Source organism: Pelobates fuscus, chromosome 1 (assembly GCF_036172605.1).
Source record: "Pelobates fuscus isolate aPelFus1 chromosome 1, aPelFus1.pri, whole genome shotgun sequence".
Classification (NCBI taxonomy): domain Eukaryota; kingdom Metazoa; phylum Chordata; class Amphibia; order Anura; family Pelobatidae; genus Pelobates; species Pelobates fuscus.
In genome coordinates, this window is record NC_086317.1 from 380884442 (window position 1) to 380956530 (window position 72089).

Here is a 72089-nt window from a genome sequence, read left to right on the forward strand (position 1 = left end):
CTTTTAAGAACCGGTTTTGCAGCACTTCTTCCAGTTGCTCCTATTACGGTAATAGTTCTTCCAGATGGAGGAGCAACCAGATCAGTCACCACCGAATGTTCAGCACCAGTGTCGATCATGAATGCACTCCTTTTTCCCCCTATTGATACATCGACCATAGGCTCCGCTCGACCAAGAGGGATGGAGCCCGGTCGGTATCAATAGCTCTCCATGACCTTTGCGCTGCGGGATAGTATCTATCTTCTCTTACACTTCCTCTATTACCACTATTACTCCCTCCGGGACCTCCTCTACCTCTCGCTCTGCCTCTAAAGTTTCCATAACCTGCCCTAGGTGGGTCTCTCTTGTATTGCTCTCTTTTTGGACACTCGCTTCTCCAATGCCCTTCTTCTCTACAATACGCGCACTGATTCCTACTCAGGGGTTCCCTATTCCACCTACTATCGCCTCTATCTGGGCCCCGTCTATCTACGCCTGCGATCGCTACCGCTAGCATATCCGCCTTTTTACGCATCTTGCGCTCTTCCTCTTTCTTACTTTCTGATTCCCTATTCATGTACACCTTATTTGCTACCTCCATTAGTTGGGTGATGGACATTCCTGCAAACCCTTCTAACTTCTGTAGCTTGCGCTTAATATCTCCGTAAGCTTGGCTGACAAAGGCAGAGTTTACCATTCAGGAATTATCAGTGTCTTCCGGATTAAAGGGGGTATACAAGCGGTATGCCTCCAATAATCGGTCATAAAAGACACTAGGCGCTTCATCACTTTTCTGAATCACCTCAACCGTCTTCGACATATTTATGGCTTTCTTCCCTCCGGCTTTCATGCCAGCAATTATAGCGTCTCTATAGGCTTTTAGTCGAACCATATCTGCGCCATTAACATTCCAGTCGGGATCGGTATTAGGATAATGAGTTGCGGCCCATGCTGCTGGATTTGCTTGGTTTAAAGTACGGGCTTCTTCCTCCAACGCTTTAATAGCCGCTTGGTTTATCCTAGTCCTCTCCTCGTTATTAAACAATGTCATTAATAATTGCTGGCAATCAGCCCAAGTTGGATTATGCGTCTGGACTATCGAGGTGAACAGGTCGGTCATGGCTTGTGGCTTTTCAGTATACGAGGAATTGTGGGTCTTCCAATTCAAGAGATCGGTAGTCGTGAACGGGACATATACGAAGACTGGGTCAGCATACACCATTTGACCTAAAGCATTAAGATAGGCTGACCCAGGATTCAAACGAAGAGGCATCTGGTAATGTTTGGGTTGTTGGGTACCGGTCAGTTGTCGGGTTAGTATAGGGCTTCGTGGAGGGGCGTCGGTTAGAGGTTCCGGTCGGGGGGTAATAAGGCGTGGGGATAGAGAAGCTTCATCATGGGGAAGGCCGGTGAATAAAATATTCCGGGCCGGGCTATAGGAAGCCTGACCGGAAGCTTGAAATGGCGCCAAATCGGAATAGATGGACTTAACGGGGGCTGGTGTCGGAAGGGGAGGTTTATTACGGCGTGGGGTGGATTCTGAGCTAGAGGAGGAAGTAGATGGGTGAGGGGGTGTGGAACTTCCTGTACTTGTATCACCTTCCTCTATAGGGAAATAAGGGGGCGGCATAGGGATCTCGGACTCAGGGGGCGTGTCCAAAATGGGCTTAATCGTGGTCCTAGTGGACAAACAAGTCCTGGCCACCATGAGGCGACATTGCTCCTCGTGTCATATTCGGGCCCATCTTGGCAAGTCGTTTACGGCCTGCCTCCAACAATCAATGTATGGAAACTGTCCGTAAAGTTCAGGCCTACCTGATACAGCCACGTGTACACGCTGTACCAGATTTGGATCTAAACTGCCACGAGGCGGCCATGCCGCAACCAAAGTAGGCCATTCCCTAGTGCACAAAGTGATCAAACGGGCAGAAGACATTTTAACCCCAAAATCACATACTGTGAATCCCTTTTTAAAATTCTTTACCATACATCCTAAGGGATCCAAAATCGTCGACTCCGACGCGCCCATACTTATCAATGGAGCGTCGTTGACAACGAATGCTATACACACACTCTATTCAACAGTCACACCCGTTTCTTCCGGCAACAGCACCACGTGGTACAGTTACTAAGTGAAACGTACACAGTAACACAATAAAAACACTCAGGGAATTCCCGTACACACACAGCTGTTACACCAGTCACTAAGTAATCAATATTATGCCCTTTGGCGAAACTATACCGTCACCCACGCTATAATTCTCTATATATGAATTACCCATCTATAACACACCCCAGTAACATCGTCTTTTACAAACAGCAGTTACAGTACGGTTAGCATAGGTCAAAGTACAATTTAAGGTCACAATACAATTATTAGTGGTTATGGTGTTAGACATGCAATAGACGACAATGATTAGTACTTATATACAGTGTCAGTAAATTTACAGGGTTATGGTACCGTGCACTATAATACAGCAACACACTATTAACACTCTCGCTAGACGGCAGAGCTCACGCTATCTAACAAGATATACACGTTACTAAACAATCTTTATCACATATACAATCCCAACTAATCTATTGGCCAGTACCTTGATGGACTACCTAAAACTATCTACATCCGTTTTGGTTAGCCACACTGCCCAAGCACCACATATAGCGAACTAGAGGGCGGAATTTACAACAGAACCCTTTTAGTCTTTCTACTCTATCAATAGTCTAGTGGGTTCCAAATTTACACGCCTTCCCACTTAGCCAAGATAGGTTGAGAGCTAGCGGACCGAATTTACACAGACGCCGCTTAGTCTCCCGGTCCCTCCGACCTAGCGAAAAATTGTACACCCTAGAACGCTAGTCTAGACAAGACACCGGTGTCCGGCTAGGGCTATTTACACAGGACCCCGCCTGACTCCAAACCAAATCAAACGGTCTTACTAAAGAGCGTTCGATTGAGCGGTGCACCTTCGCTCCTTCCCTCCGACAGAGGGGGCAGATTCCATACACAGATTAACCCCTTATGGGCCTACCGCACAATCGGTATACCCCTAGTGGGTCCGCCGTCCAAAACAGCGGTCGTCTTACCTCCTCGTTCCTGAACCTGAGTTCACACTCATCGACGGGGACACCCCAGCACTTACTACGTAGAGGCCGATGATCTCCTGGACAACAGACCAGTGGCGCCGAGATGAAGGGAGGTCCACGCAGAAGTTCAGGGGTGCAGCCGTAGAGAACGTGGGCAAAGATAGACCGTCTCACGCCTCTGCTTCTCAGCTACCGTTGAACGATGAGCTTCCCGGCCAATGCACCAAATGATACCGGAGAAACTGACGGAAGCCAAGCACAGAGAGATGGACACAGGTTTCTTCAGGAAGGAAGAAATTCTTTATTCGGTTCACCGATCGGGACTCAGAGGGACTAATGTCACCAAAATACAACAAATTCTGAGCCCCGGACAATAGTGCAGGCTCCTTATATAGGCATATAACTCCTCCCATATTAAGCTCACATTCTCTTAACCAATCAAAACAAATAAGAATTAACTTCCGGCTTGACCGCATGGCTTGTCCAGCACAATGGAGGAGGGGAATACTACATCCTGTATTCTCGCACATGCTCCGTACACTACTGATCGTATCTTGCCACGTGCAACCAACCGACCGATACGTCAGCATATGCACGTACACATGCCACGTGGTAATCTCGGCCTACTAAATTTATTTTTACCGAGATTCCACCACAATAGTCTCTGTCTGCGAGTGTCTGTCAGTGAGTGTGTCTGTCAGTGTGTGTGTGTGTGTGTGTGTCAGTGAGTGTGTGTGTGTGTTGGTCTGTGTTGCATTGGCTGTGACTGGGGACACTGGGATTTGGTAGAGGGAGGTGCTGTGGTTTAGTAGAGCGGGATGCTGGTTTTTTTTATACTGTACTTTTCAAAATAAACCTACGTTACTATGAAAATGTAAGTTTTTTTTTTTGCGGCCCACATTAACTTATTATTATTTTATTATTTATATAGCATCATCATATTCCGTAGCGCTGTACAAACGGTGAACTAACAGACATTTAATTGTAACCAGGCAACTCGACGTACAGGAACAGAGAGGTGGAGGGCCCTGCTCAACGAGCTTACATTCTAGAGGGAGTGGGGTATAGTGACATAAAGGGTAAAAGTAGGGGTAAGAAGTAAGTTGTTAGAAAAGTATTTGCTGAGGGCTTAATAGGTAATTTTTGACAGTTGCAGGAGAGGAGTCATGGAGGATGAAAACCTGCTAACAGTTTAATTGATATGCTTTCTTGAAGAAGTGAGTTTTCAATGTTTTTTTGAATGAGTGGAGACTGGGTGAAGTTCTTATGGAGGAGGGAAAGGAGTTCCACAGAAGAGGTGCAGCCTTGGAAAAGTCTTGGAGGCTAGCGTTAGAGGTGGGAGTACGGACAGAGGATATACATAGGTCTTTGGCAGAGCGTAGGGGCCTTGACGGGACATACTTGTGTATAAGGGAGGATAGGTAGGAGCATTAGGTAGTGACTTGTAAGCAAGCACCAGAATTTTAAATTGAGCCCTATATCTTACTGGGATATATATATATAACTTAAATCTTATGTGGCCGGTGCTAGACTTTGAGTTTGACATGCTTGCCCTACACACTACATTCCATAAACACTCATACACACATTATATCCCCTACAACCCACACTACATCCCAGCTCTACAAGTGTCTACAAGATAGTGGCCTTTATCTGTGTATTGTTCCCCGGAATTCCTCATGGTACCCCTGTCTACTAGAGAGGCAGGCAAAATGACGTGGGGTTTGCAGAACTCTGAACTGTGTATCAAATGTGCGGGTGGCAAAGAAATGGAAAGAATTAATTCAGAGCAGACAAAAACAATTTTTTGTTGCAGGTAGCACAGTGGTTATAAAGCTTAAGAATGTTCTTTTAAGGCAGAGTGTTGGAAATATTATATATATGTCCTGTCAACCTAATGTTCCTGCAACATTTTGTAATGGTGTCATTTAGTGTTAAATTCCATCCTTTTATAATATTGTAAAGCACTGCGGAATAAGTTGGCGCTATACAATTACTACTTATATATATATATATATATATATACACACACACACACATCAATAGAAATACATTTACTATTTTATACAATTATACATTTATTGTTTCCAGTAAGGACTCTCCAAGTGTGCACATGTACCATGAATATATGCATCAACACTATATTAACCTGCAAAGTTCAAGTTAAGTATATAAAGGTTTATTGAGGATGGAGTGACATGGCCTGAGTGAGAGTGGCCACCCTGCTGGGTGTGGGAAGCCCACATAGCCCCATTCATTGACTAGCTAGCCAGCAGGTCCTTTGTTTGCTGCAGCTGCTGTTTCCTGAAAGCATTTGCGGCCATAAACTTCGCATGGAGGGGGATTTTTCACAGGGCAGTGCTGGGAGACAAAGGGGGGATGACTTTGAGCCGGTGAGAAGAAAGGCAGGCTGTATTTTTATGGCTCACAGACACGGTTGGTGCTGTATATAAGGTGGCCTCAGGCGCCCCCGAGCAGCCTCGGTCGGGAATGTGTCTATTTGCAGGCTAGGCCCAGACAAGCAGGCGCTTTATTAAATGCCGGCAGACAGCCAGCGCCACTTAAAAGGCGAGCTGGCCCTTTAACGCGCGCTCCCGGGGCTCGCAGGCGACCGCGCGCTCGGCCGAACGGAAACAAAAGATTCTTCGACCGACGTCATTAGCTCTGCGCGCCGCCCAGTAGCCGAGGAGGTGTGGGGAAGGGAGTGGCCTGGATCGCGACCAATCGACGGTCGTTCACTCTTCCTCGCACTGTGAGCGGTGACGCCGCTCCACCGAGGCTTGGAACGCAGGCTTGTGCGTGTCACAGTGATCCAGGAGGCCGGCCGCGCCGTGCGGACGCGTGCTCGTTATTGCGCTCGCCTGTCTGGATCGGTCGTGGTCGCGCAGGGTTCGTGGGTGCTGTGCGGATGTTACTATGGCGGAGCTACCGGCCTTCTTCCTCATCACCCTCAGCCTCCTGGTAGTTGGGGAGGTCTCCTATATGGCAGAAGGTAAATACCGTGCCTGTGCTTTGGCGGTGACAGCTATGGGGGTAATCTGGTAATGGAGGCGGGGAAGATTCTCACCAGCGCTGGCTACAGAGTGACAGAAACATAACACTACATAAACTGGGGGTCTTACAGGCCACCTAGGGCCGGGGTAGACAGCCGTCCGCACTCCAGATGCTGTGAACTACATCTCCCTTGATGCTTTGCCAGTATTTTGTTGATTTTTTAAAGCCATAAGAGCATCATGGGAGATGTAGTCTCAACACCTGGAGTGCCAAAGGTTGTTTACACCTGACCTAGGGTGAGAGAGTAGGGTATGGTGGAAGGGGTATTGGCGATGACTGTAGTAAAGGTAACCCTCTGAAGAGGTGGCACATTATGTACATGTTATGTATCTGTGAGAAGATGGTGCTTATAGTGTTTTGCTTTACGTGAATATGCTGTGCATTAACACCTGATAAGCCAGTCAGGATGTGTATTTACAGTAAGAGACACCCTGTTCTTGTATGTACAGTTTGTTTACATTTTGATTTACTAGAATTTTTGGCAGTCACTTGTGTGACAGATGCATAGTAAGAATGAAGGTTATTTGGAGTCAAGTACATATGCTTTGAATCAATCTCCCCATATTTAGAAGTGGTAATAGCTTGTGGAGAAACCGTGATGAATTAACACACTCATTGGTTTATTTATTGAAAAGTGAATTGAAAACTGCATGCATGCTAAATGTTAAAACAATATATTAAATTTTGTATTGGGGAAAAAAAAAAAACTTAAATTCAGTATTGTTCCCCACACCGTTATTTTAATTAATTTTTTGCAAAGTATGTTTTTAGTTTGTCATGATTTAGTGTGTAGCCAACAAAAAAACAAGCAAGTTTAAGTGGGCAGTTAGAGTTGTGAAAGCAGCTGGTGGCAAATTGGGTAAGGGGTCCCCATGATGCAAGAACTAATTGAGTTTTATAAGCAGCTTAGGAAAGATATGGTTTGTTTTTGTTGTACTAACAGGCAGCAAACGTGGTAAGTAATAGAAGTAAACACAAGTATCTGCAAGTACATGCTGTGCTGGGATACATTTGCATTCTACTCTGAGATGAATCCTGTAGGGGTTCTAATTAGCCATTAGCAATTCCAGCTATATGCTTGTTTTCTCTGGTAACCATTTAGTGGGTTTAGGATAATCTGTTTAGTAAGTCCATTGCTTATTTTGATTTGAGCTGCAGTTTTTCCCTGGTCAGTTACAACTAGGCATTTAAATTGAAAAGTGCTATATCTACTTATTGCTCTTTAATGGTTGTTCTTGCTTTCTTGAACTAGCTTTTAAAATACAGAGTCCAATTTTGTTTTGTTTAAATTTTATTCTGGCACTGAAAAATGTTCCTGGAGTGTAGTCATTAAATTTGTAAGGGTGCTCAACCCAGATTTCCAGCAATTGCCTATAAATACATTTCTCCTAGAACTAAATTAAGCGATTTTGTCTAGAATCTATTTTCATATTTATTTTTAACGAGTGCCTTTATCTTTCATCTTGTGTCTTTGGGAAGACATGCTTAATTTTTAGTATGGCATGTCTACGTCCTATTGTGATGGTTTTTAAGAAATGTTATGACTATACGTTTACATTTGTGATTATGTGTTTTTGAGTTTAAGTAAAATTATTCAGAGCAGCAATAGAAAGGGGAACGTTTTGATTTAATTCAAATTATAGTTATTCTGTGTGTTTCTGTATTCTTTCACTGTTTTGTTAAGGGGTTTTGCTGGTCATATTCAGTTTGTTGCTTTGTGTAATCTTGTCAAATAACTTAACATCGTATTAACTTTAGCAACACATTTTATAAACCTTAGGGGTATCCGTTATATACAACTATTGATTACTGTTTTGTACCAGGACAAATGACCATACATGTAGTGATACAGTTAGCTGGATATGCATCTGTTGTCACAGATGGAATACGAAATGTGTTTTTTTTTTTTTTTTTAAAGTATTGCTAATTATTTCTATATGTTTAATTGAGTGCATTATACCCAGATCATATTTAGTACTTTTGTACTTTATAGTAAAGTAGACATTAATCCTTGTATTCTTTTGTGAGTCACTTTTACACAAAACGTGTTAAATAGCTATGTTTGTAAAAAGTTACAGGCTCTAAAAACACTGTAATTCAGTCTCAGAAATATAAAATAATCAAAATGTTTTCTCTTAGCATTGTTGGGCGTAACAGACGGTTACATTTATTAAAAGTGTGTTCTGCCAAATCATGTGGGAGTGCACCTTTTGAAAGGAATGTATCATAAAAACACAACAAAATATAAAATGTTATAATAAGCTGAAACAAATTGCCATTTCTAGGAGAAGTCACTAAGGAATATTTTTACCCCTGTCCAGACCAAAATCTGATCCTTCAGGGTTTATTAGGGGCCAGGTGTTAAATAGCAGGCTCATTAATTTTCGATAATAAATCATGTCTTTCTTTAATACTATGTCTTCTTGTGCTAGAAATTGTACATTCATATACAAAATCCAATAATGGGGACAAACACAACATAATTTAATATACAAAGCTTCAAATGATAAATAAGGCTATGCCCATTGTTATAAATCCTTCAGTCCATTACCATTGAAAGTCATTGACCATTAATCGTACATGTTATTCGTATCCCCCTGGAAAGTCCTTGAATATTGATTTCAGAGTCACTGCCTTAGTCTACCTGCCTGCAATGCTCGGAAAACGTGGCACAGTAATACTAATTCAAAACGTTAATGGTTATTTCACAAACAAGGTTATTACGTCTGACAAATCTGTTTATGTTGGGGGCTCTTTTTACACAATATCAAAATACAAAATCATAAGAAAAAAAAAGTAATATTTAAATTCTATGATTTATCCCAAGAGGCAGCAAAAAGAACTTTGTGCCCCTTGACATGTTATTTTTTTTTTTTTAAATTAAATATGGATTAAGTCACGCAAATTAATCTGGTGATTTCTGCATAAAATCCACGTCTTAAATATGCTGCAATGTGAGTGATCACTATCTATTTCCATTTTGCTTTCTTTTATTTTGTGACCTTGTACGTGCGCTCCGTGACCACGCTGTCATTTAGGAAGCTAACTGCAGTACACATTTCTGATCAGTAGTAAAGATCAATCATGCTTTTATAATCTCATCAGTGTAAGCCTGGCTGTAGTGTGTTCCTGCTTAAGTTGCATTAAGCATGCAGACATGACCACTTATCTTTGCAAAGTCGAGTCCCCAGTCCCACCCGAGGGGACATGTCATAAGTGTCTGCACTTGATAATAATGCTAATGGGAATTCCTAGCACACTCTCTACTTTGAGAAATGCTATATGCCCAGGAAATACTTGAATACACAGGACATACTTGAAAACGAGAGAAATCTCAATGTATCCATCCTGGCTAAATATTTTTTTAAAGAAATAAATATGCCCCTGTTGTAAATTGTCAAGATAATTAACATGAGGATACTAGCCACCCCCATAGCATACTGTTTGTCACTTTTAATAAATGATTATTTTTTCACAATTGTTGGGTTCTGTACAGGAGCCTTTAGTGTGCCATTTTCCCACAATTCTTACCTTTCCTCCGTTTTCTCGCTATACCTCCTTTCCGTATTCCCAAACGCCGGCAAAACTACCGAATTTCGCCCTAACAGAATGAGAGCAGTTCGTCCATTCATGTTAGGACAAAATTCAGGACTTTTGTTCGGTTCAAAATTTCCTACAGTATTAGGGAGCTATCTACCAAAAGGCTGAAAGACCAAGATTGCGAGTTGGGGCATGTCTAGTAAACAATGAGCAGCATGTGGCCCTATAGTGGAGCATCTATTAACTAGTGGGGGGAGGGGCATAGTAAAATGTATGGGAAAAATACTTGCACCTGTCTGCTATCAACAAACATTTTTATTTATTTATAATTGGGAATATTGGAAATGGCAAAAGATGAGCACAAGCTGCATTATATGATGGCTTTGTTCTGTGGCTGTGCAATTATGTGGGAACATTTTAAATTGGAGAAATTGCCATGGACACCAATAGGATTTTCCTGCTGATTGCCCCACTATAGTCTTATCAGTGCATATCATGCTCTGATCAGCGCTGCATAGAATATACAGCTTTAAATGACCGTTTATTACTGATCATTCTTGGTGGAGGAGGGGTTGGGGTTGTATTTAAGAAGCACACCTGTAACTTTTTGGTGCAATTAGGCCACCTCTAGCATGGGGTCAGCACTTGTGTGTCTTTCATATTGTTGCTGGGGGCAATATTCATTCTGCTATAAATACTGAACACTGCAACTGTAGAGAACAAAGCTCCCTTTCTCTGTCTGGAAACCTGACGTTTTATACGTGTCAAAACAGGTCCCTCAGGGTTGGGTTTCATGCACAGAGTAGACACACAATCCTGATCTGTTGGCTTAAAGTTTCTGTAGGACAGATGTTTAAAATGTAGTAATTTTGTCCTAGTACAGAAATGATTTATTTTCTCTTTGCTTGGAAGTATGTGCAAAATAAATGCACTCTGTCTACATGGAGTAAAGGCCTATATGCTTGGTGTGAAGCTGCAAGATAAAACATACCTTAAAATTGCCCTCCCACGCTAGTTTCTCCATACCCACACAAGACATGTTCACAACATAAAACCTGCCTTTGAAAGGTGGAAACATAAGAGTTGGTTCAGCGGGTTCTTTTCCTTTGAAGTTCTAGGTTTACGCTCAGATTAATAATGTCCTTGTTTGAGCGACTGCCTGATTTTTGTTTGCTGGCTGCATGGACATCCTTTTTATTGTTTGTCCCTACTGTTAGTTAACTTGTAAACTCTGTACAGATCCATGCTTGCAGAGCTAAGCATTACAGATACTCTGAGACTAAAACCTTATGTTCACATACTCAATATGTTCACATACTCAAAATCAAAACTATAGCAAAGATGGAATTATGAACTGAATATGTAAGGGGAATGGAACATGTGCATAAAATCTAGATCTTGTTCTGTAGTAGCTGGTTAGATACCCCCTTCCTACAAACACACACTTTTCATTGATTGGTTGATTGTGTATGAAAATCAGTGCAGTTACATCTTATGTCTTTGGCTGAATTTCTGCATGTGGGTTTCATGTAAGAATATCCTAGCATGACAGCTGTTTTTAAAGAATAGTAGATGAAATTGAATATAGTAGGCTTTATTAGGAATGTACTGTTGGTTGTTATCTATAGATCCTGTTTTGTCTGTTTCTCAGAGGATAAAATGAAAAGGTCTTAGATATTTTTTTTTCCTGGGGAGCAGGACAGGTAGCAGTGCGTGGGAGGTGTTAAACTGCTGTTTTTAGTGCTCACGGCAAACTCTATCCTTTTGTTCCAATGCACCTTTTCCTGTTGATGTAATTTTACATTCCAGAAATACTTCAACACCGGACAAATATAAAGAACTGTCTGGGACTAATTTCTATAGGAGAAAACCAACAAGTTTGTGTTGCTATGGTTTTAATTTGAACTAAATAGCACCATGCTTGTATCCTGTCTCTTTTCATTATCGGAGTACAAAGGAGTAAAGGTTGTCAATGTAGGAAACTGCAGGTAGTGTCCAACTCTTAAGTGCTCATCATTTGATTCTATCCAGGGTATATAACAAAGTGAGTGATTCATAGCTTGTTGGTATTGTTGGCCACCACGTCTCACCTGATCTGAAATTTAGATGATCGCATCACATAGATTAATAGGATATTTGGGGAAAGGAACTGTTACAGTAATGTTAGTCAATTATTTTTAGCAAAACTAGTAGAAACGTGACATATGCCATCCAACACAAGCTAAAAGGGAGGGGAGGACATTGTTAGTGGGGCAGGCATGCTGGCATCAGATGCCATATTTGCTGACTGCCATTTTGCTCCAGGATTCACATAAGCTACCAAAAACTATTGTTCCTGGCTGCCTAATGACCGCCAAGTGACATAGCCAGAGGTGAAGTTACTTTTCTGGCAACAGAGGGGTTAAACTCTTTATATGCAGCGTTGTTATATTAAACCGCTGCACATACAGAATTCCGGCACCATGGCTACTTCAAATCAGTGAAGTGGTCATGGTGTTTGGTGTAACCCTTTTATTTATTTATATTGCCAAAGACTTGCATAACCTACATATCATTAGTTTGGTGAGACCGCTTTAGACCATTATTTCCGTGACTCGTTCAAGTATACTTAATATAAAGCAAAACTGTACCATTAGACTATTTGTGCCACCAGAAAAGTCTACATTTTGGAAAGCAAGACCACTACAGTTAAGAGCTGCGTGTGCATTCAGCCAGTCTATAGGAAAGCATTTTTCAATGCTTTCCTATGGACGCTGGCGTCTTCTCACTGCGAAAATCACAGTGAGAAGCGCGGAAGCGCCTCTAGCGGCTGTCAATGAGACAGCCTCTAGCGGCTGGATTAACCCATATGTAAACATAGCAGTTTCTCTGAAACTGCTATGCTTACAGCAGGCAGGGTTAACCCTAGATGGACCTGGCACCCAGACCACTTCATTGAGCTGAAGTGGTCTGGGTGCCTATAGTGGTCCTTTAACTAGTGGGGGGGGGGACATAGTATCGTAGTATCATAGTCCCCCCCCCCCACCCCGAGCCTCCATCCCACCTTTCAAAAAAGAAAGCAACCAATCAGAGAGTTATGAGTCAAATTACACAGCATGGAGAAATTCCAAAGAACTTTCCCACGCCGTGTAAAATGACTCGGAGCACCCTGAGTGCTGTGACACGGAAATGTAGAGTCTTACCTGTCAGTCTCTTCATTTACCTGTCAGAGCACTCTGATTGGTTGGCTTAAACCACCAATCAGAGCGCTCTGAGCCTTTTATAAGCCTTTCCCAACCCTGTGGAGCTCAGTCTGCGCCGTGCCCTTGCTGGGTGAAGATGGATTTTTTTAAAATTTTTGTCAGATTTGTAATTTTTTTTGCGCTGGTGTTTTTTTTTTTTTTTTGGGATAAGTTCAATGGGTATTTTTGTGTGTTTTTTTTTTATTTTCACATGGGTGGGGGCCGGGGGGATGACAACTATGATGACAATAGTCCCCCCCCCCACCCCCCCATTTAGGGTGGGGGCCTGGTGGAAGGACAATAGGTTCTGCCCCCGCATAAACAGGTGGGGCCCTGTTGCATAGCCCCCCACTCGCGGGGGACACAGCTAGTTAATAGATGCCCCACCATGGGGGCTTTTTTTTTTTTTTTAAAGAAAGTGAAAAGAAACTAGATTCGGCCATGACAGTGCCGCTTCAAAAGCAAATTCTAACCACTGGACTTCTCGTTCCATCTGTATTGGCAATAAAACTTAAACATATATGTCACATGTTCTGCATTAAAATATGCTTGCCTTCAAGAGCTCATACTTCACAGTGCATGCTCAGCGGAATGAATAGAACGTTTAACAAGAAACATCAAAGTATTGCTTGCATCCCTGTGTCATAGTAAATCATCAGATGCTATCTACTTTCAAATGCTCTGTAAAACAATCTTGAGCTGTGCAGAATCCATATTTGCAGCATGATGGGCCATCAATGTATTGCAGGGCACATATTGTGAATTGGTTAAATAGATGAGACATAAGGGTGGCAGGGCATCTATATGTTCACGGTCTTAAAAATGTCAGTTTCAGATTACTGTCATCTGAGAGCTGAACAGCAGGAAGGTCGTTCTGATCCTTGACATTCTGCATAATTCTACATTTCATTGTGAAAGTTGGACTTGGAAAACCTTGCAGGTTCTGACAGGGCCGCCATCAGGGCATGACAACCATAACAGTTGTCATGGGCCCGGCGGTCCTGGGGGGCCCCGAGCCCCACATACTGCTACAGTAAGTAATGGCTGAGCTGGGGAGTTAAACAATCTCCCCAGCCAGCCTGCACTCAGCAAGGGGCCCGCACAGCCGTCCGCGGGCCCCTGCTGCTAAAAATGTTCTCCCTCCGTGCAGGGCACACTGAGGGGCAGCTAAGGGGCCTCCCAAAGACCCCACTAGGCTGCCCCACAGTGTGCCTGTCTCAGAACACAGCCTCACTGAGCTGGCTGTAACTGCTCAGGGCAGCTCCGTGAGGCTTGTTCTGCAGGAAGTGACATCACCAGTCACAGTGAGCTGTGCGGAGCTGCCCTGAGCAGACTTACAAGAGGACCACCAGAGAGGTAAGGTTTGGGAGGGTTTTGGGAGCCACTACCCCCCCTTGCTCCCACTGCATCCCCTACCCCCCTGCTCCCACTGCATCCCCTACTCCCCCCTTGCTTCCACTGCACCCCCTACCCCCCTTGCTCCCACTGCACCCCCTACCCCCCCTTGCTCCCACTGCATCCCCTACCCCCCCTTGCTCCCACTGCATCCCCTACCCCCCTTGCTCCCACTGCATCCCCTACCCCCCCTGCTCCCACTGCATCCCCTACCCCCTGCTCCCACTGCATCCCCTACCCCCCCTGCTCCCACTGCATCCCCTACCCCCCTGCTCCCACTGCATCCCCTACCCCCCTGCTCCCACTGCATCCCCTACCCCCCTGCTCCCACTGCATCCCCTACCCCCTGCTCCCACTGCATCCCCTACCCCCCTGCTCCCACTGCATCCCCCTGCTCCCACTGCATCCCCTACCCCCCTGCTCCCACTGCATCCCCTACCCCCCTGCTCCCACTGCATCCCCTACCCCCCTGCTCCCACTGCATCCCCCTACCCCCTGCTCCCACTGCATCCCCCTACCCCCTGCTCCCACTGCATCTCCTACCCCCTGCTCCCACTGCATCTCCTACCCCCTGCTCCCACTGCATCCCCTAGCCCCCTGCTCCCACTGCATCCCCTACCCCCCCTGCTCCCACTGCATCACCTACCCCCCCTGCTCCCACTGCATCCCCTGCTCTCTCTGCAGCCCTTACCCCCATGCTCCCTCTGCAGCCCCTAACCCCCTGCTCCCACTGCATCCCCTACCCCCCCTGCTCCCACTGCATCCTTACCCCCCCTGCATCCCCTACCCCCCGCTCCCACTGCATCCCCTGCTCTCTCTGCAGCCCCTACCCCCTGCTCCCTCTGCAGCCACTACCCCCCTGCTCCCACTGCAGCCCCTACCCCACTGCATCCTCTGCTCCCTCTGCAGTCCCTACCCCCTGCTCCCTTTGCAGCCTCTAGCCCCTCTGCAGCCCCTACCCCCACTGCATCCCCTACCCCCCTGCTCCCTCTGCAGCCCCTACCCCTCTGCTCCCTCTGCAGCCCCTACCCCCCGCTCCCACTGTATCCCCTCCTCCCTCTGCAGCCCCCACCCCCCTGCTCCCACTGCATCCCCTACGCCCCTGATCCCACTGCAGTCCATACCCCTTGCAGCTCCTACCCACTGCAGCCCATACCCCCTACAGCCCCTACCTCCCACCTCCCTCTGCAGCTCCTAACCCTTGCGACCACTGCAGCCCATAACCCCTACAGCCCCTACCTCTCTGCTCCCTCTGCAGCCCCTGCTCCCTCTGCAGCCCCTGCTCCCTCTGCAGCCCCTACCCCCTGCGACCACTGCAGCCCATACCCCCTACAGCCCCTGCTCCCTCTGCAGCCCCTGCTCCCTCTGCAGCCCCTACCCCCTCTGCAGCCCCTACCCATTACCCCCTCTGCAGCCCCTACCCCCTGCTCCCTCTGCAGCCCCTACCCCCTGCTCCCTCTGCAGCCCCTAGCCCATACCCCCTACAGCTTCTACCTCCCTGCTCCCACTGCATCCCCACCCCCCTGCTCCCATTGCATCCCCTACGCCCCTGATCCCACTGCAGTCCATACCCCTTGCAGCTCCTACCCACTGCAGCCCATACCCCCTACAGCCCCTACCTCCCACCTCCCTCTGCAGCTCCTAACCCTTGCGACCACTGCAGCCCATAACCCCTACAGCCCCTACCTCTCTGCTCCCTCTGCAGCCCCTGCTCCCTCTGCAGCCCCTACCCCCTGCGACCACTGCAGCCCATACCCCCTACAGCCCCTGCTCCCTCTGCAGCCCCTGCTCCCTCTGCAGCCCCTGCTCCCTCTGCAGCCCCTGCTCCCTCTGCAGCCCCTACCCCCTCTGCAGCCCCTACCCCCTGCTCCCTCTGCAGCCCCTACCCCCTGCTCCCTCTGCAGCCCCTAGCCCATACCCCCTACAGCTTCTACCTCCCTGCTCCCTCTGCAACCCCTACCTAATTCAGCCCCTACCTCCCTGCTCCATCTGTAGCACCTACCCCTGCTCCCACTGCAGCCCCTACCTCCTGCAGCCCCTACCTCCCTGCTCCCACTGAATCCCCTACCCAACTGCTCCCACTGCAGCTCCTATTACCCTTTGCACCCACTACATCCTGTCCCTCCTCTGCACCCACTACAGCCTCTATTCCCCCCTGTACCCTCTGCAGCCCCTTCCACTCACACCCTTTACAGCCCCTTCCTTTCGGCACCCTCTGCAGTCCCTTCCCCTTTGCACACACAAACATAAAGGGACACTATATAGTTACCAGAACAACTACAGCTTAATTTATATTATACAGCTTAATGTAGTTGTTCTGGTGAGTATAGTCTACCACTGCAGGGTTTTTGCTGCAAAGACTGCCTTTTCAGAGAAAATGCAGTGTTTACATTGCTGCCTAGGAACACCACTCTCCACCATGCCACTGGATCAACAGGAAATGCGATCTCCCTCCTCCCTGGCACGGTAAGAACCAGGGAGGGGGGAATAAAATTGAAATATACACAAATAAATAAAAAAAAATAATACTCCCCTTCCCCCCTATTTTACACACACACTGAATCCTAACAAGCACACTCTGCACTACACACACACACTACATTCACTAAACACACTCTGCACTACACACACACACTACATTCACTAAACACACTCTGCACTACACACACACTACATTCACTAACACACTCTGCACTACATTCACTAAACACACTCTGCACTACACACACACTACATTCACTAAACACACTCTGCACTACACACACACTACATTCACTAACACACTCTGCACTACATTCACTAAACACACTCTGCACTCACTACAAACACTACATTTACTAAACACACTCTGCACTACACACACACACACTACATTCACTAAACACACTTTGCGCTACAGACACACACTACATTCACTATACACATTGTGCTCTACACACACACACTACATTCACTAAACACACTCTGCACTACATTCACTATACACTCTGCACTCACTACAAACACTACATTCACTAAACACACTCTGCACTACACACGCACTACATTCACTAAACACACTTTGTACTACACACACACTACATTCACTAAACACACTTTGCACTACACACACACACTACATTCACTATACACACGTTTCACTCACTACAAACACACTACATTCACTACAAACACACTACATTCACTATACACACTACATCCACTACAAAAACACACACTCTGCATGCACTATACACACACCTACATTCACTACACACACACTCTGCATCTAATGCATGCATACAAACATTACATACATTACACAAAACGTACAATCTGCATCCACTATACACACTGCATCCATGACACACATACTGCATCCACTATACACACTGCATCCATGACACACATACTGCATCCACTATACACACTGCATCCATGACACACATACCGCCTCCACTATACACATTCTACATCCACTATACATACTGCATCCATGACATACATACCGCATCCACTATACACACACACACACACTTCATCCTTGTGGGCGGACTCGGGGCTGGCCCCGGGGGCCCAGATCTTGAGCTGTGTCAGGGGCCCTAAAATTTCTGATGGCAGCCCTGGGTTCTGACAAATTTTAAAACTCATTAAAACAATCTTAGTTGATGAGAAAAATGTGAAAATAGTACATTTAAAGTCATCCTGGGTCAGTGTTAGGACCTGCAGGGGAGATGTTACTGCAGTCCCTTGTTCCTTTTCCAGCTGCTGAGTATAAGTGACCATAACTCCAGCAGGGGGTAGAGATGAATACAGCTTCACGACAATCCTTCCCAGTAGTTAGAGTATCCTTTCCCCAAACATGAGCCAAGACTTCATGAAGGGTGTAACAGAACTAAAACTTTATTGAAACAGGCTGGCTTTTATGGGGGTCCTCATGCAAGAGGACCTCCCAAAACAAACAAACATATTACCAATCACTGTACAGTATTTTCTTACTACACGCCCCTTCCTCTGCCTGGAAGATAGTGAGATAAGTTAAAGGTTAAATCAATTATCTCCAGGCAGAGGGCACACATTTTACCCCAACATTGGAACACCCCTTTCCCCACAAGGTATCCCCACAAAATACATATCCCCTGATAGCCCCGATCTGGGAGGCAAACTGTCAAAAGTCCCGAAAATACTCTCCTGGCTCATAGGAGCGATTGTTCCCCTGGTCCATACGGGGATAACTACCGAATGCCGCTCTTCTGGGTGTTCGGCAAGTTGGAGAACCGGCCGTCCGGTAGTTTTCAGCGGTACCTCGCACGGTCGAGTGTCCGATTTTAGTTCCGGACACTCGACGACCAAGTCCCGCTGACTCGCCTCGTGCGGACAAGATGGCCGCCGTTTTCTTTTCCTCGTGGCGGGCGGCTATACAAACAACGGCCACCCAGGGAACACTCAATTGTCGGTGATGCAAACTGCCGAACGGATAAGCTATTGTTGGCAGAAAAAGGGAATTAAACACAAAACATAGAAGAAAAAGGTAGCTGGGGTCTCTTTTCTTCACATTACTCCCCCTTAGTTCCATGGGTCGGCATACCCGCCTAGACCCTGCCGGGTTGGCTAGGGGATGTCCGGGTGGTAGCATTAAGAGTCCGAGTCTGTCTGACGGGAAAGTCCATCCGCATTACCGTTCTGTTTGCCCGGACGGTACTGCAGTGTAAAATTGTATGGTTGCAACGCTAAACTCCAGCGTAACAACCGGGGATTGTCTCCCGAGACTCGGTTGAGCCAAATAAGAGGGTTGTGATCAGTTAGTAGCGTAAAAGCTCGGCCGTAGAGGTAGGGTTGAAGCTTCTTTAAGGCCCATACCAACGCCAAGCATTCCTTTTCTACGGTGGCATAGCTAACCTCCCGAGGTAGTAACTTCCGACTGAGGTATGCCACCGGGTGTTCCATGCCATCTTCCCCCACCTGGCTCAGCACGGCTCCCAGCCCAAACATGGAGGCATCTGTGTGAACGAGAAAGGTCTTATTAGGGTCTGGGGCCGCCAATACTGGAGCTTTGCTCAGAGCTGCTTTGAGACTTTGAAACGCTGCTGCACACTCCGGGGACCACGATACCTGCTTGGGTAGGGCTTTTTTGGTTAGATCGGTGAGGGGCTTGGCTAGGGTGCTATACTCGGGGACAAACTTGCGATAGTACCCTGCTGTGCCTAAGAAAGCTAGGACCTGAGTCTTAGTGCGGGGTTGGGGCCAATTTGCTATGGCCTCTATTTTGGCGGGCTCGGGCCTCTGTTTACCCGAACCTACCCGATGCCCCAAATACTGGACTTCTGCCATGCCCACATGGCACTTCTCGGGTTTCAGGGTAAGGCCGGCTTCCTGTAATTTGTGGAATACCAAAGCCAAGTGCCCCAGGTGAGCTTCCCATGTGCCGCTGTAGATGGCGATGTCATCCAAGTAAGCACATGCGAAGTCCTGCATTCCTTCCAGAAGTCGGTCCGCCATCCGCTGAAATGTAGCCGGGGCATTCTTCATCCCAAACGGCATAACCTTAAATTGGTATAGCCCGAATGGGGTGACGAAGGCTGACTTAGGGATGGCAGCCGGGTCTAGGGGAATTTGCCAATAGCCTTTACACAGATCTAAAGTAGTCAGGAAGTGTCCACTAGCCATGCGATCGAGCAATTCGTCGATCCGCGGCATAGGGTAGGCATCTGTGATTGTCCTGTCATTTAGTTTCCGATAGTCAATACAGAAGCGAGTGGTGCCGTCTCGCTTCGGTACTAACACTACCGGAGACGCCCAGGGACTCTGGGAAGCCTCAATAACCCCTAGTTCGAGCATTTCCTGGAGTTCCTTCCACATGCTCGTGCGTACTGCTGCTGGTATACGATAGGGCTGTTGTCTCAAGGGGTTTTCCCCCTGGGTCTCTACTCGGTGTACTGCGGCGGACGTGTATCCGGGTAGAGAGGAGAACAGCCCACCGTATTCCTGGAGCAGGTGCTTAGCGTCGGCCTGTTGAGGGGGGTCTAGCTTGTCTCCTAATCCCACTTGTTCTACCGTCCCGGGGTTAGCCGCTAGTAGGTCTGGTAAGGGGAGTCCCTCACTATCGTCTGTAGATGGGGCGCATATGGCAGCCACATCTTCCGAGCGTCCGTGATAGGGCTTCAACATGTTGACATGAAAGGCCCGTCTTACTCTTTCATCTGAACATTTGGCCACGATATACGTGGTGTCACTAATCCGCTCGACTATTTTAAATAGCCCTTGCCAGGCTGCCTGGAGCTTGTTCTTTTTGGATGGTCTGCGGGCTAACACCCTTTGCCCTATGTCCAGGTTCCTATCTCTGGCCCCGTGGTCATACCATTGTTTCTGGCGTTTCTGGGCCGCCCGCAAGTTCTCCCGAACGGACTCGGTGAGAGCTTGTAGGCGGTCCCGAAACTCCAGCACGTATGGCAGGACTGGGACTCCCTCCTCTCCTGTGTTGCCCTCCCAGTGCTCTCGTATGAGGTTCAGGGGTCCCCGGACTTTTCTCCCGTAGAGGAGTTCGAAGGGGGAGAACCCAGTGGACGCCTGAGGCACTTCCCGGTAGGCAAACAGGAGGTGAGGTAGAAACTTCTCCCATTGACCGTAGGACTCTGTGAACGCCGTGAGCATTTGCTTAAGCGTGCCGTTAAATCGTTCACAGAGGCCATTGGTCTGTGGGTGATAGGGGGAGCTGAATAAAGGTTTAACCCCACAGCTCTGCCACAACTGTTGCGTTACAGTTGCCGTGAACTGGGTCCCTTGGTCGGAAAGTATTTCCCGGGGAAACCCTACTCGGGAAAAGATCTTAACTAGGGCCTCTGCCACCGTCTCCGCCTCAATGTTGGAGAGCGCCACCGCCTCAGGGTATCTGGTGGCATAGTCCACCACCGTGAGTATGTAGCGTTTTCCGGAGGAGCTGGGTTTGTTGAGAGGCCCCACCAGGTCTACTGCTACCCGGTAGAATGGCTCGTCAATGATAGGTAGGGGTCTTAATTTGGCCCTAGGGTGATCCCCCCTTTTTCCTACTCGTTGACAGGTATCACAGGTTCTACAGTAAGACTGCACATCGGTGGATATTCCTGGCCAGAAGAACGTCTGGGTAAGGCGGTCCTTAGTTTTCTTGATACCCAGATGTCCGGCTAGCGGGATATCATGGCTGAGCCTTAGAAGCTCCGCCCTGTATTTCCGGGGTACTACCAGCTGCCTCTTTATCACTTGTGCTGCCCCCCTCCCCACTCCCCCGGTAACCCTGTACAGCAACCCCTTATCCCATTGGAATCCCTCGTGGTTATTCCCTTCTCTGGGTGTCCCTACTGCCTTCCTGTAACCGGCTAAGGTGGGGTCTGTTTGTTGGGTTTGGCCAAAATCTTGGGGGGTACCCCAGAAGGGGATAGGGTTAGGGGCGACTAGGGGGTTTTCAGTTCCTACCTGTGGTTCCTCGGAGTGTGTTGGTCCAGCTCGGCGGGCTTGCGCCCTAGTGGTCACTGCGCAGGCTCCGGCAGGTTCGGATTGTATCAGCTTTGAAGTTAGGCAGCCTAAATCATTCCCCAACAAAACGTCGGCTGGTAGTCCCGCCATAATGCCTACTTCCATCGGCCTGTCACCATGTCCCCAATTCAGCTGTACCCGAGCAGTGGGTATCTTGTGGATGGCACCCCCGGCCACCCGTACTGCTACAGTCTTGTTGGTGCGAGCCTTGGCAGCTACGGTATGCGGTTGTACCAGCGTAAGGGTGGCGCCCGTGTCTCGGAGCCCCTCGGCTTCTTGACCGTCTACGGTGACCAACTGTCGGTGGTGGACTCGATTGTCTATTTCAGCTTGGGCTAGGTCTACCTCATGTAGGACAGCCCACTGTTCGGAGTCGGGTGTTGGCTCGCCCACCGGGGTGTGCTGATAGTGGTGAGCGGCCGCCCTCGGAGTTTGTGGGGGCCGTTCCCAGCTGGTTCGGCTCCGCTGAGGACAGTGGATCTTGAAGTGCCCGGGCTGATTGCACTGGTGACATACCGGTGGAGGTTTCCGTACAAAACCAGGTTGGGGTGTGGGTGGTCTGGGGTTGGTCACAGGTCCTGGTGGTGGAGCACTGGACCTTACCAGAGGACGGTTCCCACTAGCTTCCCCCTTTCGGCCTTCGTGATGCTCGTCCGCCAGCTTGGCTGCGGCTTCGATGGTAGCCGGCTTTCGGTCTCTGACCCAATCCCTGGTGTCTGCCGGGGTGTGCTCGAAAAAATGTTCAAGTAAGAAGAGCTGTAGTACCTCTTCCAATGTGGTGGCTAGGCAGCCTTGTATCCAGTTTTGGGCCGCTCGATATAGCCTAAAAGCCCACTCAGTGTAGGAGTCTCGGCCACCTTTCCGTAAGGCCCGAAATTTCTTTCTGTAAGTCTCTGGGGTCACAGCATATCTAGCAAGCAGAATTTCCTTTACCTTGGCATAGTCATGTATGGCTGTGTCAGGAACTGCTCTGTAGGCCTCGGCTGCACGGCCCGTGAGCTTGCTGCTTAGGATCGATGCCCATTGCTCTGATTCCAGACCCTCCAAAGCGCATTGACGTTCGAAATCCTGCAGATATGCGTCAATCTCTGTTTCTCCGTCCGCAAAGCTTTTAAATGCAGCATAGTTAATTTTCTTTCGCTGTCCTCCATTTATAGATCCTGTTAGTGATGCGTTGTCTGCTTGGATCAAGCTGGCCTGTAGGGCACTGCGTTCTGCATTCACCTGTGCCAGGATTTGCGTTATCGCCTCCGGTGGTGGGTTCGGCCCATATAAATTTAGCCTCCACATCACCTTCCGCTGGAACTCCGCTTCCTCTCGGCTGACGTCCGTCACGCTGCTGGTTTGGTCGCCCTCCATTAGTTCGGCTATGAGGGTAGCTTTTCTTTTGTTGCTTGCCACCTGGCCTCGGGCTTCCAGTAGATCTTGTAGCGTCGTCTTTTTTAGTTTCTCGTACTGCTGGGCCATTCATCAGTTGTCTTTCTGCGTTCCATTCAATCCCGTCGCTTGCCACCAGTTGTTAGGACCTGCAGGGGAGATGTTACTGCAGTCCCTTGTTCCTTTTCCAGCTGCTGAGTATAAGTGACCATAACTCCAGCAGGGGGTAGAGATGAATACAGCTTCACGACAATCCTTCCCAGTAGTTAGAGTATCCTTTCCCCAAACATGAGCCAAGACTTCATGAAGGGTGTAACAGAACTAAAACTTTATTGAAACAGGCTGGCTTTTATGGGGGTCCTCATGCAAGAGGACCTCCCAAAACAAACAAACATATTACCAATCACTGTACAGTATTTTCTTACTACACGCCCCTTCCTCTGCCTGGAAGATAGTGAGATAAGTTAAAGGTTAAATCAATTATCTCCAGGCAGAGGGCACACATTTTACCCCAACATTGGAACACCCCTTTCCCCACAAGGTATCCCCACAAAATACATATCCCCTGATAGCCCCGATCTGGGAGGCAAACTGTCAAAAGTCCCGAAAATACTCTCCTGGCTCATAGGAGCGATTGTTCCCCTGGTCCATACGGGGATAACTACCGAATGCCGCTCTTCTGGGTGTTCGGCAAGTTGGAGAACCGGCCGTCCGGTAGTTTTCAGCGGTACCTCGCACGGTCGAGTGTCCGATTTTAGTTCCGGACACTCGACGACCAAGTCCCGCTGACTCGCCTCGTGCGGACAAGATGGCCGCCGTTTTCTTTTCCTCGTGGCGGGCGGCTATACAAACAACGGCCACCCAGGGAACACTCAATTGTCGGTGATGCAAACTGCCGAACGGATAAGCTATTGTTGGCAGAAAAAGGGAATTAAACACAAAACATAGAAGAAAAAGGTAGCTGGGGTCTCTTTTCTTCACAGTCAGTTTAACCTTTAATAAATAACATTCCGTGCATAAGGACCCAAGATTGGGTCTGTGTATTTCCTTGATTTCTTTTTCCTCATAGGATTCTATTACATGATTTCGTCTATCATTTAGAGAGTGGGTAAAAAGGAAAGAAACTGGAATCATTTATGTCAGCTTGCTCCTTGACCAATACTCAACCACACTCACACCAGATCAACCACTTTCCTGTATAAAAACTTTCAATTTAGACATTCACTCACACAGATATAACCAGTCACAAATTTACAAGCATATGCCTACTATATAGATATACTTTCAAACACAGACATTCATACATACACAAACACTTTCTAAATTATTTATTTATTTAAACCCTCTACTGCCAGCCTCCCCACCTTTGCTGGCTTTCACAATTTGAGGTCAGCATCTCCGTCACTGCCATTCAGTAGGGAAGATGGCTGTTGCTGCGTAATGCAGTAGCAGAAGTAATTTATCCCTCTCCTTGCCTTTCCACACATTGTATTATAGCATTCCACCAGGGCAATGTGACATCAGTGATGTGTATTGTGATCCAGTGCAGGAGTCCAAAGGGGTCTCTGTGCCACATTATTCTTTTGACCTATTATGACAAACCAGAAGACCTATTTTAAGGGTCATGTCTTCTTTTGGTTTGCAATGATTACTTTGTGTCCTGGCTTTAAGTATCACAAACAGTTTAAAAGCAGTCGGCTGGTAGGCCCAACGGTGCAAAATTTTTCAACTTTACCACTGGACTATAATCAGGCAGTCTCTAAACCTTTAACCTATGTGGATATTTCAGAATGTTATCAAGAAAAAATCACCACCAATTCCTTCATTTTTTCATTCCCATTTTTCTGTCGGGCATCCTTTTGTGAACATTCTTGCAAATATAAGGGGACCAATTATTTTGTTTAATGTAAAATAGACATGCCCCAGTAGTCTATGAAGTAACTGTAAATGTGAAGCAGTATTTATCTGATTTTGCTTGCTAAAAAATGACACCCAGATTTCAGATATACCATTTGTACCCTTTCTACAAATGTTTCTGGCCATTTCTATAGCAGATGTTTGCCAAGCTCACATTGCTACTGTGGTCACTTTATTCCTTGGTGACTGATGCCACTCTCTTTACATCCATCTGAAATTACAATGCTCTCCACCCCACTATCTCTGCTATCATGATTCTCCCTGGAGTGTCTGTGGAAACTGCACATGGATCTCCTTTTAAGCTGTTTTCACTGTAGATAACCGCATACTTAGTAGTCCGTCACGGTCCTTTTTGGTCATGGAAATGATGTGTTCTGGCTGGATACACTACAGTTTGGTGCACCTAGTGAACAGAATGGCAATGCCCACTTCAACAAGCTAGTAGATGAATTCAGCTAGTTTCTGATTTCCCACTGGCTGTCTGTAGGAAACCTTTATAGTTATCCATCATAAAAAATTCTGTTCAGTTATTACTCCCTGGTAACTACCGTTAATGGAGAATTCTAAGCACAATTGTGGTGGTTATGGTGCTATGAGTCTAGTTTTCTATTACACGATTTTGGACCAGTTTGACCAAACCCAGAGCTGTCCCTTATTACTCTTGTTGCAGTCACACTTATTATGATAAAATAACACTTTCACATTATCTGGTATTTGTGATATGCCCCTATCTGTTTTTCCCCAGCAGCTAAATAATCAGTCTTTACTTGAGCCCCATTAGACGGGTTCTTTTACCTTTTTTTTTTTCTGGAGTTTTCCCTTTGTAAAAACACTATTTTTTGTTTTTAGTATTTTTCTGTTTTAGCCTTCAAACCTGTTTTTAAACAGAACCTTAACAATCACAACATACGAAGTATGACGTAAGTGTTTTTGTGCATACCTCACTGAGAAAGGAATGCAGGAACCTCCCCAAAGAAGAATACCATTGTGAAGCAGTCTAGCATAGTTCTGGGGTGAGGTTAAAAAAAAATTAAGAGGTAGCATGTGTTTAAAGATAAACAATAAAAATGGCTCTGTTTCTGCCAGCCAGACAGGTTATAAACGTTTTTTAAAATCTTTTGGATGCGAACATTTTGCAGTTTACTTTTAGAAGCAGACATTTTTCCAATTTGCTTACGCACTCTGAGTAGTTGTAGTTTTGCAGGCTCTTTATTGCAAGATAGACCTTGAAACATTTTGCTATACAAATGATTGCTGGGCTTCGAATAGAAGAGATCCCCTGCCATCTTAGTATATGGCCAGCCATTTCTTACTTTTCTCTCTACACTGTCTTTGTTGACATGTTTCTCTTACTGCGTCAACATGCGTGGGCTTTGGAGTCTATTCTGTAAATGTCCTGTTTGCTGCAGCAAATGTTTACGCTTTCATTAGGCTTAATTCTATGGGGCTCATCTCTTTTAAATAGGCACTGTAGCTGCTTCATATCAATTAAGTGCCAATAGTGCGTGAAATCCCCTAAAATTGCATGCGCAATATATAAAGAACAATGATCTGATCCTTGGAGGCGAGACAGGCATGGCGTGGGAGAAAGGATGATTTAAAAACCCCTTTCTCATGCTATCGGATAGGGGGCAGGTACCTAAACAGACACACTCACTGACACACACGTACACATTTTCTTACACACCCACAAATTTACATTCTAATTTTTATTTATGTCCACCCCGTCCTCCCTACCTGTTGGGAAAACTAGAGTGGATCCTTTCCTTGGGTACCATTGAGGCTGTTCTCTAATATTCCGGCAGTTCCTCTTTGCTCCCTGCGCGTTGCCTGAAGTGATGCCGGGGCCGGAGTGAGATCATATTCAGGCTCCTGGCATCACTAAACTGTGTGTGAGGGAGCAGATAACGGCTACTTCGCTCGCTTCCTCAGGTGTCTAGCTCCATTGATACGTAGGGCGGCCAGCTCCAATGCTTCCTTGGGCGGTTGCCTACCATGCCTTCCCTGGCGGCTACCTTAGCGAAAGGGCTGAGAAATCCAGGGCGCCAGGACAACATTTCTAGTCGTCCTGGTGCCTGGGATTTGTCAAGCCCTGGATTACCTGAATGGAAGGAATTTTGATGTAATTTGGCTGCATTTGAACTGAACATCAGTCAAGATGTGGCTTTATTTATTTTACAGGTAAATTGCTTTAGTTTTTGACAGACAAATTGTATTGTCAGTTTGATTGATATAACCAGAATTTGTCTTTTGTGAATTAATGAATCTTTTAAATTTGTTTGAAATTGTTGAATTTTTACAACCCCTCTTTTGTTTCAAGTGTTTAAATAATTGTACTTTATAGTTGAATAAACGAGGCATGTGGTGCGAAGTAACCTATGCACTTTGAGACTAGGATATCCTGTTAGAGGAATTGTCACTGCTAAAACAGAATAATAAAGCTTGAATACTATAAGGAATGTATCTGCCTTTCTCTGCTTTAAAGAGTTTATGGAAACCCTATTGTCTCTTACATTGTAATTTTCAGTGTGGAAAATGGAATAAGCCCTGACTGGTATTAACTACATTACATTTATATTGCAGTCATCATTTCATTATTATACTCCCCTTAACATAAATCTTGGCGTTTCGTAATTTAGTGCCCTGAAGTGGTTATGGTGGTAGGAGTGCCCTGGTGCACCTCGGTGTAAGTAGTCAAACTGTTTTAGAACGGTTGGACTTATTACCTGGAGTCTGCCAAAAGCTCAAAACTATCTGTCTGAGCTAAGCCTAGTGGTGCAGAGCTTGTCTCATTGGCTGTAATCAGCTGATGCTTTGTCAGTAAGCTATAAACATAGAAACTTAGAATGTGAGGGCAGATAAGAACCATTCAGCCCATCTAGTCTGCCCAAGCTAGCTTCTGTGCAGGTGCTTCCCGCTCTCCTACCCCTTTAGGAAGTTCCAGGATATACCTTGCACCGTCACCACTACAGCGCTCCCCTTGCACCTTTACCACTACAGTGCTCTAATAAATATAGGAATTTATTTGGTGACTATGTATGTATGTATGTATGTTTTTTAATTTTTCTAAAAAAAATTTTTTTTAAGGGTTAAAAAAATACATAGTCACTAAAAAATCCTACATTTCTTTGCAGCAATATATATAATTCTAGATCTATGTCAATGTTTTTCAGATGGTTTATAATGGTGTTAAAGAGCAGGCTATGAATGATTATATGGCTGCTGATGCAGTGAATGAATATTTGTAATGGTATAGAAAATTACTGAGCAGGTGTAAAGAAACAGAATTACTTAAAGGGACACTGTAGGCACCCCGACCACTTCTGCCTATTGGAGTGGTCTGGGTGCCAACTCCCACTACCCTTAAACCTGCAAGTGTAATTATTGCATTTTTTTTATAAACTGCAATAATTACCTTGTAGGGTTAACTCCTCCTCTAGTGGCTGTCACTAGAGGGCACTTCCGTGTGTATAGCACAGGTTTTCTGTGCTAGAGCGTCGCTGGACGTCCTCACGCTGTGTGAGGACCTCCAGCGTCGCTCAATTCCACATAGGAAAGCATTTTCAATGCTTTCCTATGGAGAGCATGCGCATTAGGTCTCCTCAGCCGGCGGGCGCGATCGTCTCGCTCACCGTCTGACGTAAGGAAGAGGAGGAGCGGCGAGCAGAAACCACCGCCGAGGGACTTCAGCGGGGGTCTCAGTTAAGTGACTGACTGAAGGGGTTTTCACCCCTTCAGCAACCGGGGGTTGGGGGGTGGGAGGGAGAGGGGACCTGCAGTCTTTGGATGTGACATGTGTCTCCAAGGTTGGATGTGACATATGTGTCTCATTATAATAGAGAAATAATTGAGCAATATGTAAAAACCTAAAATGCTTTATAAAGTTCTTAACGCTACTGCTTTTACAATGGTTATCCGTAACAGGCAGTCCCCCCATTCAAATCAGGAAGAGGCTCCTTTCTGTTGAGAGATATATATATATATATATATATATATAATTTTTTTTTTTTTTTTTTTTAACTCTTAAACCCATGTTCAGAAGGTATGACATATGTAGTTACACAGTTTCACTCATCAGACCTGTTGCGTGGAACAGTTTTCACAGGATTCACCACAACCACTAGTTATTTTTGTGCAAATTAGGCAGCCGTAAGCCACTGTAAAACTCTGACGGAAGGGATAGAACTTTGGTATTGATGAAGGGATAGAACTTTGGTATTGACATGTCAGAATTTAAAATTTCTTACTGAGGAAATCATTTCATTTATAAAGCAGATATTATAGTATATATTTTCTGCAACATAAACATTATAAAAAATCCTAAACTACGGTAAATGAAAACCTTGGTTTTACATTCAATAACAACCTAGATTTGAAGTACACAGCATTCAAAACTGTCAGAAGTTAGCCTTGATTTCATGAGTATTCCAAGTGTTAAAGGTGTACACGTGTAGTTTAGAAGGTATGCTTTTACATACATGACTCTGGGATAAAAATCTAGATTTACTTTACTGGGTAGCTGATCTTTGCCATGCAGTTCCAAATTCATTAATAAGCCTCACATTCTGATATGCTGACAGATTCCCCAGTAGGTAATGCTGATAAATGTGGGATGCCATCATTTATTTTTTAATTTATTTATTTTTCTTATACTGGCTGTTACTTTAAAATATTGAGCAGAGTTACAGAAGCAAGGTGGATTTAAAGATGGTGCTCTAACCTAAACTTTGCTTTGGTGGCCTTGGTGAAACGGTACGCTTGCCTCTTGTTAAATCAGTTCCTTTATTGTCCCAGCAGAAGCCGAGCCCAATGTATGTATAATATAACAGACTGACAGCCATTTGCAACCTTTTAAAGAAAATAATAAACACATACAACCAGAGAGCTTGGCATTTATTTAGTAAAGCGATGAGCTCTGGCTCCTGTAGTTTGTCAAGTCCGCAATGATGTTGTGAATGCAAAAAGACAATTCTCCAGAACATGTCTCAAGTTAAGAATTTTAAAATAAACTCTGTTTATTTACTTTAGACTTTGGTGTAAAGTTCTTTCCGTGGCCCATGTCATTTTCAATTTCAATAAGGACAGAACAGGACTTTGGATTCTGTCTCTTTCTCTGTTGCTGTAATTGCACAAGAAACTGCTCTGACACTTCCTTCACAGCCAAATGTCAAGACCAAGCTATACTGCTGCGAGTAATACGGCTAAGGGGATAAATAGATGCATTTGATGATCACAATAATAGTAGACTAGAAGAAACCTGTACAAATCTCTTACAGGGAATGTAACCTGGCAGGTCACGGAATCCTAACATCTTTTTCGTTTAACCACATTATGAGAATTTTCACTCCTCAAGTATCATTTATTAATTGGGGCTACTACGGTTTATTATACACATGTTGCATTGGGAGGACTGCATTTTGTTTTATTCTATTTATTGGAATAGTGTTATTATACTTGTGAAGGCGTTTCCAAAAGATCAATTTAATTTACTGTTATAAGATTTTCAATTGTGCGTATACTTTAATACCCCTATGGAGCGATGTGTATGTTTTAATAGTGGAGTACTTGGCAAAAAACAGTCCAGGTATAACTTACTATGAAATTATATTAAAATGTTAAATATTATTTTTTTTCATAAATATCTGTATACTTTTATTTCCACAATTGATCAACTGTAGCCTAAAAAGGTGTATATAACAAGAATACAGTGTTTCACTGGTACAAATATGTCCAATATGTCTCTGGGTATTGGTTAAAAAACGTTGTTTCACACACAGCGGTACTAAATAGTATAGTGATATATTGGGTCAGGTTTTGCACCTTCCCTCCCACAGAACCCCATCCAATAAGATGGTAGTGTTTGCAAGCAAAGGAAGGGATAAAAAAAGGAAACATACGTGTACTTATCTTGTTGTGCGTTCTAAATAGTATACCGTATATACTCGAGTATAAGCCGACCCGAATATAAGCCGAGGCCCCTAATTTTACCCCCCAAAACTGGGAAAACTTATTGACTCGAGTATAAGACTAGGGTGGGAAATGCAGAAGCTACTGGTAAATTTCTAAATAAAATTAGATCCCAAGAAAATTATATTAATTGAATATTTATTTGCAGTGTGTGTGTTGCAGAGCCTTGGTGGGGGTGGGCATTTGTATTATTTTTTTTATTATTATTATTTGAATATTTTTTTGTTGTTAAATTATTATTTTTTAAATATAATTTTATTATTTTATTATTTACATTTTTTTCGTCCCCCCTCCCTGCTTGATACATGGCAGGGAGGGGGGCTCTCACTCCCTGGTGGTCCAGTGGCATTGGCAGTTCAGTGGAGGGGGGCTGGCAGAGAGCGTTTACTTACCTCTCCTGTCAGCTCCCTCCTCCTCCGCGCCGGTCCGGTCAGCTCCCCTGTCAGCTCCCAGTGTAAGTCTCGCGGCTGCGCTATGACCCCGCGGCTCTCGTGAGACTCACACTGGGAGCTGACAGGGGAGCTGACCGGACCGGTGCGGAGGAGGAGGGGAGCTGACAGGAGCTGCAGGAGAGGTAAGTAAATGCTCCTACACAGCCCCCAGTCTGTATTATGGCAATGTAAGTTGCCATAATACAGACCTTGACTCGAGTATAAGTCGAGTTGGGGTTTTTCAGCACAAAAAATGTGCGGAAAAACTCGACTTATACTAGAGTATATACGGCAAATCACTTTTACAGATACATAAATGATTTTTAGAGTGGCAAGTTACTAGGTGTCTTAATTAAAAAATATTTATTTCTGTCATAAGACTGGATTTCCCTTTATATGTTCATTTTTTTACTCTCAGAATTTTTACCTGCCACACAGATCACAAAACTGTATAGGTGTCATGTTGTCTTGCAAAGTTAAGGAGTACTTTGGCCATTTCTGTTTTTTACACATTGAAATTTGCCAGATTTGGTTTGCTGGGTCTATGTTGTCTTTGAGGCTGTAAGGTAGCCCAGAAATGAAAATAACTCTCATGGCATTCAAAGCCATACCTAGAAGTCTTTGGCCCCCAGTGTGTCTCATCCTCCCCCCAGCACGTCCATGTGTCTTGTTCCCCCATTTTGCCAACCCCCCTCCATGTGTCTTATTCCCTCATTCTGTCCCTCCCTAACTCCTCCATGTATCTTATTTCCCCATTCTGACATTGGGGCGTGATTACATGTCCTAACGTCGTTAAAGATGTAATGACATGTCCTAACTTCAGCATTCAGTGTCTGGAGTCTGTCATATTTGTGACAGTTTGCCAGTGCTGATTTTAATGGTGTGGTCCTTTTAACAAAAGTTTGGAGCTTGCTACATTAATTTTGATTAATTTCTGGATCACCAAACCAGAATGTTCTCCACGAAACCTTGCTTTATTTTTCAGTGTAGCTATGTTCTACACTTATCCATCTGTGTGTCAGCACACACTCCTCTCCGCTTCTAAAGTGTTAAGCATTGAACTCATTTTAATGGGAAAATTGTTGCACAACATTTCCCATAAAACTGTAAAATATCTCACTGTTTTGCAATAATGCATTATTGTGCCAAAGGTATTACTAATGTGTTTAAACCCTTTGCAATTATTTGTGTAGCGTATCTCAGGAAGTATTGCAGCACCAAGGAGACTGATAAAGGCTGTGGTTCCTGAATCCATTCACAGTACCAAGATAGTGCCAATTTATACACTGAAAAGATACCAAAACAGTATGGAATATAGCAGTACCCATATATTGCCTTGCTCACCAGCCTTTGGACTCGCATTAATCTATACTTTATTTTTATGCATCAAATGTCTTCATTGCGGCAGAAATAATAAATGGCATGGGGAGAAAAAATATATAAAGGGATATTTATCTAATCGTTATTCATTAAAGGGACACACTAGCCACCAAAACAACTTTATCATAATTAAGCAGTTTTAGTGTATAGATCAGGCCTGTCCAATCTGCGGCCCCCCTAGATGTTGCCGAACTACAACTCCCATGAGTCTTTCAATGAAACAGCCAGGGAACCATGGAAATTGTAATTCAGCAACATCTGGGGGGCCCGCAGGTTGGACAGCCCAGGTATAGATCATGCCTCTGAAGTCTCACTGCACAATTCTCTGCCATTTAAGAGTTGCATCACTTTTGTTTCTGTTTTTGCCGCCCTAGTCACATCTCCGTTGGCTGTGACGGTCACAGCTTGCATGAAATCAAAATGGTTTCATTTTCAATCACGTGTTTACTTACTTTAAAAGATTTAATTTCCTGCTCTGTAAATTGAGTTTTAATTACATACAAGAGCAAGCTATTAACAGAGCAGGAGTTGAATTCTAAATTAAACAGAATTTACAATAAAGGAAGTTTAAACATTAGATGACTCTTTACAGGAAATGTTTAGGAAGGCTGTACAAGTCACTTGCAGGGAGATGGGGCTAGGACTGTATAAACAAAGTGATTTTGCTCTTAAATGGCAGAGAATTCAGCAGACAGACTACAGCGGCGTGATCTATACACCAAAACTGCTTCATTAAGCTAAAGTTGTTTTGGTGACTTTAATGTCTCTTTAAAGTGAGAATTCAAAGTGAATTTTAAATTTAAGGCTGGAAGCATAGCCGAATTAAAGAATGTTAAAGGGACACTTCAGTGCCAAAATACAAATTTAAAAAGTAGTGTTTAGTAAATATACCCAAAATAAAAACTTTCATGCATTTATTATGCATTTTTTCATAGGTGATATAGCTAAAAACAGCTTCAAAACCTGCAGTTTTCTTGTCTACTGTCATTGCAAACCGTCCCCTTCTAACCCTGGCCAGACTTTTTGGCTGTCCAGTCTAGACTTCCCAATGCAGCTCAATTAGAAGTGTTCGAAAGGCAGGTGCTCTTAGATATTGCCTGTCTCTTGACTTTAGCTCCACTGGTCTAGCCAAACCAGGAAGCAATAGGACCGCTGTCTGATTGAAAGTCAAGGGGTGTAACCATGGTAATTTATATAAATGTCTTTTAAAATCTGCACTTTTTGCAAAATGAAAAAAGGGAAACACTCTTCTGCTTTTAGGGGCCCAGAGTGTCCCTTTAACAGTAGAATAAAGGGATTACATTGCAAAACATAATAATCACTGGTAAATACAGAAAGCTTTTAAAAAGTGTTTAAGACTGTAATAGGATTAACAAAAGTGTCGTTTATAATTGAATCACAAGATAACAAACACTGAGTGTTTTCTTTCTTGTTTTTCCAGCAATTAGATGTGTGTGCTCAACCTGCGTCAAGACAAACTACACCTGTGAGACGGATGGGGCCTGCATGGTCGCTACCACTAATCTTCATGGAAAAATACATGACGATAGAAGATGCATTTCATCATCAGACCTTGTACCTGCAGGAAAACCCTTCTATTGTCTTAGTTCTGAAGATATACGAAACACCCACTGCTGTCACACAGATTTCTGCAACAAAATTGAAATTGTGGTGCCAAATGGTATGTACTAAGTGTGGATTTGCATGTTGCCCCAAAAAGTCTTATTAAAATATTTTAACTTATGTTTGCAGCATAAATGTCTGAAAAACATCTTACAATACACTTATTCGTTATATGAAGCTGGAAGCAACAATGAATGTTTAAATGTATTGCGTTCCTCAACAAATCTACTGGAGTTGTTGCTATTAGGAGTTAACATGTGCCTAAATTTAAAGGGACACTATAGTCACCAGAGCAATTACAGCTCAATGTGGTTGTTCTGGTGAGTCTAGTTGGTCCCTGCATACAGGGTCAGTTCTGCAGCGCTGACGTTTCCCCAAAGACAGTGGGGCATTTGGCCCCGCCCCCGCCTCACCTCATTGACTGAGATAATCAGAATTGACCACTTCAGCCAATTCAATGCTTTCCTGTATTCCTATAAATATTTAGGGAAAATCTACTGATATGTGGCTCTTGAGAAAGAGAGGGTAGCTGGTAAATGTGTGCCTGACCTTTAAAATTCTTCATACATTTGTCAGCAAGTATGTCTCATTTTCCTTCGACATAAACATTCCACAACTTTAAAATATAGGCCATGCCTTTACTATAATAATTGACATTAACTGAACAAAACAAAAAACAAACGATGGACTATAAAAGAAACAAATTCAAAGAAATTTATGTTTTGAGCAAACCTTCCTTCATTTTGTCTTTTATGTAATATAACAAGCTATTAAATAGGTGTGGCAGGAGTACTCCAATATGAAACACAATATTGTGCTGTAAATGGGTCAGCACACCAACAAAACATAATTGCATCCAAGAATAATGAAGCTGCAACACCCAGGAAAAAAAGTTTAAAGAAAATTAGTTTATTACAGTTTGTCTGATATTTAATCTTTTAATATGTGGACATTCAGCAGTGCAAATATACAGTATTTTATTTACCCGTCCACATTTTTTTTCTTTTCATGATAGAAAATATTTTAGACACTGCTGTTTGCAACACACAAACACATTTATTTTAAACAAAGTTTTTCTACATGCAAGATGAGTGAAGCACTGTAAGCTGTAAAGATATACCTTGGCCTAATCACTGGTATTCAAATGCAATTCAAGCTCTTACTTTATTTTGAAATTCTATCGGCATGTGCCTGTGAAGTTGCCTGTTCCAATCACACACTGTTGATGCAGGACCTGGTTATTTGTGTGTTGCTGCACAGAAAACACATCTGATTAACACATGGCAGCTAAAATAAAGTGCAACAGGCAGACACTTTCACAAACACACAAATTCATCTACCCTGCACTACCTTTAACTCTCCTGGGAACATGATTTACAAGTAATAATAACAAAATATGTGGCCTGAAGCCTGATTTATGTGAATTACTGAGAATACATAACAGCTTATTATCGAAACCATTTATTTTGGTTAAAAATAAAGAAATTTGTAATATATGTAAATCTACATCTAGACCATTTAGTATATTATGTAGACATTGACCTGAATATAATATTGTCAAAACGGGGGGAAAAAAGAACCAATACTATAGTAAGTCTACCTTCACCTGTAGGCAGACTCCTTTCACATAGTGATGATATCCTCCAATCAGGATTATGACATTCTGGTTGTAATCCGAATCCTCTACTGGATGTAAGATTATGGAATAGCAGTCCAAATTCAAAATTGGGAAAACAGGAAGATCTATGGGGGGTAATCCCTAATATATATATATATATATATATATATATATATATAACAACCAACAAACTAGTGATTTATTGGCGTAGTTAAGGATGTCCACTAAGGGCATGAAGAGTTCAACTAAATCCTGAACAGAAATTCTAAAACGTACTCTTTAATTTAGTTAACATATTGAGTTATGTGCCACTAATAAAATTGAATGTCATCCCGAAGTGCTGCAAACGTAGAAGACAAGCACTTATTGGGGGATGGATGACGAAATCCTACGTACAACAATATTATGTGTGTGTGTATATGTATGTATATATGTGTGTATATGTATGTATGTGTGTGTGTGTGTATATATATATATATATATATATATATATATATATATATATATATATATATATATATATATGGCACTGTAATTGTACAGTTTGACAATCGGGTCAATCAGTGACCTCTAGGGGTAAATAAGACATGGGTAGGTCTAGTACCCTGTGGTGAATGACCAAAAAGTAAATAGTTAAAAAAACAAAAACAAAACATATAGGGTCTAAAGTGGGCCAACCACTATACAGTGCTATGGACTGTTTGAGAGGGGTAATCTCAATTAAAGTAGCTCCCATTGGGTTGATCTCCTAATAACGTAATATAGGAAGCCCAAACATAATGCATAGTGAATGAGGCGATCCACTCATATAAAATTAGTCTAATAGCCAAGTAGGGAGAACCTAGTTGAGGAGTTTCTGCAATTTTCATAGATATTGTTGCCAAATGTACAGAAATTCTGATACAGGATTGCAACAATGTTTCAGTGGAGGGAAAGGTAGGGAAAGTGGTAAGAAAAGAAGCTGTAGAAACTATGGTACACCATCTACTAGCTAAAGGTACCACTGCCTTCGATGTCAGCCCTTACCCCAAAATCCTAATAACCCTAAGTCCCCCAACCCAATCTTAATATCTGTTAAACACTTGATTGGAACTACTCGTTAAAGGGATGGCAGAAATACTGCAGCTCCTGTCACTTTAGCCTGACCCCAGTTCACAGTTTGTTGAAGTGAGATGTTTTTTGTTTGGTATTATATCTTCTGACAGTGGCTTAATCATGCAGTGTCCATAAGCGGTCTCTGGGGAGGGGTGACCGTTATCCCTATTGCCAGTGGACACAACAACAAACAAATAAGTGATAAGTATCACCTTAAAATATATAAAATATCTGTAAAATTTTTATATTGTGCCATGATCAAAAATATCACAAGTGCACAACCATTTAATATACTGGCAGCAAATCCACAAAAAATAAAAAATGGAGCGCAAAAACAACAATTTGAATAAAATATCAACAGGAGTATAAAAGAAAACAGTGATATTCCCTACTACGTATGCAACAGTGTATCAACAATATGTATCATGCATATAGAGGTTAACAAATATGTGAGAACAATCTGTGTAAAAGTGAATCACTAAAGTGCAATAAATAATATTTTACAATTTATATAACCACTGTTACAAATTCTCTGTGCAACATGTAAAACATGTTTGCTTAGTATCACAAAGAAAGGTCCAAAGCACCATGCACTTTGTAATGATGCAAAGGACTTGCAGTATTTTGACTGTTCCTTTAAATGAATCTTTTCTGAAGAGTTAAATTAAATTTGTGGTATTGCTTTCACTTGAGAAAATGTCTTTTCCATTGCTTTTTTTTATTAGGATTCACCAAGAACCCTTCCCCAGGCTGGGGCCCCGTGGAGCTTGTCGCTGTGATTGCAGTCCCTGTGTTTCTCCTTTGTGTTGTTCTCATTGTGGTGGTCTTGTTCCATTGTCACCAGCGGGTCTATCACAATCGCCAGAGACTTGATTTGGAGGATCCATCATGTGAGATGTACCTGGCGAAAGATAAAACTCTCCCAGACTTGGTCTACGATCTGTCCACATCTGGTTCAGGCTCAGGTAAACAATTTAATGGTGATTTCAATTTTTTCATCACCTACTGCTTCTAAGTTTACTATTTACGTGATTGGCCTGAGAATACAATACAGCATTTTCTATTGGTATCGATTTCCTAAAGAGTTTACTGGCCATTTTGGAACAAGGAACAAGAATTTTTGTTGTGCAGTGGTAACCAAGGTGTCTTGGCTCTTTTGCCGTATTTTTATTCAAACTTAATTTAAAGTGCACCAATACATATTATATATTTACAGATATTGCAAGGATGAAATTAAGTTCTTAAAGATAAACCTTTACAAAATTCAATATGCTGAGAATACATCTTGGTAGTAGCCATTGAATCAAAAACTGCTAGACTAAAGTTTACTACTCGTCCTTCTATCGAACATTTGAATTTTTGAGATGTGAAAAATAAAATTACATGTAGAAGTCAATTCTGCAACTTGGTGCCTCCATTTAAATAATGTTTATATTTCTCCATCTAATAATGTTTATTTGTTGCTTTGCTTTGTCTGAACTGGATTATATGACTTTTTCTAAATATTTAATATGGATTTAAAAGAAAATGGAGCGTGTCATGTAAAATAAAAGGTTAACACAAGGTGTAGGTGATTTTCAATGTTTTATAAAGGGGTGTAAATTCCACAGTAGTGACTATTTAACCATTTTTATCAGCAGCCTCTGTCAAATTTGCTGATCATATTTATAATTTATGTAGTTTACAAACACGGCAAAGAAAATACTACGCATGTAATGTACGTCAATTTGTAAAAACAATGTAATTGAGCTGCAGGAATGCTAGTGCTTTGTTGTATAGGGAGAGGTCTTGGCAGTAGAAAGGGGGTTCATGCCATTGTACAGAACACTGGTGAGACCTCACTTGGAGTATTGCACGCAGTACTGGAGACCGTATCTTCAGAAGGATATTGATACGTTAGAGAGAGTTCAGAGAAGGGCTACTAAACTGGTTCATTACTTTACTGAGAGGGTAGTGGATGCATGGAATAGCCTTCCAGCTGAAGTGGTAGAGGTTAACACAGTAAAGGCGTTTAAGCATGCATGGGATATGCATAAGGCTGTCCTAACTATAAGATAAGGCTAGGCACCAATGGAAGTATCTAAAAAATAAATAAATTAAATAAAAATGGGCAGACTAGATGGGCGAATGGTTCTTATCTGCCATCACTTTCTATTTTTCTAATTTGGTCGATATCCGAGATCCATGATCCACGGATTCATAAATGTGTATTCACAGTGTATCATCATCTCCGCTTGTATCATTAAAATAGATTTTAAAAAAGTCAATTAGAAGAAAGCTAACACCAGGAAGCACCGGTCACAGGATCAGGTTGGTAAGGAAGTTTTTTTTTTCCCTCTCGTATAGTGGCAGTATTGTACAAGTGGGATGTAACCCCTGCTGTGGACAAGAAGCTCCCCCTCAAATTTGAGTATTTTAAAAAAGACCCCACCTGCTGCCCATGTAAACCCTGTACCTCCAAGGAAACACTTGTTTTTCTTGTCCCGGACAAGGCTCCTCCAAGCTTTACAAGACCAGGCAGAGATTGGTGCAGTCAGCACAGGCTGTTGACCGGGCAGGTGGGAGCTGAGCGGCAGAGACTTCCGTTCTGTTGCGTTACGGAACGCGACTGGAAGCCGGCTTATGTGGTCCCAGGCGGACATCCCACCTTACAGCACTTAAGCATGCGCAAAGCTGTGGATCGCACATCTGGGAAGCGTTTCTTAATTTGTCACTAAATTCAAAATGTTTTTAGCTATAAATGCTCAGCAGGACATGTCTGACCCCAAGGGTGGATGCCAGTACTGGTTCTCAGTGTCACCAGCCCTCCTACATGATGGTGAGGTTTTTGAGGTGAGAATTTAATTTAAATCTCCCTTGAAAACTTACACTTGTTTGCATACCTTCTAATTCCAGCATTCTTCTCTATTGCATTTTCAGACTATGTCCAGTCCTAATTCACCGGATAAAACTTAAAAAGATAAGATGTCAGTTCCTATCCCTAAAAAGACCACGAGCAAATCAAAGCACTTGTGTTGTTTAGAATGTGTGGTCCCTCTGCCTGACGGATGTAGTTAGAAAACCTGTAATCAATGCTCGACGGAATTGCTGTAAAGATCCAAGCAAAAAGAATGGTTTCTGGTTTAAAAGATCCCATGGACAAGTGGGCCGAAACTTCTAGCAGAAGAATATTTCAGGCCGCATGTTACCAATGCAAAGCCGGAATCACTATAGGGTCAGGAACACAAACTTGTATTCCTGACCCTATAGGGCTAAACCCACCATTTAGGTGGCCTCCCCCACACACCCCCTTTACTCCCCTATAAAAGTTTAAAACTCATGAGCGGGACCAAATGCGGTTTTGGCCAATCAAACTGGTTTATGAAACCCGAGGTGTTCCTATCAGATTTCCATTGAAGGCCCATTCCACGAGGGCGATGGCAACTTCCTGGGCAGAAAGATCTGCAGCTTCTTCAGAAGACATCTGTAAGGCGGCTACTTGGTCTTCATTCCACACCTTTATAAAGCATTATAGGCTGGACGTATTTTCGTGCAGAAGGTGCTCCAGGCAGTGGTCTTCTAATTTCCCACTTTTTTTTTGTTGTAATTTTTTTTTTTTTTTTTTGCAAAGATCTTGCTATATCCCTTGTACAGTACTGCAACTATACGAGAGGAAAAATAGTAATTTAACTTACCGTAAATTCCTTTTTCCTTAGTATAGTGGCAATACTGCCGTTCCCCCGTCTTTTTGTATGGGTTAAATTAATGATGCGGTCTACGATCTCCATTTGGTTCTTTTTATAACTGGTGTTTCCTTGGAGTTACAGGGTTTATCTCGGCAGCAGGCAGGGTCTCTCTTAAAATATTCAAATTTGAGGGGGAGCTTCTTGTCTACAGCAGGAGTTACATCCCACTTGTACAGTACTGCCACTATACTAAGGAAAAAAGAATTTACAGGAATTAAAATTACTGTGTTTTTTTTTTATTTTATTTTTTATTTAAAGGGAGGGGATATGAGGGACACAATGTGGTAGTGAGGGGAAAGTGGGAGGGAGGTGGTGCTGTCTCCTGGGCCTGTGGCACATTATTTAAATAATACTATAGTATTAGCAATTGTCAATCAATGCCAGACTTGGTGTGGCTGGTGTCACTACAAAATCATACATATATACAAAAAAGGTGGAGTGTGGTTGGTATTCACATATGGTATCACAGTAAAAGACAAAAGAACATGGTCAAAGCATAGTGCAATTCAATTGATTCTCATAATATAAACAAATTGCCGACTCTGAAATCTGGTACTCACAAGTATGGAGCCTATATGTAAGGCTCACCACAGGTGCAGGTGGGGAAGTTGGAAGGGACCCCACTCCCTTTTTGATGATATGAAAATGTCCTTCTTGACCCAATACGTTCACTGAAAGTATTTTCCAAGGTACAAAAAAGGTGTAAAATATTTTTTTTTTAAAAAAGCATTAAAAGGTGGTATATAAAATAAAGTCCACGTTGGATGGGCAACAATTGCTTCTCTAAGATTATTGCTAATGTCTTTCCTCCTTGGCATTGTGTTAATGCACACCTGAATGCTCTAGACCAGAAATCTGCTAAAACTTCGGCTTTTGTAGAGGTGGTCACACTTGCTGCTGATCAACTAATCAAGGGCCTTTAATTAGCAATATCTGTCTGCTTCCTAAGACATATGGAAGCAGTAAGCGTGTACTTAAATTTAAATACATGGCTCTCCATTTTGGCTTTTTTTGTTACACAAATCATGACACGGTGTAAGATGCCTTATTATGTCCTGATATATAAAACCATTGAATTCAAAGAGGATGTATTTTTCTTTTTCCCGTATGTATATGTATATATCTGTCTGTGTGTGTGTATAATATACACATCACTTACATATCTATAAATCTGAACGTTACATTAAGAATGCAGCAAACACATCACATACTGGCAGAGCGCACACACGCTGCATATCGGCAGCGCACACTATATAAAAATATTTTTCTTATTCCTATTTCTGCAAGATCCCTAACATGTATTTCGAATTCTATTGTCTTAATATACATTTTTAGGTATGTGAGTTTTGGTGAGTAACTTTTCAGCCATTGCTGCGCTGGTCTCTGTCCAGTCTCCAAGATTGATGACCATTGTTTCCTCATTGGGAGGCTAGTGAGCATGCGCAGCCCCAAACAAGTACTCTCTAGTAAAATCTTGATTTATAGCATGGTTGAACTCTGTTGTAGCTTCAGAAGCTTCCCTAGTGGCTGCCTGAAAAAGAGCCACTATGTATGTGTTAACCGTGCAATTGAAACATTGCAGTTCCCACAAATTCTATATTTTCAAAAATGCAGGGTTAGAACTACTGGACCACGTCATTAAGATGAAGTGGTCTGGATACCTATTAGTGGCCTATCAAAGAAGCAAAGTACCTAAATAAAAAGGTTCATCGATATCTTGCAGTGGTAAATAATTTCTCTTATTTTTCCTTTTTCAGGTCTTCCACTTTTCGTGCAAAGAACAGTGGCAAGAACAATTGTCCTGCAGGAAATCATTGGGAAAGGACGTTTTGGGGAAGTATGGCGTGGCAAGTGGCGTGGTGGAGATGTGGCAGTTAAAATATTTTCTTCCAGGGAAGAACGGTCATGGTTCAGAGAAGCAGAAATCTACCAGACTGTGATGCTGCGGCATGAGAACATACTTGGATTTATTGCTGCAGATAACAAAGGTGTGTTTTTTTTTTTTAAATTTATTTATTTTGGTTTTTATTACTATTTGTCAGTAATTCTAAATTTAAAAAATTAGTTGTTTTTTTGTGGACCCACATAACATCTGTTTGCTTTGAATTTGTTGGTTCATGTTAGCAGAGCAATCCCACTATTCTTAGTTTCTCTTTTGGTGTATTTCTTCACGATGCTGGATAATTTACTTATATTATTGTTTCAAATTGACTTTAGGTACAGTCTCATCCGAGTTTCTTTGTCACTTGTCTCTAAATCCCATTTGAACACATAGGACTTAACACTGGATAGTACTTAATTAACTTAAACTGCAGAGTTTTTTAATTTGTTAAAATGAATTTTGTCTATGTAAAAGTGCATATCTTCCATCAAAACAATGTACTAAAGGAAAAATTACTTAAAGAGCGTGTATAAACCTTTAGTGATGAAAATTTTGAGAAACTAGCCTTATAAATGTGTATTTGTTTCTGGTTTTTTTTTTTTTCCGTATTGTTTTTGGCAGACAATGGAACCTGGACACAGCTGTGGCTTGTTTCAGACTATCACGAACATGGGTCGCTGTTTGATTATCTAAATCGATATACAGTTACTATTGAAGGGATGATTAAACTTTCTCTATCCGCTGCCAGTGGACTTGCTCACCTGCACATGGAGATTGTTGGAACTCAGGGTAAGGCCTAGACATAAGATCTGTCTAGATCCTGGGTAGTGTTTGTGTATAGATATGGATGGAGGGGCGGCGATTCAAAATAAAAATATATAAATGTATGCCCTATGTATTTGCTGGTATAGAGAGTGTGTGTATATGTAATCCTAATCTCTCTTTAATGTATTCTGTTTTGGTTCTTGACTTTTGATTGAGTGTGTGTACTGTATGGGCAAAAGTATTGGGACACCTGACCATTACACCAACAATGACTTGTATGACATTGAGTTCTAAATACATAGTTATTAACATATAATTGGTCCCCCTTTTGCAGCAACAACAGCTTCCACTCTGCTGCGTAGGCTTTCTAAAAGATTTTGAAGTGGGAACTTTTGCCCATTTTTCTAGTAGAGAATTTGTCCAGTGAGGCACTGATGTTGAGGCCTGGCTCAGAATCTCAGTTCCAGTTCTTACTAAAGGTGTTTAATGAGGTTGAGGTCATGGCTCTGTGCAAACCAGTCAAGTTCTTCCTCACCAAACGCATCCAGCCATGTCCTCATGGACTTTGCTTTGTACACTGGGACACAGTCATGCTAGAATAGATAAGGGCCTTTTCACAAAAAAGTTTCCACAAAGTTAAAGCATTACAATTTCCAAAATGTCTTGGTATGTTGAAGCATTAAGACTTTCCTTCACTGGAGGTATGAGGTCTAGCCTATTCCCTAAAAATAAGCTCCATACCATTATCCCTCGTCCACCAAACTTTACAGTTGGCACTTGCAGTCAGGCAGGTAATGTTCTCCTGGCATCCTCCAAACCTAGGCTCACCCATCAGACTGCAAACCTGAACAGTGTGATTTATCACTACAGAACACCTTTCCACTCCTCCAGGTTCCAGTGGAGGTGTGGTTTACACCACTTAATCTGACGTTTGGCATTGTACTTGGTGATGTGAGGCTTGCATGTAGCTGCTTGACTATGGAAACCCATTACATTAAGCTCCCTCCACACAGATTTTGTGTGGATGCGAATGCCAGTAGAAGTTTGGAACTCTATTTATTTATAAAACCTTTCTCCCCCTCCCCCCCCCAAAAATATATCTTTATGTAACTTTTTTTCCCTCTTCTTGTATATACTTTTATTTACTTTCATAGTGCATTTTTCTTACAGGAAAGCCTGGTATAGCTCACAGGGACCTAAAGTCCAAAAATATTCTCGTCAAAAAGAATGGCATGTGTGCAATTGCAGACTTGGGCCTTGCGGTTCGTCACGATTCCCTCACCGACACAATAGACATTGCTCCAAACCAGAGAGTTGGGACCAAAAGGTTGGTTAAAATATATGTCTGTCGTTTTCACCTATTTAATATTGAGAAAATCTGTCTGTGGTTGACCTTCTCTTCTGCAAAAGTACAATGCTTGATGTACTGTAACTTTCTTTTACTTGGCCTTCCTCACCACTCCTTAATAATGCTTCATCAAATCCAAAGTGCTGCCGCCCATATACTCCTAAATATGCTCAACCCCTTCTTTAAATCACTAGGTATCTTACACTCTTGTACAAATCCCTCTAAAAACGTGTTCCTCCCTAACTGTCCCTCACTTATTTCTAGCTACACTGGATGGTCTGCTCCCTCAACTCCATCTCTATTATCCAGCCAACACACATGGTCTTCACAATTCTGTTAAATTTCCCTCTTCGCCATCTACTACTGGTAAAAGCTGCCACCTCCCTATCATCTTTTTGCATACGTCTAAAGACACGCCTCTTTACATAAGCTTTACCTTTCACTTCTTAATGCAATCCCTCACTTGTCCCTCACAGTTAAACATATCTGACCACATCCTACTCCAATTATTCCCTGATCCCAATCAGTGTAGCCACCACCCAGACTTTTAAATTGACTCTGGGCATAAGACCTCCACCTTCTCTTCTCTACATACTTGCTTGAGCAATGGTCCATTAAGACTTGCTTTTTACAAACTTTCTATACCAATCCTTTCCTTCTGCATACTTATTGTTTTCTATTTTCTACATATTCACTTTAAAGTAAATTGTAAATAATTACTTTTTATTTTCCATTTTCAAGATACTTACTGTATAATTATAAAGCAGCATTCTTTGTAGTGGTATTATTATGCAAACATTTCTGTTACTTTTACAAGTGTATTTTCTCCCCCACAATATCACCTCAATGCAGGTTTTCTCTATAGGTTTTAAACCGATTTTTTTTTTTTTTTTTTTTTTTTGCTTTGTACAATGAAGGAGGTTAAAGCCCAAGTTCTTGGTTCTCTTTTCTGTTTGTACATTGAGTCTTATTATATATCCCCCTGTCTGTATCGTGACCAATGTTCTTTTTGAAAAATTGTAAAGTTCTCTGGAATACCCCCCACCAAGGCTCTGCAACACACACACAAACACACACTGCATCACACACAAACACACACTGCATCACACACAAACACACACTGCATCACACACAAACACACACTGCATCACACACAAACACACACTGCATCACACACAAACACACACTGCATCACACACAAACACACACTGCATCACACACAAACACACACTGCATCACACACAAACACACACTGCATCACACACAAACACACACTGCATCACACACAAACACACACTGCATCACACACAAACACACACTGCATCACACACAAACACACACTGCATCACACACAAACACACACTGCATCACACACAAACACACACTGCATCACACACAAACACACACTGCATCACACACAAACACACACTGCATCACACACAAACACACACTGCATCACACACAAACACACACTGCATCACACACAAACACACACTGCATCACACACACTCGCGCGCTGCATCTCGCGCGCTGCATCTCGCGCGCTGCATCTCGCGCGCTGCATCTCGCGCGCTGCATCTCGCGCGCACTCTCACGCACGCACTGCATCACACGCACTCTCACACACTGCATCACACGCACTCACACACTGCATCACACGCACTCACACGCACTCTCACACGCACTCTCACACGCACTCTCACGCACTGCATCACACGCACTCTCACGCACTGCATCACACGCACTCTCACGCACTGCATCACACGCACTCTCACGCACTGCATCACACGCACTCTCACGCACTGCATCACACGCACTCTCACGCACTGCATCACACGCACTCTCACGCACTGCATCACACGCACTCTCACGCACTGCATCACACGCACTGCATCACACGCACTCTCACACACTGCATCACACGCACTCTCACGCACTCTCACACACTGCATCACACGCACTCTCACGCACTCTCACACACTGCATCACACGCACTGCATCACACGCACTCTCACGCACTCTCGCACTCTCACACACGCACTCTCACGCACTCTCACGCACTCTCACGCACTGCATCACACGCACTCTCACGCACTGTCACGCACTGCATCACACGCACTCTCACGCACTGTCACGCACTGCATCACACGCACTCTCACGCACTCTCACACACTGCATCACACGCACTCTCACGCACTCTCACACACTGCATCACACGCACTCTCACGCACTCTCACACGCTGCATCACACGCACTCTCACGCACTCTCACACGCTGCATCACACGCACTCTCACGCACTGCATCACACGCACTCTCACGCACTGCATCACACGCACTCTCACGCACTGCATCACACGCACTCTCACGCACTGCATCACACGCACTCTCACACACTGCATCACACGCACTCACACGCACTCTCACGCACTGCATCACACGCACTCTCACGCACTGCATCACACGCACTCGCACTGCATCACGCGCACTCTCACGCGCACTCTCACGCGCACTCTCACGCGCACTCTCACGCGCACTCTCACGCGCACTCTCACGCACTGCATCACACGCACTGCATAAAAATAATGAAGGCAAGAAAGGAGGCATGATGGCCTCTCTGCCAGCGCATATCAAAGAGACTCCAGTTCTTGCCATGTTAGTTTTAAGCGTTTATGTGCAGACTGGACAGATCCAGTCCATTAGTATGAATATTGACAGATGCTAGTTTCCTGCCATAGATTTAGAGCTTGTGGTCCACACGTTGCATAATATTTTCTTGTTGAACAAACCTTTTGAAGGTGATAACTTTTTGGGAAAATATCACTTTTACACCACTTGTCTCCTGTGTTTGTATGACTAACACTGCCCCCTTTTTTATACATCATTTCTGAATTCAGCTTGTGTGGATCTGTGTTTTATTTGCACTGCAATGGTAGCTTGCCCGCTCACCTATTATTGGTAATACCTTCTACCTTTTAAAGCACCATAACAAGTCTACGTCTTGTCATGGTATGGTGCCTTCAAAGTTATCTGTAGGGCAAAATAGAAGGAGAATTACATATTGTATTCGAATAATCTAAAAAATATAAATATTTTTTAAATGTTTTTTCTCTTTGCAACACATAGGTACATGGCTCCTGAAGTACTGGATGAGACCATCAACATGAAACACTTTGACTCCTTTAAGTGTGCTGACATTTATGCTCTTGGCTTGGTTTACTGGGAAATAGCTCGTAGATGCAGTGCTGGAGGTAAGTTTGTTTAGAATGCTTCAGCAGCCAAGGGTTACCTTTGATTAATGGAATTCTCACTGCTAATGCAAGTATGTGTATTTAGAGTAAAACAGACCTCTAGCTATGCATTACATTGACAACTATTAATTATTATTTTGATAAAACTAAAATCTATGGTAGTAAATACATGGATTATAGAAATATTAGTCAGTTCTGTTGCTTTAAGGGTACCTTTAATACAGAGCCAGATTGGTGATATGAAAGCATACAACCTTAATGCTGTGCGGTCCGAAAGAGATCCTCCACTGCCCAAATACAAAAAGTAATAATTACTATTTAGTAGATATACCCTCAATGAAATTATTTAATTGTTTTTTTTCATTGGTGGTATATCTAGAAACGGCTTGCAAAAAGTTGCATATCTCTTGTCTGAAGCCTTTGCAAGTCCTCCCCTTCTAACCACGCCCAGACTTTATGTGGCTGTCCAATTAGAGACTTCCCAATGCAGCACAATGACCTGTCTTTCCAAGGCAATTGCTTTGGGCAGTTGTTGCTTCTTGAGTTTTAGCTCCACTGAGCTGCATAAACAAGGATGTTACAGGACTGGTTGTCTGACTGCCACGGGGGTTTAACAAGGTTAATTTATAAAAGTTCCAATTTCTATTGAAATCTACAATAACTTTTTTTACATTTTGCTTTTGTGAAATGAAGAAAAAAAGACACCTTTCACACATATGGTGTTTTTAGGTGTTTGGAGTGTTACTATAAGTTGACTTTTAGTGTCCTTCTAGAGCTATCTTTCTGAAAGACATATGACCTGTCGATAAATCAAACTTGAATTTAAAAAAAATAAGTCTGCAAAACACCCTGTGCTGGCAGAGCAGCAATCTAGTGTATGGGTTAATGGTATCGTTTTCTCCTTTTAGCCCTATATCTGTGGGAACACTGTTTTTTGTTTGCTTTTTTGGTAGCTTACTTGTCTACCTACATACTGCTGGTTTAGTGGTATTCAGTAACATTTAATGATTAACAAGTTCAAAATAATGCAAAAACTGATACAGAATTGGGTATTTCAGTAATTGCCGAAACTCATATAAACCAAACAGACTGGTTTTACAAACGGTCAGACATCATAAGGTGCCCTTTAAAAGTTACCACATTTACAGACAGTGGGTGTTGAATAAATTAATGGTAAATACATGCAAATATTGGCCTTTAACAGTGACTATAACTTTTAAAATGTCATCCGAATTGTGTATGAAGCAAAATTCTGATATTGGTCTTTGTTTAGTCTATTATTGCCTATTAATAGTATTTTCTGTTTCCAATGGAACTAAACAGATTACTTTGAGGATAATAAAGTCAATATGACTGGACTAGACAATTGAATATGATCTGTCAAAAAGGGTTGTACTTACAAATGAAAGTCCATTTTCGATCCGATGCTTCAAATTAAGCCTCGCAGCTTCGGAGATTGAAAAGGACCCCGCAAATTTAAACAACACAAATGCATCTTTAAAGAACATTTCAAGGATCGTTTTATACCCATTGTGAGAGCACAAATGATTAACTTTATATATAAATATGTATGATAACACAAGAATGCAAGGACGTAATTGTAAGGGATAAAGCTTTAAATACTATACTGACTGTATAGTTGCATGAAACACTTGTGCCCACAAACATACTCTGAAAACATGGAGTTCTTGTAACAATGGAGACCTAAAATGTCGTCTTGTTTCGCTTTTTAATTTTCTTCTGTGTATTCATTATTGATTTAATTTTAATGTATATAAATCATACTTCTAGGTGATTTATAACTTTGTGATGAAACCTACTGTTCTCTATAAGCCAGACTTTTTACTTTTGATTTTAAGTTTGTCTACAAGATTCTCAGACTTTTACAGACACGTGGACTAGTACAAAGTTCCTGCTTGCTTTGTGTCCATGTGGCCCGTCACCAACTGTCACCTCAAAAACATTTTTAACATAATAATCGGTTAAATGTTTTAAAGGAGACTCAAAACTGTTGCTTTCCAATGTCTGACAATAGGTAGAGATGAGTTTCTCTTACTCTGCCTTCCTCAACCTCCTCCCCTCTCCCCCCCCAAAACACACACAATTCATTTCATTTTTTAATATTTTTTTTATTAAAACTTGTTGAAAGGATTATTATATTTAAAAAAAAAAAAAAAAAAAAAAGTAGTTTAGAGGTGACAGTTGTCCTGTAAGCTGTTTCACCAGTACTGAGCTCTTGTTTACAGTGACGTGTTTTGTTTTTTTTTAAATTGTAATTTTGTTTTCTAGGCTTCCATGAAGAATACCAGCTTCCTTACTACGACCTTGTACCATCAGATCCATCTATTGAAGAAATGAGAAAAGTAGTGTGTGACCAGAAGCTGCGGCCTAACATACCCAATTGGTGGCAGAGTTATGAGGTAAAACAAAAACAGGGTTTTAAAAATTGCAGACGTGGTACGGAGAATACCATTTATTTATTTTTTTAAGGATAATTTTTTGCTCTAAGAAACCCCAAGGTGCAGAATGTAAAATGCTTCTATCTGTGGAGAGGACTAATCAGAACATACTGTGTTTCAATAACCTAAAACTACCTTATCTTAGTTTGACATAGTCCTATAGAAAAGAAAAAAATGTATCCATACTTGCCTTAATTCTTTATTGCTCCTCATAGTCCAAGGCAGTACAATTAAAGCACTGTTACTGATATGCCCTGGAAATGATATTGCTTTGGATCAAGAAGCAACCTGAATTGTATTTTTCATATGCTGCCATTCCTAAATGTTAATGTAATTTTAAAATTAAAGGGACATTTTAAGCACCAAAACAACTTTAGCTTAATGGAGCATTTTTGGTGTATAGATAGTGTCCCTGTAGTCTCATTGCTCAATTCTCTGCTATTTATGAGTTAAATCCCCTTTGTTTCTGTTCATATGGATATGGTTCGCACAACGATTTGCTTTTACAGCAGCACAGTGTGGTTTATTGTAGAAGTTTTTATCGCCTGCTCTCGAATTTTTTGTCAATCTTTATTTTATTGAAGCTTTATGGGTACGTTACAGAAAGGAAGAATAAGGAAAAAATATATCATGGTAAATGCACATATAGACAGTGGTCAATAACATTGATACATTCTTACATGAGTGTCCGCTTAATTTTATATTATAAACGACTTTGTGTTGTCAGGTTAAAAATGCCTATATAAAGGTGGTGTAGAGTGTATTAGGGAGCGTGGTTCGTTTGCCTTTGCCATGCTGTTGAGCCGTAACATGGGTCAATATAGTCGTGACAGTACAGTAAAGCTAGCACTGCGTTCGTCAATATGTTCAGTGCAGCCGGGGGTACCTTTTCATGTGTATTAAGGCTATCTAGTGCTATTCATTGGTAGTAGTCAGTGGGTAAACTGATCTAGTCATGTAGTTAACCTTCCCCGGTACCCTCTACATTCTTTGTAAGTTCTGCTTTTGTCTTTTGTTTCTTCCCATGTGCTATTGTGACAAAGTTAGCATTAAAGTCGTTTGATATTTGCATGTATATAATGTAATTTTGTGAAGTTCTCGGATGTTTTTACGCCTGTCGTGTGACTGTTCGTGTGTTGCGGTGTTGTGAGGCGGTATCAGTGTGCCTTCCCGGTGTCATATACTCTACCCGGTCGGTTGTATTCTGCGCCTTAACATTATAGAAAGTGTGGGCGACTGTTGTTCCTAGAGTAATCGTTGGACTGTGGTGCTCGGTAGAGGGTGTCTCCTGTTGGCAGAGACTTGTGGGGGGTGTCGCTATAGTGATCCCGTCTCTTGCCGGGGTTCCGTGAGGGTGGGTATGAGGCCATCTCGGAGTTGTTGCAACCTCCCGTGTAGTGTAGTGCATGAGTGTGTTGGTATGCGTCTAACCTGTGTGCATTGAGTGACCTATGTCACCGTAATCTTTGTAGGTGTGGATTATGCCACATCAGTTTACAGGTGGGGCATTGTAGAAGCAAACAAAGTTAAATAAACTTAACGTTAACCGATGACTTGTGAGCGGAGTGTTTTTAGCCAGAGTTCAAATTCTGCCGGGTACTACTGTTCCCTGTTAGTGAGCACAGTTCTTTCAGGTTGGGGCTGCTGGGCGTTCGTTGTCTCTCGGGGTGAAGGGCACCGATCTCTCCGGGTCCCAGGCGTGTGAGCCCGAGGTAGTTGCTCTTTCCTCAGCTAGTGCAGGGAGGCCCATAGCTTGCAGGTACGTGGTTGCTTCTTGTAGGTTGGACAGTCTCTTCGTGTTTCCGTCTTTGGTGACTAGGAGGGTACATGGTAGTGCCCACCGGTATTCCACACCAGCGTTGCGGAGTTGGCTGGTCGCTGGGCCCATCGATTTACGCCATAGCATCGTGGAGCGGGTTATGTCTTGGTAGAACGTTAGCTGCGCGTTTTCAAAATTAAGCGGTGTTTGGCCCCGGATTGCTGTCATCATTTGGATTTTATCGGTGGTCGAGTGGCATCGGACTATCACGTCCTGTGGTGCTCCAGCTGGTGCTTGGCGTGGTGTCGGGATTCGGTAGAGGCTCTCAAAAGTAAGTTTCTTTGCCTGCGTGTGTGGCATTATCGAGGTGGTGAGCCTCCTGATGTAGTGGGGCAATTCCGTTAAGTTAACAGAGTCAGGGATGCCCCTTATCTTAACATTAAGGCGCCTGTGGCGGTCCTCGGCTTGGTCTGCTCTAGTTAGGAGCGCGGTTTGGGATGCTTGCAGTTGATTCAGGGTTTCTTTTATGTCCTGTACCTCCTGTCTGAGCCCCTGGATGCCATCCTCGGAGGCCTGAGTACGGACTATAACCGCTGTGATTTCCTTCTTGAGTAAGTCCAGATCAGCAGCATGTAACTGCCGCATTTCGTGTAGTAAATCCGCTATATCTTGTTTCGTGGCCGGAGTTTGGTTGGGTACCAATGTCTGCTCCACTATGTTCAGTTCGGACTGTGTGGTGTGAGTGGGCCTTTCTGCAGGTCCCTCTTGTGCTTTCGGGCCCTCAGATTGCCCCTGAGCCGCCGTCGCGGTAGCTGGGCGCTGTAACATTGCGCCTATGTCCTGAGTGTCTCTGGTTGTTGTCAGGGGGGCTTTGTGGTTTTTTTTGCCCATGACTTCGGTAGGCTTTGGGGCGTGCTGGGTCTGGTGTGGAGGGGAGTATAAGAAGGTCTCCGGCCACTCCGGTATTTCCCACGAGGCCCGAGCGTTGCGCGGCCCGGAGTAGGCCCCAGGCCTCCGGCGTGTCTTCCTGCTGGGTTGCGGGAACAGGAAAGGCATCGAATTGTAGCTCCTGACCCGGTGTATCGAGATGGGGGGTGTCCACTTTCCGTGGCGTATCGGGTGCGGTAATTTTCCCCGTCTTTTGTTCTCCTTTGTCGGAGCTCTAGGTAGTTGCGACCATTTTGTTTGAGCGCTTGGCTCCGCCGACGCTCTCGAATTTTAATCGCACAGAAGAGGCTGTTGCATGCTATTAACTGAGCTGGAGATACAAAATTCTAAATTCAATACACTGTGCAAATTTAAAAATGTTAAGACTTATTTTTCATGATGTGTGTTGGGAGGCTGTGTGAGTTACAGCCAAGGAATGTGTGCACAGGGCTACATTATTAAAAAAAAAAAAAAAAAAAAAAAAAGGTTTTAAAGTGATTTAATTTCTAAATGACAGAGAATTGAACAGTGAGATTTCAGGGGCATGATCTATGCCATAAAAAGGCTTCATTAAGATAGCATTGTTTTGTTTTTTTGACAAGCACCTTTAAAGAATTTAAATCACACGTTCATTACCTAAATATAATGCTGTTGAGTTATTTTTTTATTTTTATTTTTTTGTATGTGTTTTTTCATATATCAAGCAGTTTGGGATGGTACAGTGTTCCTAATATTATACTGGGCGAAGTCTTTATGCATTTGCAACAAATGAGGATATATGTTTTATAATGTCATGGTTTGTTTCCTGAACAGGCTCTTCGTGTGATGGGGAAGATGATGAGAGAGTGCTGGTACTCTAATGGGGCAGCACGGTTGACAGCTCTTCGCATTAAAAAAACACTGTCACAGCTCAGCATAGAGGAAGACGTGAAGATCTGAAAATGCCAACAACGCCCCTGAGAAAATGTGGAAAATTCATACAAGCTGCCATGATGTAGTACATGAGTATGAGGTCTACCTCAAAGTTTCTTCCCAGACAACTGCCAGTTGAACAATGGGGGCCTCGTTGGCCAAAATGGAAGAGAACAGCACACTACAAATCAATTTTAGGTTTGGGTCTGAAACAAAACCCTTTTTTTCTATTTTCCTTCTTTTTTTCTTTTTCCTGTTTTCCTAAGAAGCATGAAGATACAGAATCAAATTCAGGTGATTGCCGCATTGCCTGACTTTCGTTTTTTTTGTTTTTTTTTTTAAACGAAATTCTCATGGTGGCTCCCCTTTTATGAGTGTAGGGTAAATTCCACTTTATCTTAGTTGTTTGTTCTAAATATTACTTCAGGGTATTGCCCAGTGCACCAGACCATGCTCATTAACTTTACTTGTTCAGGTTTTAGTGAGCAAGCTGAGGCTTCTCTTGGACTTACCCTACTGATAGACAAGGAGAACTCCCCTTTCAAAGGATCATGAAATTGCACTCCAGCTTTGTACCTAGTGACACTGGAGGTTGAACGGAAAATATAAAAACACTGTCCTCGTAGACCCGCGTCCATGCATGTGCAAGGGTGTGTGTAGCTATTTTTGACCTGTGTTTTGTAGATGCACACGTGTACATGTGAGCTTGTCTGCATGCGCAAATATGAAGCTCCACTTTTTGAGGTGTCTGTGTGTAGGTCACCTTGGTGACACTTATTGTAAAGTTTGCATACAGGGCCACTTGTCATCTAGGTTTTTGCAAGAACACAACTTTGAGCTTATTTAATCATAACACCTACCATCCGCTTTCCAGAAAGAGGAGATCCGTGCTGGTGAAATCTATTGGCAATAGATATCTTTCAATAATAGACCCTCAGCTTGCGCTGTCCACGAGGATGAGAAGCGAGGAGGACAACCTGCAAAAATCCGTCATCATTTGTAAATGAATCTCAGGTGTCAAGCATTTGCCAACAGCAGGGATTTTAGATGATTGTGCTCATTAAACAGACCGGCATAGGGAAGGTCCGCTTCCTTCTAGCCTGCCTTCTGCAAGATGTGGTCATACTTAAAACGGGAAGCAGTGCTTGTATTACTGTATCTTAGGGTGGATAATATAACTCATGGAAAGCCTGTGGTGGGCATCCATCTCAGGACACAGCAGAGGCAGGAGAGAAAAGCAGGGTTTGAGCGATACATCACATTTTAATACAGGATCTTAGTTGAAGGGAGAATTATTTTGGTTAAACATCTACAGTACAATAACTCTGAAGCCATAACTTTTAACTGGATTGGGTTATTTTGTTGTGTTTATTTTTTTTTTTTTAAGTTTAAGGGGAAGAATAGGGATTTTAATGTTTTTTATTGAGTATTTTAATTCTTTGTAAAAAAGAAAAACCTAAAAAAAAACAGATCTCTCTATATGAATATATATATATACACACATTCAGAAGTATAAATATTACCTCTCAGCCTATTGTTTGTATAGTAATCACTACAGAAAAACCAAATGCGCCAAGCTATATTTACACTGGAACTATTTGTACTTGTACCTGGAAATTTCTTCTAAAAGCTGGAATGGATCTGTACTTATGTTACGTGTCACATTTTTATAATGTCATATAATCATTGTCTGTTCTTCAGGTGTACACCATTTTCTGTGTGTATCCTTCAGGGGTTTTAGTGACGTGTCCAAAGTTCTATAAATATATATATATATTTGTTTTTTTTCTGCTTTCTGTGCAGAACTGTTAATCTCCCAAATGATCTTGTCTGAGGTGCTTCTCTGCCTCACACAGCTCACTAGCATACTTCAGTGAAGCTGGCTTGTGCATTAATGGGGTGTATGTAAAAAGTTGTGATTTATCTTTTTTTATTTTTTTGAAGGGGGGGGGGGGGGAGGGGATTGGTGAACAATGTCCGTCGAGCCGTTGTGTATGTATACTGCATTTTGTTGTTCTTACTCAAATATGGAATTTCCTAAGCAACATACTACATACATATGCAACATATCACCTTCCTAAGTTTTACTTGGCAAAAATGGATTTAAAACATGTGAACTGTGTGACTGCTATTGCATACTGCGATATATATATATATACTGTGGAATCATTTTGATTGCACTGATCTTGATGTTGGCTTTAAGCCCATCAAGGAAAATGTAGACGGTTTTTACTGTCTGCATCTGGTTTTTGTTATTGCCGAATAACACATGCACATTCCCATCAGGAATACTAAGGGTGCATAAACCAGAATATTTATAGTGATACATTTTGCTTGTCTTTGAACAAGGTTTTCCTTATATAGCCCAACTTTGTCTCTGGTTAGGTGGTTTAATCCTTTCTTGAACATTAACACAAGAGCCTGGGTATACCAACTACAATATATTACACACCATATTCTCGCACAGTCTGTCTTTAATAAAAAGACCCCCATATGTTGTCAGGATAGACATAACAAAATCCTGACTGCTTTCTGACATTGGTAGTCTTTGGGCCTCCACATTATGAGACCTTTACTTAACACCATTGTTTAATTGTTTTACTACAGACTTGCTGGAATTGAGGCTCTAGTTCTGTAATCAAGACAACTTAATTTATTCATGCCTTCATATTGTGCCAACCCATACCACGTTGGCCAGATTTTATTTATGTATATATTTTATTTTTTCTCACCTCAATATGAATTATCATTCTGTCTTGACCTGTTGGCTTTTTCATTCTTTAAATTTAATTTTACATTTTTTTTTATTTTTTTTTAGCATTATGGTTTGTATTTTGTTTTGCCGATTTACTAAGTAATGGAGAGAGAATCATTGGCCAAATTTGCCAATGAAATGGTTGTAGGTCGTATAAATTTTTTTAGTTTTCATTATTTGATCCCTTTTATTCGATCCCTTTTATTCAGTGCCTAAAAGAGATTTGGGTTGTTCTTTAAGTCTTGTTTGATAAAAAGTACGTTTTTTTTGTTGTTGTTGTTTTTTTGCACAAACAGTGTCCTTATTATGCAGGTGGATTTGAAAAGGCATTTATCTTACTGGGCAGTTTTCCAGGTATCTTTATGTATTATCCATAAGATACATGCCGAATCTTGATCTGCAAGCATTATAATAATTAAAATCGTCTAACTTGCATACATTAAGTATGGGCTTAGTTTTTGTCACAAAACACATTAATTTGTAGAACATAACCACTACATTAATTTAAAGTGTCATCTCTTTTCTGTTTCTTAACAGGGTTAACCTATTAATGTTGATCTCTGGGATAAAAAAAAAAAAACTGCAGTTTTTGTTTTCTCTTTTTTGAAATTTTCCTTTTGGAAGATTATATATCTTTTGATGCTGCATTGTTTTGCTAAAGCATTATTTGGTGGAAACATGGCCCCCTTTTTATTTTTTTTTAATTTTTTTTTACATTTTTATCTTTTATGTACAGAGGGTGACTATTTTCTAGCTTCCGGCTGATCGGTAGTGTTTAGGCCATAAGCACATAATGTAGTGATTTTAGAATCACATTTTTTAAGTTTGAATTGTAGCATGATTTCTAATCATTTCTCAGGATGTCCGAAAAAAAAAAAAAAAAGTTTTACAGTAATCAAGAGGTACATAATCAACAAGGGACAGCAACAACTTCTCACAATCTGTACAGTCTGTTCAGAACTGCTGTCTGAAGGGTTCGAACTCAATAAGAATCCCTTTTGTTAAAATGCAGTTTGTTACAAGCAGCATTTTATGTCCGGGGTTGGCAGTCTCATCCGATGAACATGCTGGAATGTATATGACTACTATAACCACCAAGTGTCTGTCTATAGGTATCGGCTAATTCATATGTATATACGTGTACCCACATACATGGGTGGAATAACTGGATCATGGTTATGTATTGATCAAAATAATTTTATGAATGTAGCTACTTCCTGGCACAATGAAAACCTAAAATTGTGAGGCTCTCTGATTGAATGATTCCTTTTCCACCCTTGCATGTGTGAGTTTAAACACAGTGGGACTCAATGTATCTTGTGGTTCAGGACTAACAGCAAAATGAAATAGACAAATTGGCTGGTACTGTAATCAGGCTATTTTTTATTTATTTTTATTTTTTTAAAGACACATATAAATGTCTCTCTCACACCAAAGTAACCTCTGTGTCTAAAATTGCAGTCTTGAAAACTGTTTTATTGCTGCATGTTCATTCTCCATGGAGAGGTCGCACATTTTGAACTTAAAATGCTGCTTTCAGTGAAAGTCAATTGAATAGTTTTTAAGCAGTCTTTCTAGGGCCGAGCACACCACAGTGTATTACAATACTCTCGTTCTGCCCCACGTGGGCAGTGATTGTGGTTAAGATGCAAACTCTGTCTCTAGAAGTGATGAATCTGGTACTTCTCTTATCATCCAGGTGTTGTATTGGAAAGGACTGTAAAAGAACCACTTAGACACTTTACCTCCTCAGTATGCAAATGTAAATAAACTGTATTATAGAAAATCTTTTGTTAATATAAAAAGGCTGTCCAATTTCTGCTGTACATTAAAAGTTTGTTTTATTCATGTTAACTGTGCCTTTCTTAAATCCTGTTTCTGTGCAAGTGGCGACTCATGGGATGATTTCTATACGAACATCAAAAATGGTGAAACTGAAGTTAAAGGATTAACATGCGCTATTTTTGAAAAAAAACATTGGCATAACATTAGTGAAATGTTTTGCATAGCTACAACATAAATGTATGTATGTTCAAACAAGAACTTGATGTCTAGATTACTGCTCTGACAAAAATAGAAAGATATGATCAAATAACTTTCTTATAAGTATTCATAAGGACCTAGATAGAATTACTAGCAGAACAGTTTACTAAAAATGCCTGCAATAAGTATAATGCTATCATACAGTAAGTACCGTTTAATTATACGGTATTTAAAACTTGTATTATCAATCTCTGTAATGTTATTGAAATGCCAACAGGCATAAGAACAAACTCATTTGCATTCCCCCTGAACCCCCATGACACTGCAAATGGATCTTTAAAGCTTCCTTCACTGTTTGGAAGGAGAGTGAAGGGTGTCATTTAGAGCCCCTTTGCAGACATTAAATGGGTGGAATGGGTTTCTAACAGAATTATTTTTATTTTTTTCTAAAATATGGTATTAACTCCTGAAGTATAAATGTATGGTAAGCTAAACTTTATAGACTGGATTGTCCAGTGTCTTTAGCCCATTTCCAATGTTTGGCATTTGTCGTAACATGTTGAGTTTCAAGAGTGCTGAAGTAAGGAGTTCCTAGAGATGTTACTACGTTTTACATAAATTATCTTAAATTTCAAATAAATTGATACCTTCCTTCTATAGCTTTATAGACATTTCTGTAGAATTATCTTATATGTATGTATTTTACGTAAGGCCAGGGCCGGCTTTAGGCGCCCTGTGCGAAACATCTTTGCAGCTCCCCTCCCTGGTCATACCACTACATACATGTATATTGTGTAGTGTTTGTGTACGGGATTCGGGAGTAGATGGGGGGGCCAGGGGCACTGGGGCAGTAGATGGGGGGGGGGGCAGGGGCACTGTGGCAGTAGATGGGGGGCAGGGGCACTGTGGCAGAAGGTGGGGCAGGGTCACTGTAGGAGTAGCTGGGGCTCCTTCCAACGCACCAGGCCGCTTGCTTAGCTCCGCACTGCCATCTTAGGTCCACCCCTACCCCGCACTTAGCTCCACCCCCATTGACATCACTGATAGACCCAATTAGAGGAAAACACGTGACCAGCATTATAAGAGTGCTTTGTGCACTCCCTCATACCTGTCACCCAGGGGATGTGTGGGCCACATGGCGCCCACTGCTGCCATGGCACCCTGTGCGACAGCACAGTTTGCACACGCCTAAGGCCGGCTCTGCGTAAGGCATTTCTTTTAACAGAGGATTAAGACATCAAAACATGGTGGAAACAAGGTAAATAGAATCAAGGGGAGAGGACCCTGTTCAAACAAACATACTATATTAGTGGGTTTCGCTTTTACAAATGTAGATAAAGCATTATTTAGAAATACAACAGTCCTGTCTGTAACACCAAATAAATATTGCTTCAAAACTTTTTTTTTTTTTTATGGTATAGAATACTAGTTTTAGCAAGGGTACATATTGTGCATAGCTGGAGGGGGTTGTTGCACAGAGCAACTTATAAATAGATATTCCAGTACAAGAAGGTTACAGCATGCAAGTTGGTGTATGAGTTTACAATTGAAAGGACATAGAGGGGATTGAGATTTGAAGACAAAGTTGTGAGAAAATAATATTGCTAGTATTTCATGGAATCATAGAAAATACTATCAGAGCAATTTTGCAGATAGATAATATTTAAGGTAAATATTAAAGGGATGCTATAGGCATCAAAACAGTTTGGATGTATAGATCATGCCTCTGCTTTCTCACTTCACTATTATTTAGGAGTTAAATCACTTTTCTTTGTTTATGCATCCCTTGCCACACCTCCCCCTAGCAGTGACTCACACAGCCTGCATGAAAAAAATGTTCAATTTTTAATCACACCTTAACTTACTTTAGAAGTTTTTATATCCTGCTTTGTTGAACTTTAATCACACAGTGGAGGGGACAAGCAATTCTAAATTAAACAGACTGTGTGCAATAAAGGAATTATAAGCATTAGATCTTTCTTTACAGGAAATATGTCAGGAAGACTGTAGGTCACATGCAATGAGGTGTGATTAGGGCTGCATAAACAAAGTTATTTAATTCCTAATTGGCAGAGAGTTGATCAGTGAGAGGGAAGGGCCATGGTCGATATACCAAAACTGCTTCATTAAAGGGACACTATAGTCACCTGAACAACTTCAGCTTAATGAGGTTGTTCAGGTGAGTGCTACAGCTACCCGGAGCCTTTTTCTTGTAAGCACTGTATTTTCTGAGAAAATGCAGTGTTTACATTGGAAGCTTGGAACACCTCTTGTTGCAGTCAGACGGCCACCAGAGGGACTTCCGAGTTCAGAGGCCCTAAAAAGGCCTCTCGTCCGATGCATTCTGGGTGAATGCATCAGACGGGCTATCAGCACACAAAGCACTGTGAACGCGCTTTGTGTGCTGATAGCCTGTCAGCACTGCTGTGGGCGTGGCTTCAGCTGACAGCTTCAGCTGACAGCTGAAGCCCGAACCCACAGGGACGCTTACGGTCCACAATAGTGGTTGAAGGGGGGGGGGGGGAGACCTACTCTCCTCCCCCCCCGGCCCCCACCGCTGTGCGGCGGGTGGGGGCCCTAAAATTATCAATAAGGGGGGGGACCTACTGTCCCCCACCCCTGTGCGGCAGGTGGGGGCCCTAAAATTATCAATAAGGGGGGGGACCTACTGTCCCCCCCCCCCGGCCCCCACCCCTGTGCGGCGGGTGGGGGCCCTAAAATTATCAATAAGGGGGGGACCTACTGTCCCCCCCCCGGCCCCCACCCCTGTGCGGCGGGTGGGGGCCCTAAAATTATCAATAAGGGGGGACCTATTGTCCCCCCCCGGCCCCCACCCCTGAGCGGTGGGTGGGGGCCCTAAAATTATCGATAAGGGGGGGGACCTACTGTCCCCCCCCCCGGCCCCCACCCCTGTGCGGCGGGTGGGGGCCCTAAAATTATCAATAAGGGGGGGGGGACCTATTGTCCCCCCCCCAGCCCCCACCCCTGAGCGGTGGGTGGGGGCCCTAAAATTATCGATAAGGGGGGGGACCTACTGTCCCCCCCCCGGCCCCCACCCCTGTGGGGCTGGTGGGGGCCCTAAAATTATCAATAAGGGGGGACCTACTGTCCCCCCCGGCCCCCACCCCTGAGCGGTGGGTGGGGGCCCTAAATACAAAGGGGGGGGACCCTAGTTAACCCTTCCCCCCCCCCCAAAAAAAAAAATTTATCTCCCTACCTACCCCCCTCACCCTAAAAATAATGAGGGGGGGAACATTAACTAAAAACCTGTAAAAAAAAACTTACCATTCGATGTTTTCTTTCTTCTAAAATCTTCTTTCTTCAGCCCAAAAAAGGCCAAATAAAAATCCATAATAACCGATGCAATTAAAAAAAAAAAAAAAAAAAAACGAGCGCAAAAAAAATAATCCGTCTTCACCCATGGAGGGCTCCGCGCAGACTGAGCTCCGCAGGGTGGGGAAGGCTTATAAAGCCTTGCCCCGCCCTGCAATTAGGCTAAGAACACTCTGATTGGTGGGTTTAAACCAATCAGAGTGCTCTTTGTCATTTTACAAGCGTGGGCACATGCGCGGTAAAGCGCTCAGGTTCTTCATAGGGCGGCATTCAATGCCGCTCTATGAAGAACGCGATTGGTGCAGCGCGAAGCCGTCCCATTGGGCCCCGCGATTTCGTCATTTTGACGAAAAAGGGGGCGCGGCCGAGCGGGGAGCTCGGCGCTGGAACGGAGGTAAGTTTTTAATATAAAAACACCGATTTTTTTATTTTTTTTTTAATGAATGAAAGTTCATATAAAAGCAAGAAGGAAGGCTGGGGGACCTGTCTTTCTTGCTTTTATATGGTGACTATAGAGTCCCTTTAAGCTAAAATTGTTTGGGTGCATATAGTATTCTTTGAAACGAACGTGAACTTTTTTTTATGCTTTATTTTATTGTGCAAAAAAATCACAAATTGGCTTGCACTGCTACAACAGCATGTGTGAGCCAATAACTGTTATACATTTGAGAACATGAACATAGCACGTGAGGAATGTTGCACATTTTTAAAAATATAAACATAGCAAGGCAGCTGAGCATACATAGACTTCAACTTAAGCGGTGACAATGGTTACCTGAGGTGTGTTAGTGCTTTGGGCAGGACACCGCTATTGTTTAAGTTAAAAAAAAAAAAAAAAAACAGATCTAGTTTTTGGAGAGCTTCGTCTCCCCGGGCTATTTTAGCTGAGGTATTCCATTGGGGCCCTATGTGATATATCGACAGCTGTAATTTATTTCCCCGTAGGGTATTTGGTGGTTCCCCTGTGGGGACTAGGAGTGTCAGGTGGAGATGGAATGCTAAGGAGTCCCCTGTCTGGGGCAGGGAGGGGGAGAGGGTAAGAGAGGGGGAGAGGGTAAGAGAGGGAGAGGGGGAGAGTTCCTGGTAGGCATTCACTATTGGGCTATAATTATAAACTGGGTCTGAGGATCATGAGCGGACTGGTACTCTAATACGGCCATGGTGGTGGGATAGCTAATTGGCGGTAACAAGGAGGCTGTTACTGCTAAAACAATGCGAAACAGTGATGGTGATACACTTAATAAACATAAAATAATAAAACAGTGATGCGGAGGAATGAGAAAAAGACATCAGAGAAACCTGGCAAGCAAAAATCAGTCCTGCACAGTGGTTGGATATGTAATCCTCTATGCAGACAGATTGTCTCTGGCTCGGTCGTCTTGTTGGCGCTCAGGTCGGCATCGTGTTCAGGGTTGCTCTCGGAGTAAAGTCTGCTATGTTTGCAGGGTTTATGTGGAGCAGAGTCCCGCTTGCCCCGTTCTGGAGGGCTGTAAGGCTGAGTGATTGCAGGTGTGCTTCCAATTCTTGTAGGCTCCGTGCCTTGTAGGTATTCCCTTCATATGTGAAGCGTAGTGCTCGTGGGGTGCCCTATCGGTATGGTATGTTCTTGGAGCGTAGGTGTTGGAGCGGTGGCTGCAGTGATTTCCGCCAGGAGAGAGTGCTTTTCGTCAAGTCCGGAAAGACTTGGAGCGTAACTCCTTCAAAGGTTAGGGGGGTTTTCCCTCTTATTGCGGCTGTGAAGTTGTTCTTGTCCTGGAGGTTTTGGAAGCGGAGGATGAGATCCGCTGGTGCAGATTGTGGTGCCTGTGCAGGTTTAGGGAGACGGAACATCCCATCTAGCTTTATGGCTTTGGCCTGTTTGGGCAGCATCATGGCTTCAAACAGGCGTCTGATGAAGTGGGGTAAGTCATTGAGGCCTACGGTCTCCGGTATTCCTCTGACTTTTAAATTGTATCTTCGCCTTTGGTCTTCAAGTGAGTTAACACGGTTTTCCGTGGCTAGTTGCCTGTTTTGTAGGTCTGCCTAGTGACTGCTTCACCTTTGTGATTCGGGTGTCGTGGTCACTGGAGGTGGCTTCAAGTTGTGTGACTTTGGTCATTGCGCTTTCTATGGTGGTCTTGTAGTAGGCCCTGTCTGCAGCCAGGTCCTTTCGCAGATCCGCAAACATGGATTTAAGCAGGTTCTCCGGTTTGTAGGGACTTGACTGCTCTCTTCTGCGGTGGGTCATAGGAGGCTCCCTCCTCGAGATCTATGGAGGCCTCATTGGAGGAACACGATAACTCGTCCCTCAGCGCCATCTTGGCCCATGCGGCCTGCTGTGAGTTCCTTAGTAGTTCCCCTATATCTTTGTTGATTGGGCACCCTTGCGCCCTTGCGTTGTGTGCGTAGTACGGGGTCAGTTTTTGGCTTAAAATGCCAATTTCCATTCAGTTTCATTAAGTTAGGGCTCAGAGAGATGCGTTGGCTCCGCCCCCCCCATGTTAATTCTTAACTGTGTTAAGACTAGGGAAGAGGTTGCAGGTTGGTGTCGGTTGCTATAAATATTAGCAGACTGAGGGAGCTAGTATGGAGATGTGGGGACAAGTCAATTGGCATAGTTGAATAAGAAGGCTGGATCCTCCCCTACCACTCTCCAATTTTAGTACATTGTGGTGATAGTGTACTAAATAGAACATTTCCTGGTATACTACATATTTCTTATGAATGAATGGATGCTGAACAGCTTGTCTCACAGGACAATAAAAAGTACATCATTTGTTGATGTTAAACCAAGATAGGAGAATGGGCCACAGAAAACGTATGTGCCCTTTGATTAGTTCACTCTTATGTCTCAAATGGCGTTTAGCTCTTATGTGCAGTTATAGATATATTAATATTTATATAGTGCCATCAGGTTCCGTAGCGCTGTACAATAGGTGAACTAACAGACATGTAATTGGAACCGGACAACTGGACGCAAAGGAACAAAGGTGGAGGGCCCTGCTCAATGAGCTTACATAATTTGCACTTCATAAAAGCACTTCCAAAGAGGCAGTCTAGATCGAAACATAGATCTGAAATGTCTACAAATTCCCTTTAGAGGAGAGAGCAACCATTTTAATTTCAGAATTGAATATTTCTTTTTAATATATACAATATCACTGCAATGTATTAAAATTGAGGGGGGGGGGGAAGGGGAGAGCATGACTTTTCCCTCACTTCCCTCACTTCTCCATGCTAGCCCCCTCAGTCTGCTACCTTGTCTTGTAATATTTATAAATATATGAAAATAAGTCCTGCGCTCAGACTCGCACTACTCCTGGGAGGCAGCAACGACTATAGTACATATCCGCCTAAACACATATAATAAAAATCAAAGAGGAGAGTTACTTGCGCACTGTCCCAAATCCCTATCTGTATTTAAATAACTGGAAATGTTTTAAGTCACTCCAGTGGCCACTTGAGTGTAAGCTGCCACATGTCAAGGCAAAACAACGTACGTGAGTCCTACACTAACCATTCACCTTGCTGCTTGCTCCTGTATTAGATTTAATACAGGTGTGCTTATTGGCTTTGATTTTAACAAAATTAAACACTACCCTTTGTCCTAAGGAGGGAAATCACTTGTCTTTCCTAACTGCCTTCTTCTGACCACTGTAGCCTATTTTTAGCCTATTGAGTGCCCAAAAGGTAGATCCCAAGATGTTTTAAAACTACAGAAAAAATAATGGAAATTACCATTTATTTGTTACATTCTAGTTAGGGATTATCCTACATTTTCTTTACCGGCCTGCCACATTCTCTCTTTTTAGAACAAATTCTGTGTTTTGATGAAGAACTTGCTTCTTTCAGATTCAGGTTAAAAAAAAAAAAAGTCTCTAATGAAACAAAGGAGTATTTTTTTCTAAACCTCTACATATTTAACCCTTAATAGGGAACACAAGCAAATGCAAAAAATACAAAATATAAGTCCTGCGGGGGGCGGAGCCATTGTGCAGGACAGTCGTGTGTAAAGCATGCTCCTGTTTCACTGCCTGATCTGTAGGTGCCAAGCCTTGCCAAAATGCCGACTTACCTGCAAAACTGCACAACTTACATTGGGGAATCCCGGATGTGTGTTGTGAGACCTCCACAGAGGCTTAAATCCACCGGGAACCTGAGGAATCTAGTTGAGGCCTACTGGAGATGTGTCAGGGTAGAAGGGGCTGATGATCTCATTAACATCTTCACACACAGCCCCATCGTGCAGGTGAGCTTACACTCAAGGATACTATAGGCACCAATATATGAGAGAGTGGTGTGTAATGTATACACAAAGTGAGAACACTAAAAATCATTGTTATACTTTGAGCACAAATAACATGAAATGCTAGATGAATAGAAACGTAGATGTTTGCAGATTAAGAAATGTCTAATTTAATCTCTCATATACGCAAGAAAGCAGACTTTTGCACTATTTTATGAGCACCATGCGTTAAATATGGTTTTAGTGAATAAACAATATTTAGAGGATAAACAATATTTCAAGCTGCTTATGGTTTAAGAAATAAAATATATATATAAAAAAAAAGCAGAGATCTGATTAAAGGGACACTAGACACCAAGACCACATAATTTCACTGAAGTGGTCTAGGTGCACTGTCCCTGTACCCCTTAATCTGCAATGTAAAACATTGCAGGGTTAGACTGCCTCTAGTGGCTGTCTACTGAACAGCCGCTAGAGGCGCTTCCTGGAGTTTGAATCTATGAAATTATGCTGGATGTCCTCACGCTTTGCATGAGGACATCCAATGTTAAGCAAAACCCCATAGGAAAGCCTAATGCATAGTGCACTCTCGGTTCATATGCATTAAATCCTCCCCCCACCCCAATTGACTGATGTCACAGGAGGCGGAGCATGAGGGTGCTGGAATTGGGTACGTGAATTAAGGTTTATTTAACCGGGCGGGTCGGCTGAGGAACATGTTCGTGTTAGGAATTAATCATTGTATTCCTAACAGTAAAGTGTTCCTTTAAACCATTGTTGGTGAAATGAATTAAGACTGTTTTCTCCTGCTTCCCTTATATTTGAGTTACTTTTCTATGGATTTTAAAAGAACAAAGTAAGTGTAACTTTGTCTCCAGCTGAGTGATTTATTCCTGTTCGATGGGTAGTAGAGAAGGACACATGTATTTGTGTTTACAGGAATGTCTAATGTGAGGGGGGATACTGGGAGGGAATATACTGTGAGAATGGGATACTGGGAAGAGGGTGATCGTGAGGGGGTATGTTGGGAGCTGGGTAATAGTGAGGAGGGATACTGGGAGGAAGCGAGTAATTGTGGTGTGGAAGGGGGGTGATAGTGATGGGGGATACTGGGAGGGAGGGGTAATAGTGGTGTGGGAGGGGCAGCTACTGGGAGGGAGGGGGTGAGATTAAATACCTTATTTCCCAAGTGGTCCAGTGTCCTTCATTCCCTGGCGGTCCAGTGGGCAGGATATCCAAGCTGTAGCTCCGCAGTGTGCAGAGCTGCAGACCATGTATCTCGTGAGACCCAGTCAGAGCATTACCGTGGTAACCCGTGGCAATGCTTTGATTGGCCAGATCTCGCGAGACACATCGTTTGCAGCTCTGCACACTAGGGAGCTGCAGACCAGTGTCAGTGATGGGCAAACTCCTCCCGGCGGAATACAGGGCAAGGCGCCAGGCCCCCTCCTAGGGTCGGGTCCTCGGTCACTGACTGAGGACCTGACACAGTCTGCTCTAAGGGGGTTTAGGCGGCTTCCTAAACCACTTGGTTAGGGTGTGTCCCAGCACACCCTGTGTGCATGCCTATGTTGTCAGAGATCTGTTATGTTATTGGCTATGGTTTTTCATGCTATATGAAAGTTACAAGCCTAAACATGTTAGGTTTGGATGTTAGGGAGTACACAGAAGAGGTTATGCCCATTATACCTGGTCTGTGCTCATTCTGAATAGTGTTTTGAGTCCTAGACTCCAGACCCTCCTGTGCCAAGGTCAGGTAACTAGATTAGACCCTCCTCTGCCAAGGTCAGGTAACTAGATTAGACCCTCCTCTGCCAAGGTCAGGTAACTAGATTAAACCCTCCTCTGCCAAGGTCAGGTAACTAGATTAGACCCTCCTCTGCCAAGGTCAGGTAACTAGATTAGACCCTCCTCTGCCAAGGTCAGGTAACTAGATTAAACCCTCCTCTGCCAAGGTCAGGTAACTAGATTAAACCCTCCTCTGCCAAGGTCAGGTAACTAGATTAGACCCTCCTCTGCCAAGGTCAGGTAACTAGATTAAACCCTCCTCTGCCAAGGTTAGGTAACTAGATTAGACCCTCCTCTGCCAAGGTCAGGTAACTAGATTAAACCCTCCTCTGCCAAGGTCAGGTAACTAGATTAAACCCTCCTCTGCCAAGGTCAGGTAACTAGATTAGACCCTCCTCTGCCAAGGTCAGGTAACTAGATTAAACCCTCCTCTGCCAAGGTCAGGTAACTAGATTAAACCCTCCTCTGCCAAGGTCAGGTAACTAGATTAGACCCTCCTCTGCCAAGGTCAGGTAACTAGATTAAACCCTCCTCTGCCAAGGTCAGGTAACTAGATTAGACCCTCCTCTGCCAAGGTCAGGTAACTAGATTAAACCCTCCTCTGCCAAGGTCAGGTAACTAGATTAGACCCTCCTCTGCCAAGGTCAGGTAACTAGATTAGACCCTCCTCTGCCAAGGTCAGGTAACTAGATTAGACCCTCCTCTGCCAAGGTCATGTAACTAGATTAGACCCTCCTCTGCCAAGGTCGGGTAACTAGATTAGACCCTCCTCTGCCAAGGTCAGGTAACTAGATTAGACCCTCCTCTGCCAAGGTCAGGTAACTAGATTAGACCCTCCTCTGCCAAGGTCAGGTAACTAGATTAGACCCTCCTCTGCCAAGGTCATGTAACTAGATTAGACCCTCCTCTGCCAAGGTCAGGTAACTAGATTAGACCCTCCTCTGCCAAGGTCAGGTAACTAGATTAGACCCTCCTCTGCCAAGGTCAGGCAACTAGGTTTTCATATTCCGTTCCAGTTGTACAGATCTTGACACTAATCATTCCACACTTAGAAAGGACTGATCTTCATGTTCTGAAATCTATCTGGTTAGAGTGGGTCTTCAATCATCTCTAGTAACCTGATGCTATTACCAGCACACACAAAACACTAATCAATGCTGAAAGAATTCAGAAACAGGAAGCAGTCAGGAAAGGAGAATACTAAATGCATAAGAGTAGTCCATGAATGAGAAAGCAAGTATTGATTGCAGAATAATAGTGTGAGAAACGGCTCGGGTAACATGACACAGAAATGGCAGACAGGGCTAACGTGGAATTAGGAACTGATGTGGAGGGGGGAAAGGACTGATATGGTTGAAGATAAAGAGTATTTGTGAAATATTTACTGAAGAGTGTGAGGATTTTATGGTTATGGAAAGGTTCAGGTTAGATTGGGGGAGATAAATGGGCATCTGCTGTGGAAGAAAGCTGGAGACAAGGAAGAGAAGGCAGAACAAAATGCAAGTCAGTTACTTGATTTCTTGAAAAGATTTGGCGGGGACTCAAATGTTTGCCTTCACTGTTCCATGACTTTGAGGACATCATGTGGTGAACTGAGGAACTACATATGAACATGCTCCATAGAAAGCAATGATTTTTTTAAATTAATTAATGTAAAAGATTACATTAAAGGGACTCTCCAGTTACAGGAAAACATATCCATTTTCCTGGCAATGCAGGACCCTGCAGTGCCCCTCCCCCTCGCACCCCAACCCCCCACCCTCACCCCATTTTGATCAGAAGCTGTTTAATTTATCAAAAGCACAGTGCTGCTAATAAAGGACTAGTGAACATTCATGAGGTATGACATAACGTGCAAGTGCTGGTCATTTAGAATATATGGTCAGGGATGGTTTCTGACATTGTTTGTGCATGGTTTTAGCAGATAAGTTGTGCTTTTGACTAATGAAAGCTAAAGATTTGTGTATAAAAAGTAAGCCAGGAGCTGCACTGTAATTGTATTAACTTATATGAATTCTTTACAAACTAATACACAAATAGGCTGCAATACTTTTAATATTTTTTATATATTTTTTTAGTAACATGTAATTTCCTCAGGAGAGAGGGGGAAAAAAACCCTATGTCAATTGTGATCGTATGAAACTCAAAATGCAGCACTTGTACTGGTAGAAAGTATGATAAGAAACAAAAGTCTGAGTCAAACAAATCCAATAGGAGCAAGCCAGAAGCAAGGTAAGGCAATCCAGTGGTCAAATATTCGGGAAGCAAAGTTTCAGCAATGGTGAGGCAGTCCAAGGTCAGGTAAGACGGGAATTTAGGAGAACAGGGACACTGGTATTACCAGGTAAGTAGCACAGAACTGAGCAATGAAAGTGCAGCCCACACATACTTGACAAGCCTCCATTACACCCCATTTGTGTATGAGGCTGTCATTTACTTGGGGTTGCAGAGTAACGGACCAGTCCGCCATCTGCTTTTACACATGCGCGTGTTTGAGTGGCTGCAACCTGTGGAAATCTCCGCCAAAACAGCAAGGGAGCAGAGGTAGGTTGTGACAAACTGTTGATTTTAGAATGGTAATAATGTTCTTACATTTACTGGGGGTCTTACACCTCATGCATTGGTCGACCGACCATCTTCCTCTGGACAGTGAAACAATTTGTGGCAATCTGTTCAAAAGAGCTAGCTGGAGACGTATTTTAAACATGCCAAAATTACCAACCAGGTTTTGTCTGTAGGGTGATGATACCCTGCCGATTCAGAGGGTATTCAGCTTGCCAACAACAAATGTGTCACGACTGCTAGTGTGGTCCAGCACGTATAACTATGTAATATCTACATAGACAGAATAGCAAAAGGACAGAACGTAAACCGGTCCTTAGAATGGTCGAATTAATACGTAGAAAGAAAGAGAATGGTCAAGGGAAAGCCAAGTCAAGGGAACCAGAAATCAGAGTAGTCAAGGATAGCCAAGGTCAAAATACCGGGAAGATCAAATACAAGGCAAGAAAACGCACTCTTGGAAACCAGGAACTGAAACCACAACAGGGCAATGAGCTAGGGAACTTAAGAGATTTTAATATCCCTCCTTGTGCTGTGATTGGTCAGAGCGTGACTTCTGATCCCAGAACGTGTGTGTGCGTCGACGTTGTGCACGTCCGCGTGACCCTGGAGGCGGGGCTATAAATTGGCAACCATTTTGCTTGCATCCAATATGGAATGGACCTCAAATTCCTCCTGTCCACCAACAACCAGAGGAGGAGGAGGCACAAACCGTTTTGTGTACCATTTGCAAGTAAGCGGTTTCAGTAAAGATACATGGAACGTGTTTGAAATCCGCACATGTGCTGGAAGAGCCAGCGAGTACGTCACAGGATTAATGCATCTAAGTACACGGAAAGGACCTATGAATTGAGGAGTCAGTTTCATGGAAGGTACTTTTAACTTTATATGACACATGGAAAGCCAGACTCTGTCCCCAAATTGATAGATAGGGTTGGCACCACGTCGTTTGTTAGCCTGGACTTTGGTACGTTTAGAGGATGACTGCAAGGCTTCATGTACCGCAGCCCAAGTGTCATGGATAGAGGAAAATGGATGTCTAAAGCAGGAATGCCAGTGCTTGACAATACAGAAGGTAATACAGTGGGGTGATAACCATTATTTACAAAAAAAGGTCTGAAAGTAGAGGACTTGTGAGTTGCATTGTTTCTAGTAAACTCAGCCATAGGCAAAATGTCTGACCAGTTAGTCTGATTGGCATGGATAAAGCAACGAAAATAGAACTCCATGGTGCTTCTGGTATTAAAG

At 43.0% G+C, this 72089-nt stretch overlaps 1 protein-coding gene across 1 annotated transcript; it reads left to right on the top strand.

Annotated features, from left to right (window-relative positions):
* The first annotated feature begins 5895 nt into the window (after nt 1-5895).
* On the top strand, nt 5896-56998 carry ACVR1B (activin A receptor type 1B). Its single transcript, XM_063426020.1, has 9 exons — nt 5896-6055; nt 34275-34514; nt 37895-38134; nt 42652-42882; nt 43398-43565; nt 44712-44868; nt 48014-48138; nt 50428-50558; nt 54097-56998. The coding sequence occupies exons 1-9, from the start codon at nt 5980-5982 to the stop codon at nt 54220-54222; spliced, it is 1494 nt and encodes a 497-aa protein (XP_063282090.1). The 5' UTR covers nt 5896-5979; the 3' UTR covers nt 54223-56998.
* Nucleotides 56999-72089: the final 15091 nt, after the last annotated feature.

Excerpts from the sequence above, each read along its gene's own strand:
- ACVR1B (XM_063426020.1), top strand. The coding sequence starts at position 5,980 with ATGGCGGAGCTACCGGCCTTCTTCCTCATCACCCTCAGCCTCCTGGTA. Across the intron at positions 34,515-37,894 it reads TGAAATTGTGGTGCCAAATG|GATTCACCAAGAACCCTTCC; the intron begins GTATGTACTAAG and ends TTTTTTTATTAG. Across the intron at positions 50,559-54,096 it reads ATTGGTGGCAGAGTTATGAG|GCTCTTCGTGTGATGGGGAA; the intron begins GTAAAACAAAAA and ends TTTCCTGAACAG.